This window comes from Vicia villosa, unplaced genomic scaffold, assembly GCF_029867415.1.
Source record: "Vicia villosa cultivar HV-30 ecotype Madison, WI unplaced genomic scaffold, Vvil1.0 ctg.001121F_1_1, whole genome shotgun sequence".
Taxonomy (NCBI): domain Eukaryota; kingdom Viridiplantae; phylum Streptophyta; class Magnoliopsida; order Fabales; family Fabaceae; genus Vicia; species Vicia villosa.
In genome coordinates this window covers 398,038-470,126 of record NW_026705488.1, presented here as the reverse complement: position 1 = coordinate 470,126, position 72,089 = coordinate 398,038, and the positions used below count along the sequence as shown (strand labels likewise).

The 72,089-nt window shown below is 34.9% G+C and overlaps 3 protein-coding genes and 1 non-coding gene across 4 annotated transcripts; 2 read left to right on the top strand and 2 right to left on the bottom strand.

The window, feature by feature from the left end:
* Positions 1 to 2,868: 2,868 nt before the first annotated feature.
* On the top strand, positions 2,869 to 3,870 carry LOC131633361 (uncharacterized). The gene is made up of 2 exons (XM_058904071.1): positions 2,869 to 3,463; positions 3,551 to 3,870. The coding sequence occupies exons 1-2, from the start codon at positions 2,869 to 2,871 to the stop codon at positions 3,868 to 3,870; spliced, it is 915 nt and encodes a 304-aa protein (XP_058760054.1).
* A 12,944-nt stretch (positions 3,871 to 16,814) lies between these two features.
* Positions 16,815 to 20,125, bottom strand: LOC131633360 (uncharacterized). The gene is made up of 3 exons (XM_058904070.1): positions 19,502 to 20,125; positions 18,365 to 19,439; positions 16,815 to 18,262 (listed from the first exon to the last, which is right to left on the bottom strand). Exons 1-3 carry the CDS (start codon positions 20,123 to 20,125, stop codon positions 16,815 to 16,817), a joined length of 3,147 nt encoding a protein of 1,048 aa, XP_058760053.1.
* A 17,003-nt stretch (positions 20,126 to 37,128) lies between these two features.
* On the top strand, positions 37,129 to 39,673 carry LOC131633359 (zinc finger BED domain-containing protein RICESLEEPER 2-like). Its single transcript, XM_058904069.1, has 4 exons — positions 37,129 to 37,486; positions 37,592 to 38,407; positions 38,489 to 39,231; positions 39,611 to 39,673. The coding sequence occupies exons 1-4, from the start codon at positions 37,129 to 37,131 to the stop codon at positions 39,671 to 39,673; spliced, it is 1,980 nt and encodes a 659-aa protein (XP_058760052.1).
* A 15,193-nt stretch (positions 39,674 to 54,866) lies between these two features.
* Positions 54,867 to 54,946, bottom strand: TRNAL-UAG (transfer RNA leucine (anticodon UAG)). The gene has a single exon. It is a non-coding gene; the product is annotated as a tRNA-Leu (tRNA).
* Between the last annotated feature and the right edge of the window lie 17,143 nt (positions 54,947 to 72,089).

Below are 72,089 nucleotides of genomic sequence, written 5' to 3'. Positions count from 1 at the left end.
CTAATTCGATCCAAAGTATAAAAACAGTTCATATGCTAAGATTAAGGTAAATTCTCTGATCCCATTTTTCACTATACTCATCTTGAATTTTGAAATGACTTGGGAGTTGGAGTGCTAAACATGCAAGTCCTCCATGCACAGCTGTAAAGGAGATTGGAGCTACCATTCAAGATCACAAATTATTTAATTGTCTCCATTTCTAGTTCCCGAGCGAAATATTGGCACCATTTACGGGAATCGACTTCTGATTTCCATGAAAATCACGCTAACTTTGCAAACACCATCAAACAAACTCAGAAATTCTAGATCAGGATTCTTGTGCTTCATATCCAAATCTCTGATTTACTAGTTCGTAACCTCCTTAGGTTTTCACTAAATCAAGAACAAATTGACTCTTGATTTCTATGTTCTCTCTGAATCCTGAATCACTTTTCTACTTCACCGTTCGCAACCTCTTTAGATCTCATAATCGAGAAGTGCTCAAAAACTAACACCTAGATCCATCACAGTCGCGATTCTCCGAAGTCCAAATCCCTGATTCTCGCATAAGCTCGACTGAGTAACAAAAGGAAGAATCTTAGATCCAGAACTAGGGTCATGTCAGGATCTGAAGATGATTTTAATGAAGACTAGATTGGGGATTCGTAATTCACCTTCCAACATAACGTCGACTTGACGTTTCCCTCTTATTGACGCACCTGCCAAGGTTACGTCTTCAAGATATCATAAGTTCATAGCTAATGGTATCCATATACCACAATTTTATAGTTAACGTCGGTCTTCGATCTAGTGTCGGGGTGCCTCCCATAAGCACCACAAGATTTCTAATTGATGCATTCGGGTTTCGGAAGGCCGGATCAAAAGAGTCGAGATTCACCAAGCACGCTCGAATAAAGGTTCCCCAGACTTTAGTGGCAAGGAGATTCGTTAGTAACAACCTCCGACCGCCACTCAATATTCCCAATCTAAAGGAAATACTATACAGGAAAAGCAACTCTCACTCCTCCTATGGAAGACGAAGAGGCGAACTTATCAAGGAACGCCACCATTTCCCAACTTCCATACCCTGTCTGAGATAAGTCTCTCAGCAGGCCAGATCGACCATGGACAAAACTCAAGCCTCGTGTGGGGGTACTTGAGGTAGATTCCCAATCCTAGATGGAAAAAAAGTTGGGGATCTCAACGCCTATGATTAAAAGGCGCTTTGTTAACGCATTAGATGGAGCAACTCGATGAGCCCCAAGTTCTAACGACTGATCTCAAGCTACATCCCTAGAGAAGACGACCATTTAAACATGCATCGACAAGCAAATACAAGGCAGGGCGTCGCCCAAACAAAGAAGGCACTTTAAATCGTGAAGTAAACTGAACCCAGAATCCTGGAAAAGGACAACGACTAAAGATCCTGGATGACGTTCATCCAAGTGTTAGCTAGAGATTTCAAATACTATGTATATTCTTTGAAGATATAAGTTTCGGAGGAAGAATGGCTTCGAATGGCTATTTTTGAGATTGTTATATATCATGAAAGTTCCTAAATCGAAGCTGAATCGGGATAGGTGGCCTTCGAAACCTTAAGTAATCTTCGAAACACAAAGATTGTTGAGACTTAAGGCATTTTGATATATTCTCATGAAGGACACGTTGTTACGAGTCGAAGACGGTTCGAGTGGGAAGATTTGAAATTCAAAAAGTTCCGTTTGAATCAAGGAGGACATGTGGAGCCTCAGGAATTCGAAGCGCATGCAAGTGGACAACGTGGCATTTCGTTAGTATAGGACCGTTAAGTTCGAATTAGTATAAATAAGGGTCTTAATGGTAGGATCCAAGGGTGTTCATTTTGTACAAATCACTCACAAATCACTCAAGTATCAAGCGTTAGAGAAAGAGTTTTCGCTGAGAAATGTACGTGTAACACCATCATCTTATATATATATATTTATATTTCTATTACAAGAACGAAGCATTTTTACTTTCCTTTACTTTCTCGTCGAATCTTTTCATATTTGCAGTTTAAATTCCTTTACATTTCTATCGAAGTCATTTACAATTACTGTCTAACCAATTTCTACTTCATTGCACTTTTATTTAGTTTTTACTTTATAGTCATTCATAGATTAGTATCATCGTATCACAGAAAACCAAAACTAAGAAAGTATGAACCAAATCATCATAAAAGATAGCTTTTCGACACATGTCCTAGGATCAATCTAGTCGATCCTGCAAGTAATCAAAGTATATTCATAGTTTGGAAGACTATCGGTTGTTTACCGGAAATCACCGTAAACAAATTGGCACGCCCAGTGGGACGATGTCAAAAGTTGTCATTTAAGTATTTTTGTTTTGACTTATAGGTTTAACAATTCACAGCCAATTCCTAAACGTAAATAAAAAAAGAAAATGATCAATTCAACCAGCGAACGGGGAACTCAATATCCCCCATAAGGGTTAGGTACAGTTGCTGCAAGTACAACAAATGTTTCGACCTCCGTACCAGAATCACAGGCGATACCCACATCGACAGGGTCTGCGGCTGTGAGTAGCTCTCAGGCCATGCCCGAATCTACATCGATGTCCACAGGGACGATACCAGTACTTAGTTCGACTACGGTACCACCCTTCACAAGTACAACAGAAATCCCACATTTTTTGACAAATTTTGCAAGTTAGGGACCACCATTCACCCCCAGACCAACAGGATTCGAAGGTTATAGACCTTGGAACCCACAACCTTATGGAATGCCAGCATCCTATATGACAGGGATTCATGGTGGCGGACCTACATACACATAACCTGTTACGGAAACCTTTTCTCCGAACGTGGGTTCAGTTGGTCGAAGTGTACAAAATCCAGGCCCGTCGGGCCAAATGCCTACATTAACTACCAATAATCAAGCAGCATTTAGGCAAGAGATGGATGCAAGCAATCATGACATGGTGGGTGTACTTGCTCGAGAAATGGGTTCAATCTTTTCTCCCTTAATAACAAACCTTAATAGGACTAACCAAGATAATGTTGATACATACCAACGACTGTCCACACAAATAGGGCGTATAGCATATTTCTTAGGAGGGCCTCAAACTTCTACTCGACGGAGAAATAACCAGGTTGTAATTCAGGGGGACGAACCAGTCATAGGGCCTGTCCTAGAACCAGTTCGACCGCCTAGACAAAGGCATGATGAAACGAACCCCGGGGCAGAGTTGGAACAACAAGCCCGGAGAACTAATTCTATTCGACAGGAAATTCCTGAAGAACAGCCTAGGGTAGTTATGGTCAATAGGGAGAAAAATGCAGATGATGTAATTCACAAGGTTAGGAGAGATAACATGGCAATAGAAAATAACTTAACAATCCTGATTGAGAGGATTATGGCTAATAACGACCTTAACACTAGACTTCGATGTCCCAACTACACTTCCCCTGTAACAGATTATATTCTACAAACTGAATTGCCAAGAGGTACCAAAGTACCCAAATTTACAAAGTTTTCAGGGGACACTAGTGAATCGACTGTGGAACACATAGCCCGATATTTTACAAAAGCAGGTGATTTAGCGAATAGCGAGAACTTGAGAATAAAATATTTCCCTAGTTCATTGACAAAAAATGCTTTTACATGGTTCACCACCTTACCTCTAAATTCCATAGATACTTGGGCTCATCTGGAGAGAATGTTCCATGAACAATTTTATATGGGACAAACCAACATTAGCTTGAAAGAATTGGCTAGCATTAAGAGGAAATTCACAAAGCCTATCGATGATTACTTGAATAGGTTCCGTTTATTGAAATCAAGATATTTCATAGTTGTACCGGAACATGAATCGGTCGAAATGGCCGCAGGCTGCTTGGACTATTCCATTTGAAAGAAGTTAGATACTCAGTATTTGAGAGACATGGCCCAGTTGGCAGATAGAGTTTGACAAGTCGAACGAATGAAATCTGAAAAGGCCAGGGCAAATAAGAATTATAAGAAAGAGAGAGTGTCCTATGTTGAGGCTGAAGATGTCAAATTTGAAGCCTTCGATGACTCATATGGCGTTGACGAGGTCGAAATAGATTTGGATGAATTAAAAGAGGCACCCCCATATTCTTGTAAATTGCTCACTCCTTCCAATGGGAAAAACCCTGTCGAAGCAAACAAAAGTGACAAATTCCTGAAGAAAACATATACTTTCGACGTCACCAAGTGTGACAAATTTTTTGATTTGTTAGTAAAAGATGGCCAGATGATAGTACCTCCTAATTCTAAAATTCCTCCGTTAGAACAACGGAAGAAACGAGGTTTCTGTAAATATCATGGGTTTTTGGGCCATAAAACCTCACAATGTTTTCTTTTCAGGGATCTGATTCAAAATACTATCAAGGATGGTCGTTTGAAGTTTGCTGACAAAGGAAGAAACAACATGAAAGTCGATGTTGATCCCCTCAATGTTGTTGACACCAACTATGTTGAACCTGTTGATATTAACATGGTGGACGTGACTGAGGCTGATATCACAGAGTGGGAGATGGTCTCAACATGAAAGCATGCTACTGAAAGCCTAAGTAACAACATGATCTTCAATACTGAATTTGGAGGTTCGTTTGAGTCAAATACCACTAAAGGTCTTACAGAGAAAACAAGTGAGGCCACTAAGGACCTTAGGTTAAAGCTCCAAAAAATAAGGATTTCTGAGGCTCCTCCAGTAGGAGTCAACATGGTGAATGTTGGACAACCCTTGTCCGAGATTGAAGAAGTGGAAAGATGTCTGGTAAGGGAGAAGGAAAAAGGGAACTATGGAAATCCAAAGGCGAATGAGAGTCTGAAGGATTATCTCTGGAGATGCCATGAGAAGAATGCTGGACGAATGCTGATGTGTCTAAGATGCTCAATCATAGCTGAGTCGAAGGGTCCAAGCAAACTACGAAAGGGCCCAACGAATCAAGGTACAAGGATACTGGAGGCAAGAGAAGCAATGTTGAAGGTTTACCCAAGGCGTGGTGAAAGTCTCTTAAGTTTTCTAGTTCGATGTCACAAGGAGAAATCTGAAATCATCATGTGTCCCAGGTGTGGGGCAATTTATGATAGCCAGATGGCGAAAATGTTCGAAAGGGAGTCATTCTCCACTAGTTGGGACGTGCAAGGAATCAATCCCAGTATGTACGTTTTCGATAATCGAGGAGTATCGAAAAGACATGATAGCCCTCATCCAAAGGCTCGAAGGGTGACATTTAAAATCCCAGCAGAGGTACCCATGGAGAGATGGATACAAGCTGGCACAGGGAATAATAAATGGCGAAACTTTGACCAAGGTGTAAGAACAGCCATGGCGTACAGGAGGCAATTTCATACGTCCAATCGAGAGATGTATAGGCTCGAGAACTACAAGGGAAAGAATCCAATGTCCAGGTCTCAATGGAGGAGACATCAAAGGATGAAAAAGGCTGAAAAAGAGTCAAAGGTAAAAAAAAGTTGGAGAATCTAGCAGCAGCAAAGTCCCATTGCAGGGGGCAAGACTAAACAAACCTCCTGTGGGGCGCAAGTTGTTCGGTTCAGAGAATGAAAAGATAGATGAGAAGGCGCAATCCAGCCCATTGGAGGAAGAAGATATGATGACAGATGACTTCGATTTTGACAGAGTTTCGTCTATAAACCTCAACTGCAACATAGTGTCAGTTCTCCCTCATGAGTATTATCAGGAGACAGAAGTCAAAGATTGCGAGGAGGCCGACAAAGAAGAAATGGCGAAGCATAGGCAAGTATGTTATTATGTGCTGAATAATGGTGCAGTCGAGGATCAAAATGCTTTCTTCAAAAGGCCTGATCAGGGAATGAGGAATCATCTGAAGCCTGTCTACATAAGAGCCAAAATTGAAAATGTTGCATCAACAAAGTCCTCATTGATGGTGGGGCGGCAGTGAACTTGATGCCCCAATGTATGTTGAAGAAGATTGGGATGTTTGACACGGATATAAATCCACATAACATGGTTTTGTCCAACTATGAAGGGAAAATGGGGAACACTTTAGGAGTTATCCAAGTGAACCTTATTGTGGGTTCAGTCACAAGTCCCACCGTGTTTATCGTAATACCAACAAAGACGAATTATAACCTTTTGTTAGGTAGAGAATGGATCCATGGAGTGGTTGTTGTGCCTTCAACAATGCACCAAAGGTTGACTATCTGGAGAGAAGATGGGATAGTCGAGAATATAGAAGGAAACCAGAGTTACTACATGTCTGAAGTGAATCAAGTCAACAAAATAAGCTTAGACAAAAACCTGACTAACATAGGCCCATGTTAGGCGGCAGAGGAGATATATTCTCCAAATAAGAATGCTTTTTACTACTCATCTCTTCACCCTAATGGGTTTCAATGGAATAGAGAGATAATGGGAGATCCCGAAGAAACGGAGCACATCGAAGGATTACCTGGAACACGGCCAACTGGCTGGGACGAAGATGTTGAATATGTTTGAGTTATCCTTATTCAAAAAGATTTCGGCTTACATAGCCGAGAATAAAAGAAAAGCGGCTTTAGAAGCCGAAATATCAAACATGGTTGTCAAAGCCATACGAAAAGAATCAGAAGTACTAGGTCCAGGGGTTCACTTTATTCCAAAACCCCCTGACGCAAGGACCTCTGACGAACAGGTTTCAAGAGAACAAACAAGTCAAAGACTAGACGCCATTTATGATGAGGAACCTTGGGATTCAAAAAAGATCCGATGGCAGCAAATGTAAAGATGTTGGCTCAAGACTCACTGGAAGAGGTAGATCTTGGAGACGGGAGTTTGAAGAGGGTCACATATATGAGCGCAAAGTTAGAACCAGCGTTAAAAAAAGTCATTGCGTTACTAAAAGAAAATAAAGATTGCTTCGCTTGGAACTATGATGAGATGTCTGGTTTGGAGAGAGAGTTGGTCGAATTGAGATTGCTAATAAAAGAAGGGAAGAAGCCCATCAAGCAAACTCCAAGAAGATTCGCACCAGAAATTCTCTCGAAGATTAAAACAGAAGTCGAAAGGCTTCTTCGTTGCAAATTCATTAGGACTACAAGGTATGTCGAATGGATTGCCAATATAGTGCCTGTTATAAAAAAGAATGGTTCTTTGAGGGTATGTATAGATTTTCGTGATTTGAATGCAGCAACCCCTAAAGATGAATATCCTATGCCTGTGGCAGAGATGTTAGTAGACTCAGCCGCAGGCTTCGAATATCTAAGTATGTTAGATGGATATTCCAGATATAACCAAATCTTCATTGCGGAAGAGGATGTGTCCAAAACAGCTTTTCAATGTCCTGGGGCGATAGGCACCTATGAATGGGTTGTTATGCCTTTTGGTTTGAAAAATGCCGGGGAAACTTATCAAAGAGCAATGAATTCTATATTTCATGATTTTATAGAAAATTTTATGCAGGTATACCTGTCGGCGAAAGTCATAATTCGAGCCCAGATAATATCCCGGCAAAGGTAAAGAATCTTGTCCTTTATCACCTTACTGTAGATCCCATCCTAACCTTTAACCTGAGTTAAACCCTTCTAAATTTTTAGGATGATGTGGGTACCGCTACCTCTGATCTAAAGACATAAGATCCTTTTACTGATACTGAAAATTTTCAAGGTATATTCTTATGTCCTTTTTATTTACCAATATTTTCTTTCAATGAATTTCGTTTTTGATGCACCGTAATTTTCATGGCAGCTATTCCTCAACGAAATTTACCAGCTCTCTCTGGTTATCGAAGATGATGAACCTTCCACTGATGTATCTTCCATTGAACATACTGAAGGTACTCGCTCACATGATTCGTCTCCATTTATTGATCAAAACATTGAGATGGAAGACAATCCCCAACTGTCTAACACTGATGAAAAAGTCGAACAGTCTATGGGGAGTGAGGAAACTAACCCTGAGAATGAAACTAGGGATGAAGCTTCCAGCCAACTTCAACCAGAAAAAATAGAGAATCAACCCTTTGGGAAGATCATTATTCACGTGACTGCTTCGACCAATACTCCTCCTGCACTTTCTTCAGCTGAATTAGAGCGTCTCAAAACTACTAATCATGCGAGCTTCCTCAAAGCCATGATGAATGCAAAAAGCGGTTCGCCTATCACAGATGGAGCCTCTTCGACCATTTATGTGGATAACAACGCAGAACCTAATAGCCAAAGTCTCCTTCACAAAATAAAGGAAAGAATTTTTGACGCTGACCTGGTCGAAGTATTGAGGAAAGATGCTACCACCTGTTTTGGACTAAGGAATCTTCTAAATAAAGTGGACCTGCTCAATGTTTCTGAAGAGGTTTCCCAGGTGATTGTTTCACTAGGTTTCTTACTCGACCAACTTCAATCGGATAATCTTTGAAAACAAGAGGTCATTCAAAAGTTAAGCACGAAAGTAGCTACTCAAACCTCTTCATGGAAGGCCGCTGGTGAATCAACTATCAAAGTTGAAACTCTGGAGCTTGAACATTCGAAGTATCGACAAGAGTATGAAACCTGTGAGGCAAATATCAAGTCCTAGGAGGAAAAGATTGAATGTCTTCAAGGGAAAGTAAAGATTGCAAAGGACCGTTGAGATGAGATCCAGAAGCTAAATCGAAAAGAAATAGACGAAGTAGTCCAAATGGGCATTCGACATATCAAAATGGCCCAAAAAATTGGAGCCAGAGATCGAAGAGTTGAAGAAGCAACAAGCTACGATTGAACGAAGTTTGTCCATACTAGCTTCTCAATACTCTCATATGAAGAATAATCTTCCTTATGACTTTAGTCATTAATCAATTGTAATAATCTTTAGAGTATCTTCTAACTACTGACTCTTTTGTAATCGAATATGTTAATGGACGCCTCCCTTTCTCGACTATTTTTGGTATGCAATATTATAGATATTATTTTTCTGGCAAATCTTCTATTTAATATATTTTTACCTTTTTAGCCATCATAATTGCCTCGATACTATGCACACGCAATGTAGGCATCCCTTGCAGCCACTTCTTTTTGATTTGACATTCCATTACTCTATAGGTCATAATTGTCAATTAATTATTACTCACCTTTTCCCAAAACGTCTCATTAAGCCGAGCGCATGTCAATTATAGAATGATTGCGCTTCAACTTCCAAGGACAGTAAACGGCGGATTACACATTTTCCCACAGGGAACCAACACGTGGCCCACTGATAATACAAAACGTAACCAATCTCCATTGTAAGTTGCTCCTATATAAACTCTTCCAATCTTTGTTATTGTTTCACACCCTTTCAATAACTCTTCATTTGCTTTCATCTTCTTCATTTTTCTTTGTACCAACAATGTCTCTTTCTTACAACGACATCATTTCTTCTATCCACAAAGAATTTAACCCTTCATCTGTGACAAACATGGCGTCGATCTTCAATGCATGTTTGCCACTTAAAACTTGGAACACTACCTTACCATCTTAGATGGTCCAGTGTATCCTAACATGCTTGCAGACTTTTGGATGCATGCGTCCATCCAAATGGACCAAGAAGGGAGGACTATCATCTGCTCCAAAGTCTCTAGTTCTCCTATAACCATCTCTGCGAAACTCATTTCCAGAGTCATGAAGTGTGAGAACACATGGGCTCTTTGTGAAGATCCCTACAGCAAAACTATTTTTGACGTTTTAAGGAGCATATTCACCGGTCCCAATCATGCTTTTTCTGCCTTTTTGGGTAGGATCTGGCACCAACTTCTTGTAGGGATCTTTCTCCCATGACAGGAGAACCAGCAAAACATAATGATGTGTGATATCCAATTTATGTACTGCGTCTTGCTTAACATGAAAGTCAACATCCCTCTCATTATCTTCAAGCATCTCACAGAAGCTGTCTTGATCTCTCGTCGTGGCAAGCCCTTCTGTCTTCCTTATGGACGACTTTTGTCCCATCTCTTCGTTAGACTAGGAATAGCTAGAAGACTGCGTGTAAAAGGGTCTTTTGATGCCTTTGAGGCTGAGAGTTGCCCCTCGCTAAGCCCGGAGGACTTGCATCTTCGGGTTAACTGAAGAAAACTTGAAGACTTTGTAGACTTTTTACTTTATTATCTTTTTGTGATGTTCTACTGTCATTTGGGTTTTACTAACTTAGCCACTTTTGTAATCTAGGCTCAAATATGTCAACCACCTTTTATTAATGAACATCTTTTCTGATTTATATGTTAACTTGAACATCTTCACCCTTTCTTATTTTCCACTCTATGTTGTAAATTTGCTGAGGATAAAGCCATCTTGGCGAAATATTCACCATTTTAGCCGTAACATTAATTCTTATTTGCTACGTTTTCGCAATCTTGACTTCATTCATAAATGGATTATATCTTTTAAGATATTTTCCATTTAATTTTAGAATCCTGCGATTCTCTGCTAGTTCTTCTATTTCATAAGCATTATTTGAAAACATTTTTAAAATTCGAAAAGGGCCTTCCCAATGCGGAGACCATTTACCTAAGGCTTGATTCTTTCGATCCATAGGTAAAATGACTTTCCAAACTAAATCATTAATAAAAAAAACTTTACCTTTCACCTTTTTGTTATATGCTCTTGCTACTATTTCTTTTTGTCTCTTTATCATCTCCAATGCTCACAACCTTTCTTCGTCTAGATCCACCAACTCATTCATCATTATTTCCCAGTACATGTTTGGGGGAATCTCTTCTTGCTTCTGAATTCTGACTGATTGCAGGTATATTTCGACTGGTAATACTGCATCATGTCCAAATGTGAGTTGAAACGGCATAGTGTTGATTGCTTCCTTGGGTGATGTTCGACAAGCCCAGAGTGCTTGTTCCAAAGTTTTATGCCAATTCTTAGGTTTCTTTCCTACATGTTTCTTTATCAAACCTATTATGACTTTATTGGCTGCTTCGACTTGTCCATTTGCTTAAGCATAATAAGGTGTGGAAGTGAGTAACTTGAATCCCATTTCTTTCGCAAATTCTTGCATCTTTCGACCAGTAAACACCGATCCTTGGTCTTTGGTTATACTTTCTGGGATTCCAAATCTATATAATATGTGTTTTTGAATGAATTCAATCACAACCTCTTGGTCCACGCTGGTTAGTGGTATTACTTTGACCCATTTGATAAAATAATCTATTCCTACTAAGATGTATCTTTGACCTTTAGATGAAGAAGGTCGAATATCTCCAATTAGATCTAATGCCCAACCTCTGAAAGGCCATGGCTTAACGATTGGACTTAATTCATTAGCAGGAGCATGTTGGATACTTGCGTGTACCTGACATTCCTGGTAACCCTTGACGAAATCTATGCAATCTTTTAACATAGTAGGCCAATACATTCCATAACAAAACAACAACCATTTCATCTTGTGCCCAGCTTGATGAGCTCCACACGCTCCACTATGTACATTTGATAGTGCTAGATAAGCTTCTGTTTCGCCAAGGACTTGTAACAAAACCCCTTCAGGAGTTTTCTTGGACAATTCGTTCCCCATCAGAAAATATGACAAGGCTCTATACTTCACTTTCCTCTCCGTAATTGTCGAAGGATCTTTCAAATAGTTGACGATCTGGCTTCTCCAATCTATGTCTGCCAGAGAATCTATGTTTAATACTTCGAACTCTTCCTCGTTGGCAGAACCCAATTGTGTGTTTTCTAGGTTGGTTGGAGATAACCTGGTTGCCATTGATTTTCCTCTTACTTCAATTAATTCTTCCAGATTTTCCTTCTACACTTTATACCCTGAAGCTAATTGTGTCAAGTCAATTGCTTCTTGATTCTTTATCCTTGGGACATGTTTCAAATCCACATATTCGAATTTTCTGAGCAGCCTATTCGTCATAACAAAGTACATGATCAGGTTCTCTTTTATACATTTGTATTCTTTCGTCAGCTGCTTTATTACCAACTCGGAATCTCCTTTAATTTCGACTCTGGTTGCTCCCAATTCCAATAAGGCTTCAAGTCCTGTAAGTAACGCTTCACACTCTACTTCATTGTTGGAGCATAGAGGACCTTCGATTTTGTACTTGAGTTTTGTTGGAATTCCTTCAGGAGAAATTATGAGTATTCCAACTCCACTCCCCTCTTTGTGCGTTGAACCATCGAAAAATAACTTCCAAGGTTTCAATTCAACATATTGCTGAGGGTTTTCGACCACTGCATAATCTACAATAAAGTCTGATATGACTTGTCCTTTCATTGCCTTGAGAGGGCAAAAGGTTAAAAATATTCAGTAAGGGCTAAAGCCCATTTACCAATTCGACTGTGCAATATTGGTTTAGATAGCACATGTTTAATAACATCAAAATGAGACGAAACATAAATTGGTTGTATAATTGTTGTTATAATCGAAAAGGGAATAGAATCCGCTTGCGAGTTGGAAATTATTTGGATCGATGATAAGTTAGGAAGCCAAAACAGTAGATTAATTGTTTCAGCTCATTTTGATAATCACTTATTTTCACTATTTTGTTTAATCGAAATCTAAAACAACCCCCCCTAAATCGATTTACCTTTGGTTAATAATCAACGAGAATCCTTGTGATACGATACGCGAGTCACTTGTCGCTTTCTACGGTTTTGTTCAAAACAACTCGTTCTTGATCCGCGCGCGACAGCGAATCAAATTGGCGCCGTTGCCGGGGATTCTTGTTATTATTAACTGATTTTAGAGTCTTAGATTTAGTGTTCACGCGTTTAGGCAGTAGTTTCCTCACGGTTTTGGCCAATCCGCGTTTAGAGTCGAAAAATTCAGTTTTTGAAAAACTTGTGTTCGATTGTAAAAAGATTTTTCCTACTGGAAGTAGAAAAATCGTGTGATCAATACTCCCTTACTCTAAAAGAGTAAGGGAATTCGACCCAAAATTGCCAAATTCATCGTTTTTCTATTTTTAATGAATTTTTTACTGCTTTCATAGAGTTGAAAAAATCTAAAAAAATTCTCAAAATTCTTATTTCATCTAATTAGATTAAATTTTGTGTTTTTATATTTTTCTGAACTTATTTTAATCGTGTTCCTTCATTCTATTTGTTTATGGCTGTTATAGGACATTGTTGGCATTTTCGCATTTGTTGCTGCATTGCTTAATTGATTTTGATTCTGAACTTGATTTTGATAATATGGTTGATCAAAGAACACTAAGGCAACTAGTTGCGCTTGATGTTAATTATAATGGTTTATGTATTGAATATGCTGATGTGGTTGTTCCCTTTGAATCGAAATCTGGTTTAATACACTTGTTGCCAAGGTTTTATGGTCTTGCAGGTGAGGATCCACATAAGCATATGAAAGAATTCCAGATTTTTTGTTCTACACTATTGAGACCTAAAGGAATAACAGAAGACCATATCAAGCTGAGAGTCTTCCCGTTTTCACTTCAAGGTGCTGCAAAAGATTGGTTATACTACCTTGAGCCGAATTCTGTTACAAGCTGGAATGATCTAAAAAAAGTGTTCTTAGAAAGATTCTTCCCTCCCCAAGTTACAACTTTTGCATCTTCCAGACCTTCACTAGAGGATATTGTCAAACAAATGGCTGCAAATAATCTCCAGTATCAACAACAAATAGATTCTACTCTTCAAACTTTGCAAACACAAATTGGACAGCTTGCCACTTTGATGAATGTCATGCAACAAGCTCAAGGATCAAACCAACTACTTTCCCAAAAAGTAGTGAATCCAAAAGGTCCTAATGTAAGTGCGATTTCCTTGAGTTTCGAAAAGAGTGTTGAATCAGTTGAACCAGCACCAGAAAAAAATAAAGAGGTGGTTAAGTCCATTCCTAAAATTGATTCTGAAATTGTTGATGACACTTATAATGATTTGTTTGCAGCTGTCAATTTTCCATCTTTTTCTGGTTTTGATGATGTTTACTCGTGTTCTGATTGCACTGACACTAATGTGTGTGTTGTTTGTGCTGAGATTAATGATGCCTTGCAGGGTGACATTTTTCCTACAGGTGAAGTTGTCGATGAAGTTGTTTATGCCGTTGAACTTGAAATCTCGGCTGCCCAAAACACACCATCCGTTGAACAACCACCTTCTTTAGAGTCTGCACTACTTCCTGAAGATTTAAATCATTCATCAAAGACTGAATTTGAGAATGAAGAGAAATCATTGAAGAAACATAGAAATGGAATTGGATGGACTTTGATTGACATTCCTGATATTATTCCATCATGTAATGAGCATAAGATCTCACTTTCAGATGAAGAAAAATTAGTGAGGCAGCCTTTTCAACCATTGATCTTTGATGTTGTGATAAATGACATCACTTTCACGTGCACATTCGACACTTTTACTTTTCGGAGATTGTTCTTTGATCCTGGAATAAAAGGCGAAGGCACTAAAATAAATTTCAAGATCAATGTACACCGTATTAGGCTATTCCATGAGAGCCCTACTTTGGAAGGAGAGATTGTAAAAGAGGCTTCACTAGCAAAGGCTGTTTATGCGATCACATATCCTCCTTGAATACTCGGGTGTGTTCTTTCCTTTCTCTCACTCTTACTTTATATTTGAGTTCTTTTCATTGAGGACAATGCTTGTTTTAAGTGTGGGGGAGGGAATCATTTATTTTCTTTGCTTTTGTTCTTTGTTTTATTTTCTTTTGTTTTCTTGTTTTGTTTTCAATTTAAAAAAATAAATAAATATGCATCGTTTTGAAAGTTTTAGGCTATAGAATGATTTGAGTCGAGTTTGCGGAGACTTGGAAAAATTCACACGATCGGTATCGTTTTAACACCGTAAGTCTCCTGCATATGGAAATTGATTTTAATTTTTTATTATGTTTTAGCCTTAAATTCTCATTCTCTGACAGCTCTTGAGTAGTTTATTTCATCAATCGGCACCATCTCTCACACACTTTACGCAGGGAAGCCAATGAATATAAGTGAATGTTCCGGAAAAAAAAAGAAAAGAAAAAGGTAATGCACCTTCTAAGTTTGGTGACCCTCACCTGGTCACTTAACCCAACGGTTGTGGAACCTTCAAGAAAAATATTTCAAAACTCTTTGTTAGTTGGTTCAGCGGTTTCTGGTGTTGAACTTGGTAGGGAGGATTACGGTCCGATTCCCCGCAACTACAACTGAGTAAACAAAGGGTTATGCCACGTAAGTACCAGAACCCCGTGCAGAAAAGGATCAGAGTCACTAACCGGTCGTCTTGCTATAAGTGTGTGGAGATAACGGGCTTAATGTGATTGCGCCTGAATGAAAAAGAGCAAAAAGGATGAGTAAGTTAGGCTATGGTATAATAATATGATTTGAATTGGTTTGTGTATTTAGGAGGCTTATGTCTGCATAACTGTGGTTAGTGTTCTTACAATATCCTTAGTGTGCAAGATTAGTACCTGTCGATGCAAACTTACCCGGAGAAAATTTGTAGCCTAGGATGAGTAATTGTTGATGTATTTGTGCTTTCTTTGTTTTGTTTTTTATTTTTATTTTTTTGCTCGGAGTGCAAAAGTTCAAGTTTGGGGGAATTTGATCAGTGCATTTTGATGCACGTTGTTCCATGTTTGTGCTCAAGCATTTCTTCCATTTATTTTAATTATTTTTATGTTTTAAAATGTTTTTATAATTTTTTTATTTTTAGCTTTATTTAATTTTTGCACTTTATTTTTCAGCTTTAGTAGTCTGCACGGAAACGATCATAACTGGAGTTCTAAGAGTCCGATTGAGGCGTTCTAATAATCACCGGAAAACTAAGAGAGAGAGCTACGACTTTCATGTTGGAGTCAAAGTCAGATTCGGAGCTGATAATTCCCAGTTTTGCGTTTAAAGCTGCATCACTTTTTATTTTAGTGTTTCGGGTCGCTAGAAGTGGGTCGGGTTTTGTAATTCGACCCAGTTGGGTCATAAACATATTTTGGCTGATTCCTAATAGGTCTAGCAGCCACGAAACACTATTCACCATTGACCATTCACGATTTTACTATTCACATTTTTGGGAGAGCTTGTACGTTTGATCATGAAGAACTAATTCTTAGAGGTTAATCTGCTGTAAACGGTTTCCGCCGATACTTTGAGGTTCTTATATTTTCCAATTAATCTATTTCCTTTCAATTCTAATCTTTGATATATTGTTTGCTTAATTCGATATTATCCAAGGTTGAATTGATTTATTTCGATGGTTGCATGTTCCTATACTTTAATCGCATTTGCTTAATCTGCGTATGTTTGTCGTGTTTGCTTAATTCACGATTGCTATATATAATCCGTTTGCTTAATTCGGGAATTAGGAACATACATCACATAATATCAATTGCGCTTGTATAATTGTTGTTATAATCGAAAAGGGAATAGAATCCGCTTGCGAGTTGGAAATTATTTGGATCGATGATAAGTTAGGAAGCCAAAACAGTAGATTAATTGTTTCAACTCATTTTGATAATCACTTATTTTCACTATTTTGTTTAATCGAAATCTAAAACAACCCCCCCTAAATCGATTAACCTTTGGTTAATAATCAACGAGAATCCTTGTGATATGATACGCGAGTCACTTGTCGCTTTCTACGGTTTTGTTCAAAACAACTCGTTTTTGATCCGCGCGCGACAGCGGATCAATGAACTTTGTCAATTTATGTCATCAAAGTTGGACCTCTAACTCTTTTTTTATTAGGATTACCAGATGAAGAGGACTTCTCGGTTGAATCAGCCATGTATCTGTTTAAACAAAAATAAAATAATTAGAAATCAAATTAAACACAAGATAAAAACAAATAGACATAAAATTAAGCACGAGATAAAAACGATTAGACATAAAATTAGGCACAAAATAAAAACAATTAGAAATCAAAGAAATGTCTAATTAACTTATAAAAAACACCTTACTAGTTCTCCCATATCCCTTCTTCATGATGTATGCGAATAGCATGCACATCATCCTCTACATCTTCTTCAATGAAGGTAGACACATTTGTTGAGAAAGGAGGAGTTTCGAAAATATCAAGATTCGCATCTTGATTTTCATCACTATCATGCACCTTTCCTTGTAGAACAACTGACCACCTTTTATTACAAGGATCTGTGACATAAAAAACTTGTTTTGCTTGAGATGCCATTATGAAAGGTTCGTCCGCATAAGCTAACTTGCTAAGATCAACCAATGTAACTCCAAATTCATCAATTCTTACACCACTATTGATATCAACCCATTTGCATTTAAATACAGGAACTTTTAACCCAACATAATCAACTTCCCAAATCTCTTCAATCACCCCAAAGTAGGGTGTAGATGCCATAACCGGGTTTTTATCTTTAGCACTAGAGAAGTGCATGGACTCGGCCACAATCATAACCCCACTATTTTGCGTGGTACTACGGTCATCCTTTGCCTTTGTATAAAAGGAAGTTTTATTAATATCATATCCACGCCAAGTTATTATGTTACATTTAGGCTCATAGGACAAACACTTAATTGTTTTTGAAGCACTATCATTACCAGCAATTTTTTCTTTAAACCACTCAGAGAAACTCTTATTATGCTCTTTTAACAACCCTCTTTCACTCATCTTGGGGTACTTTTTCTTTATGATGCTTTTGTGAGCAGATAAGTAAGGTTGAACTTCATCCGTGTTATTCAATATATACAAATGCGCTTGAACAACCACATCAATACTTAAGCTCTTGATCTTTAAGCCTTGTGTACCCACACCCTCACATCTTCCATCATGACGAGACTTGGGAACCCCTACAGCATTCACTTCCGACAAATAGTTAGAACAAAACTCAATTGCTTCTTCTGCAATGTACCTCTCAATAATCGATGCTTCCGGACGGTGTGGGTTCTTGGTATACCCTTTTAGGATCTTCATGTATCGCTCTATTGGATACATCCACCGTAAAAAAATTGGACCACATAATCTAATCTCCCTTACTAGATGAACAATTAAGTGAACCATAATGTCAAAAAATGAAGGAGGAAAAAACATCTCTAATTGGCACAAGATAACTGCAGCCTCATTTTCTAAATCTTCTAACTTTAATGGATCAATGGATTTGCAACAAATTGCATTGAAAAACACGCACAACCTAGTTATAGTCTTCCTAACATTGTTAGGCAATATCCCACGAATAGCCACTGGTAGTAGTTGTTGCATTAAGACATGACAGTCATGAGATTTTAAGCCAACTAATTTGAGATCTTTAACCGATACAAGCCTCTTGACATTTGATGAGTAACCATGCGGCACTTTGATACTTTCTAAACACTCACAAAAACTTGTTTTCTCTTTTTTCGACAAAGTGTAGCAGGCAGGAGGCAAATACGTCTTGTTACCTACATAATGTTATCATCAAGAATTTCAACAATTAAAGTTATGAACATGCTAGTTTAACATCAAAAGGTAATGATAGCTTAATTTGAACAAATAGTTGGTACCTATATATTGTGGAGTTAGCTCTTCTCGTATACCCATCACGCCCAAATCTAGACGAGCATTAATACCATCCTTTGTCTTGCCTTGAATGTTGAGAAGTGTTCCGATTACACTATCACATACATTTTTCTCCATGTGCATCACATCAATACAGTGTCTTACCTCAAGACTAGACCAATATGGAAGATCGAAGAAAACTGACCTCTTTTTCCATATATTATTCATAATAGGCCGCTTTTGGTACTTTCCAAAAATAGCAGTAATGCCCTGTTGTCGTTGATAAACTTCCTCTCCAGTTAAGGGCTTTGGAGCAACACCATACTCTTGTTCCCCATTGAAAGATTTCCCCAATCTACGATATGGATGATAACGATTTAGAAATTTTCGATGCCCGAGATAAACAGTCTTCTTTTCTTTTTCAAGCTGATGGTAACATGTGTCTTTTTCACATATAGGACACGCTTTATGCCCTTTAACTTTATACCCAGACAAATTGCCATATGCCGGAAAATCGTTGATGGTGCAAAACAACATGGCACGCATATTGAACTGTTCACCAGAATGCGCATCGAAAACATCCACCCCTTCCTCCCACAACACTTTTAAATCACCGATCAGTGGACTTAGATAAACATCTATGTCGTTTCCTGATTGTTTTGGGCCCGAAATCATCATGGATAACATCACATATTTACGCTTCATGCACAACCTAGGAGATAGATTGTAAATCATCAGAAGAACACGCCAAGAAATATGGTTAGTATTTAGATTACCAAACGGATTCATTCCATCAGTAGAAAGTCCAAGTCTAAGGTTTCTCGACTCTTTGCCAAAATTTGGAAACAAAGAATCTATTTTCTTCCATTGCAAAGAATCAGCTACATGGCGGATTTGTCCATCACATTTTCTTTCTTCTGCATGCCGTCTAAGATTCTTTGCGTCGTTTGCATTAGCGAATAATCTCTTGAACCTTGAAATTATTGGTAGGTACCATACCACTTTCGCAGGAGGACCCTTTTTGACCTCATCATCATCACTAGATTCACCATGTCTCTTTTTGTAGCGTGACGCCTTGCACTTCGACAATGGTTATAGTTTACATACTCTTTTCTGTATAATATGCAATCATTAGGACATGCATGTATCTTTTCATACTCCAAACCCATCGGAAACAGTATTTTCTTCGCCTCGTAATAACGACTTGGAAGTAAGTTACCTTCTGGAAGCATTTGTGTCAACAATTCAAGCAATTCGGTAAAAAAATTGTCAGTCGACCCGTTAATTGCCTTCAGATTAAACAATTTTAACACGGCTGACAAACGTGTAAAATTTGTGCATCCCGGGTACAAAGGTGTATCCTTGTCATTGCATAAACTATCATACGCATGTGCCCTCTTAAACGAATCTTGTCCAATATCACACATCATGTCTTCCAGACGATCATCCATTTCTACACTAACATTATCTCTTTGGGACACATTTGAATTTTCTACCACTTCAGCGTGCCATATCCATTGTGTATAGTTTTGACAAATTCCTTCACAAATTAGATGATCCATGATTTTTTTCTTACTAAGCTTTGGTTCTTTATTTGCAAAACGAACACATGGACAGAAAAAAAGCGTAGGGTGACTATCTTCAGCATTACTTTTAGGAGGAGGAAGATCTTTTTTAGCATTACTTTCAGCAAACTCAAGAAATTCCATCACCCCATGTTCGTACTCATCACTTAATCGATTAGCTCTCATCCAACTACAATCCATACCTACAACGTAAACTTAAGAACAACTCAAACATTGGTGAAATTTGTATGAACTCATTTTGTAATATATATATATATATATATATATATATATATATATATATATATATATATATATATATATATATAATTGTTACATATAAATGTTATAGCATATGTTATGAGGGACAACACTTTAGGCTCACTAAAGTATTCTTTTAATTAATACTTAGAATCAATTCTAAGTATAGTTTTTATATAATATCAAATAATTGTTATAGCAAATGTTACGAGGGACAACACTTTAGGCTCACTAAAGTATTCTTTTAATTAATACTTAGAATCAATTCTAAGTATAGTTTTTATATAATATCAAATAATTGTTATAGCATATGTTATGAGGGACAACACTTTAGGCTCGCTAAAGTATTCTTTTAATTAATACTTAGAATCAATTCTAAGTATAATTTTTATATAAAAAATAACAAAGAAAGAAAAGTAATTTTACACAGGATTTCAAATACTAGTATATGGGAGGGAGTACTAGTAACATATACTAGTATATATTTCAAATAATGTAAGATAAGGTTCAAATTAATATAAGGCAAATCTCATAAGTAGGGCAAGTTCTGGGTATTTCTATTTTTAGGATTGACTTTTTATACAAGTAATGTAATATTATAACATGATGACTTCATGAAAGAACAATATATAAGTTATACTTTATGTAATTACTCATTTGTAGCTTCTTGTATTTTTTGCAAGCTTAATTAAAATATACATTGAGTGATATCATTAATCACACTGTTCTTTGCATCTTAGTGAGAAAAAACAAGTGAAAATAAACTATTGATTGGTACTGAAGAAGCTTTTTTCCGGTTAGGTATGCAGTTACTAATTGCAAATTTTAATATATTATCTCTCTATTTTTGTATTCCAGTTCTTTGATAATGTAATTGGTGTCTCAACATCTGAATCTCATTTTCTTCCCTTGGATGCAACTTCGGATTTGCTGCTTCTACAGGTAGCAGACCTAATTTCTATCTTAATTCTGTTACTGTAAAATGTACTTTGTTGTACATGACTTACCCCTCCATCAATTATGCATCATTGCAGTCAGGTGTATACACTAATAGAGAAGGTGTTTTAACTCGTAATCCCGCTAGAACCAACCCTTTAAATCCTGTGATTGACTTGGGACCGGAATTCTCAATGGTAAAAAATTTCTTATTCCTCATCTTACCTATTATTAGGTTTTTATATTGGGCATCCCCTTTCTTATGCGTTGTATATGCTATGTTCCATTCTTAAATTGTTGATTTCCAAAGTCGGTTCAAATCCATTCCAATTAAAACTAGTAATAGAAAAATCAATCTAACAGAATAAAAGTTGTTAATTGACTCATACCTTGAAGGGAGAAGATATGGCAGTGAACCGTCGCGGCTGGGAGGCAGTGAACGAAGGTCGCGCTTCAGGATGCGGCTGGGGTGAACCGTCGCGGAGGCTGAGAAGCATAGAACGAAGGTCGCAGCTGGCGGCTGGGATGAACCGTCGCGGCGGCTGGGAAGCACGGAACGACGGTCGCGGCAGGATGGGGTTTTGGGGTTTTGTGGGTTTTGTGCGTCTGGGGCTGAAATTGTGAAAGAAACGAAAATGAAATGTTTGAAATTGGTTTAGGGTTTTAATTGATAATTGCTTTTTCCCATCAGTGGAAAATTTGGGCCGATGTAAAAGGCCCCGATTTTGAAACTTTTCTCATCGGTTGAAAACGGGTCGATGTAAAGGGCAAAATTCAAGAAACATTTCCCATCGATGCACATCTGGGCCGATGTAAAAGCCCTAGCACAAGAAACATTTCCCATCGATTTAGCCTAGAACTGATGTAAAAGGCTTTATAAGCTATTTTCGTTTTAATTACAAGTTTGCCACCGTGTTTTTTTCCATCATTGGAGTTAAATATCTGATGTAAAATCACTAAATCAAAATTTTTTACATCAATTTATTATAAAATCTGATGTAAAATCCTTTGACAAATATTTTTCACATCAATTTATTATAAAATCTGATGTAAAATCCTTTGACAAATATTTTTCACATCACTTATCTTGATACCTGATGTAAAATCTTAAAACCAAATGTCTTATTTTTAGTAGTGCCACCTCACCACGCCGCCGCCATGACAACCACAACCAACATCCTTTCCTTTGAGTTTCTTTGAGTCTAACACAATAACCTTCTCCTCTTTCTCTAAAACAAAAGGAAAAAATAAAAATAAAAATAAAAATTTAAGGTTACTTGCTCAATTTTTATTATTTGTCTTGAACCTTTAAAAAATAAAGACCGACTATATATATATATATATATATATATATATATATATATATATATATATATATATATATATATATCGAAAAGCTAACATGTTCCCCAAGGGCACGTGTTAATGAGAATTTATATAAAAGAATTATATTTTATCAAAAAAAAAAATTTACACCCTAGACCATCTTGGTTCCGCAAGATTAAGAAGTCACTCGAATTATAAAAGTAAAAAAGTTATTAGTTTACTTTAGGAGAAAAAAGAAATAAAAAAAATGAAGAAATGATTCATAAGTTATATCTAATTAGTAAAAGATCCGTGCGTTCGTACGAGTCGCATTAAGTCGATATAAATATTAAATAAATATTATATAATTATGGTTAAAAAATATATCTAATACACGAATTTTACCTTTCAAATTATAAAGAAAGTAGACAAAACAAATTGGTATAATTGCCAATCTATCTTGTCACCCTTAAAAAGTTATGAATGGACACTAATGATACTACTTTTTAAATCAAAATTTAAATTACTCAATTATTAACTAAAATAATGCTTTTCAATGCAAGTTTTTAGTCTTAAAGTTTTTACATTATTTTTCTTATAAAAATTATCAAATTGAGTGAGTGAACTTATTTGCAGTTATTTTTCTTATAGATTAGGTATTTCATTAGACAAAGTATGATGTGTGGGGTTAACTGCATAATTGTCTGTTGTATTGTTTAATTCAATGAAATTCTTAGTCATGTTTACCGAAAGAGCTTTATATATATATATATATATATATATATATATATATATATATATATATATATATATATATATATATATATATATATATATATATATATATATATATATATATATATATATATATATATTGGTTGAAAGGAGAAGTACTTGCACGAACAATATATAATTTGAGTGTATTTGATCAATCACATTTACTACCTATTTAATTGTCTAGAGGAGTTTGGTGGACATGAGTAGATTCATGGGGTCGTATGACTCAATTTTTGCACACCAAAAAAATTAAAAAAAAATAATATAATTAATTTCTCCTTTCTTTTATTTATAAAATCTTTTCTTTGGTTAAAAAAAAAAAACCTTGCATTCTTTAATTTATGTCAAACAAAGTTAAGATTAATTAGAATTACATGCATTCTTTAATTTATGTCAAACAAAGTTAGAGGAATTTTTAAAAGAGGAAATATATATATAAAAAATAAAATATTTTACTAGTTATAGATTAAATTTAAGGTTTAAATATGTTTTTATTTTCTATAAAATTCTAACTTTTATATTATAGTTCTTGCATGAATTTTATTTTATTCTAATCCATAATTTCAGACAATAATTGTCTGTTATGCAAGGAAATTTTAGGTCCTGTTTGTTTCAGTTTTAAAAAAATAATTTATTTTTTTGTATTTTTGAAAATATATTTTACAAAACTGTTTTTTAAAATATTACAATTTTTTATATTTTTTTTCTAAATTGAAATATTACTTTTAATATTCTATATCATAAACAAACATTATTGAAGATCAAAACATAGTTAAAATCGCAATTTTTTCAAAAAGTGATATTTTAAAAATGATTTTTACGAAAATCTATTTGAAATAGCTTCAAAATTAAGTGATTTTTTAAAATTTTGATATCCAAAAAAATTTCGATAAAAAGTTGAAATACCTAAAATAATATTTTAAGAATAACTATTCAAACAAAAATTTTATTTGAAGTTTTATGAAAAAAAAGTTTTATAAAATTTTTTTACACAAAATTATATACCACTATAAAAATAATTTAAAATAAAAAACAAAACAAACACGCCCTTAGAGTCCTTAGACCACTTGCGGTCTAACTGTGTGTTATTGTGATAAAGGTGTGGAGAGATATAGCGAGTTGGATCATTTCCGTGGTTCTGTACCTCGTGAGGTCAATATAAGGTGGCATAAGGTTTTTTAGACGGAAGAAATGAAGGCATGGTTTGTTGGAACATCTAGAGAACGAGGAACGGTTGTTTGTTTGATAATAATAACTTTAATGTTTCGGATATCGTTTGAAATATCAAAGTCTCTCGGCTTGGAGGTCCTTTATAGAAGAATTTATTAGATTTAATTAGAAGAATTTATTAGATTTAATTATAACTTATATGTGTTTGCAAATCTCCGTTGGAACATTTAATCTAAGTTTCAATTGACTTGTAATCCCTCCTGCTTTTGTTCGAGTTTTATACCATCTTTTATAATCAAGGTTGAGTATTCCTAATACTTTAGTTAATCAATTTCTTGCTTAAAAAAATGTCTTTAATCTCTTAGTCTTTTTAGTGTATATATATATATATATATATATATATATATATATATATATATATATATATATATATATATATATATATATATATATATATATATATATATATATATATATATATATATATATATATATATATATATGAGGAGGGTTATATTGACTCCAAGAGTAAGTGTTCAACACTTACTCCAAATCATAACCATTGATTATCATTAATTCAATGGTTTTAATTAAAGTTTTATATAAAAAAAGATTTCCAAAAATAGTTAGATTAAATGATCAATTAAAACCGTTAGATTAATGAAAATCAATGGTTATGATTTGGAGTAAGTGTTGAACACTTACTCTTGGAGTCAATATAACCCTCCAAGCCGAGAGACTTTGATATTTCAACTATATAATACTAAATATTTTTTTAAGACAAAAATATTTATCATAGAATCATGGATTAAAAAAAATATTTCCTTGTTCGGCTATTTTTACAGGCAATGTGTGATGATTATTTTCTACTTTTACTGGTGGCATCTCCATTGAATTTATCTTTGTATGACTACTATAAAAAAAAATTCACCTAGGCATCACTATTATAAAATAAAAAATAAAAACATTTCACCTATGTTTAGATAGAGTTTTACCTCGATTTTAAAAGTGAAATAACGAAAAGTGTCATAAAAAGTATTTCACTTTTTTTTTTGGTGGACTTTTACCTCAACACTTTTCGCCTTGATTTTTAATAATACTCAATAGAAAATATACTATTTTTTTATTTTAACCCATTTTTTTTCTTTTCAATCGGCAAAATATCAAATTTGTTGACATATTATGAATCTTCCTCCTCATCATCAACGATAACAAGAACAACAATAAATTCAATAGAATCTTTAAACACTAAATCTCAACAACAACAACAAAAAAACAAAATAAATCGAATCGTTTAATATTAAATTTCAACAACAACAACAACAACAACAACAACAAATCAATAGAATATTTAAACATTAAATTTCAAGAACAACAACATTAAACATTTTACTTGACACAATAATAACAACTAACATTTTTAACAAGCAATTTCAAGAGAAGAGATTGCAATAAAGAACCAACCTTGAAACAGTTTCCTTCTCTTGAAGTTCATACTAGAGAATGGTGTTATACTTCATGCAACTACCTTCATTATATTGTTTTTATTATGTTAAGTTTATATATCAGGACTTTGCATCTAAGATGGATCGTTGTGACATTCACGTTCTAATTGGATGGCGAAGGTTTCAAGTGGATTACTAATTTTTCATGTCGATTGATGAGTTGACAATATTTAACTATTGTTACTTTTTAAATGGACGGCAACGATTTGTTATTTAATTAAAAAGTGCTAAAAAATAAAAGACGCTACTTTCCCCCTCAGTTTTCAAAATAACCAAGGTAATAGGTCTTTAAAAAATTTAAAAATTAAAATTAGCTAAAATGCAATTGCTGGGATTCAAAGAGGGGGTTTATCAAAACCTACTTTTTCTCTCGGTTTCCAAAATAAATGAGCTAATAGGTCTTAAAAAAATTTGCTAAAATACAATTGATGGGATTCGAATAGAGGGTTTAACAAAACTTATTTTCCCCCTCAGTTGCCAAAAATAACTGAGGTAATAGGTCATAAAAAAATAAAAAAAATTAAAATGTGTTAAAATGCAGTTGTAGGGATTCGAATAGTGGGTTGATCAAAACTTTTTACTTTGGTGTTCAGCTCAACCAAGGAAATATGTAGTCTTTTTCTAATGTCTTTGAGACCACGATAGATTCTAGTGTACTTGAAAAATATTTGTTTGACCTATGTTGTACTCTGTTTATACTCTCCTGGGTTGTTATCGGTAGAGGGACAATTAGTTAAACCTAAACATGCATGTTTGTAATTTTCTATTGTCACATTAACTATTTTTATGTGTGAGCTCGACATGTTGCATTATAAAACTAACTTTGAGACTAGAAATAGTGCAACATATCCAATAATTATGACGCATGAATAACGGTCATCATTACCCCGCAAAGTAAAAAACTAGTTATTGTAAAATCTATCTTAACCTACAGATCGTCAAACATCGTTTTGGATCTTAGATATTCACTTTACTCAATGGTAATCTTGGCTCCCCAACTACTTATAAAAAATGCCTTTCCTAGTTATTGGGGGATATTTCCTACTGTCATACCCCAATTTTTGACCCTAAGATCATACATCAGTTGCATCTTAATCATCAATCAAGAGCACCATTTCGAAGCTCTATTTTTTGATACTGTAATCATCTCTGAGAGGAACCATCAAGTACCTCTAGCTTTTAATTTGTTTATACTAACCAAAATCGAAAAATATGTATTTTGTTTCTCTTGTTTATATTTTACAAGTAAAAGATCAGGCAAAAATCAAAATAGTGCAAGAAAAGGAATTTTTGAAAATTTGGTTGTGGAAATCGATTTACCCATATAGGAAATCGATTTCCATGGACGAAATTTGAAAAAAAAGAGGGAAACATGACATCATTTTGGCACCAAACACATTTTCCTTGATTATTCTTTGTCATTTACCAATATTCCACCTCACCACAAATTAATCTCTTTCATTAACCTCACTTTAACCCCCACTTTATCAAATTAAACACAAGTTAATTACCAAATGAACAATTACCAAATTGCCCACACCTCCACCTCCAATTCTATAAATAGAGGCCTTCACCTCCTCATTTTACAAGCTTGAATAGCCAAATAAACTCTTGCAATTTCTCTCCTCATCCCTACCAAATTCACTCAAAGCTCTTTCTTCTTTCATAAAGTTAGTGAGTTACATCTTGAACCTCACTAACTTTGAGCTAAACCATCATCCATCTCTTTTTTTTAATTTGTTGAGAGATCAAGACTTGTGTTGGTGTGTTCTTGAAGTAGATCCAAGTTTTGTTCAAGATTTGGTAAATTTCTATATCCTTTTTTATATTCCACAATGTGATTCTTTTGTGCTTATGTGTGATGCATCTTTGATGCTATATTGGTGACATTTGGTGAAGATTTGATGGAAAACTCGTGCACATTGATACATGAGATCATAAGGTGTTTGTGTTTTTGCTTAAACAAGGTTTTATGCTTCCTAATGCTGTTTTTTTGAAAACTGTGCTCAGGAAATCGATTTCCCTCTGTAGGAAATCGATTTCCACTCTGTTTTTTGCGCCAGATCTGGAAACTGCAAGCAAGAAATCGATTTCCTATAGAGGGAAATCGATTTCCAGTGAGGCAGAATGTTTTTTTTGGTTTTTTAAGCTTGTTTTGCCATTCTTCTTCCTCTACTTCATTAATATCATTGGATCTAGGATGTTGATAGGCTTGAAAAGGCTAAATCCATAATATTAGATGAATGATATTAATGATAGTGTGAGTGATTTTATTTTATGCATTTTTTATTCTTCTTCTCCTTCTTTTCTCTTTTGATCGATGAAAGTCTTAATACCTTGAGAGTTCTTATGGATCCTTGGTAAAGACGAGATCGCTACCTATTTTCTTTTCGTGCGATATTGCTATATATATATATATCGCTTCTCTCGCATGCATTAGCACATAAATTCTTGACCAGCCTCGTTGTAGGGTGATTTCTACATAAATCACTTGGCGATCTGCTTAACATAACGCAATATTTCGTGTCCCAAATAAAAAAGGATCAAACATGGAAGAGAATTGTATGCGGTTGATTTAAGACTTATGGAAGTTTATCGTGTAGTCGCTATGATTTTATCAAGCTTCTGATAAATTTCCATTGAATTTAAATCCGAGAACATCCTTCACTCACCATCGTTCTTTATTACTAACATACTTGACAAGTTTCAAGATGGTTATCTTTAACATATAACAATTGACTTTAATTTCTGCACTTTTATTATACTGCTCTTTATATTTCTCGCTTTATGCTTTATTTTATCATCTCATCATGTTTATGTTTCCGACATTTTCTCTTTGTCCATTTGGACGTTTATATTCCGATATTTTCTCTTTGTCCATTTGGACGTTTTGTTTATGTTTCCGCTATTTTCTTTTTGTCCACTTGGACCATACTCTATTTTTGTGCTAAAACATTAATAAACAACTTGAAATCTAAAAAACACATAAGGCTCCCTATGGACTCTTGGTTACTATCCCGAGCATTTTGGAGATTTGGACTTGTTGGACTTAGTACCTCTGGACCCTATTATTTTGTTGTTACTCTGTCTGATATTCTGTCTTCCCGGCATTGGATTGTTGTCTGTTTGTGTGTGCAGGTATTTTCTCGAAAGCCCTTGATGGTTAATTCCAAGGTGTCGTGATAAGGATTTTACCCGAAAACAGCCGTTACTCTGCCCGATTTTCGTCAGAATTTTAATGTGCTTAATGCAAAGTTGTGCTAAAGTCAATAAGTTCATCTGGATCCCCAAGTGGTAATGTGTTGGCTTAGTGTTGATAGTCCAAAGTATGGGAAATCTACCTTGACTCTTAATGTCAAGTGTTGGCTTCTTTTTGGTTAGATCGTTCTTTCCTTAGCTTTTATTTTACGCTCTAGGATAGCCTCTTCATCTCCTCCCACTTCTTAAATTTTCAAAATCTTCTCCCTTTTCAAAATATTCTTATGTTTGTAAAACCTCTTTTAAAACCTTTTCTTTAAAAATATCTTTTGCCCTTAGTGGCTTTTCTTTCAAAGTTTAGACACGATTAATTGTTGTAGTGAGTTACGATACCCCACGATTTTGAGATTGATTGATATAATGGAATCTTTTCCACATGAGAGAGCTAGTGGCATACTCGTTGATTTTCATTCGAGTTGGAGCCCTTCTTTCATTTGTCATGCAAAGAATGCATTTATTCTCATGATCAAGATCAATGGCTGAGTATTTCTCTATGACGATGATAAAGTGTTTATCCCTTTTAAAAACCTTTTCCCTTTTTAAGCGGAACTACATTAGCTCTGACTTCTCCATTGCACCGAGGAGGTATGTAGGCACAAGGCTCAATGTCTTGCCGAGCTTATTTTAAAAATTCAAACAGACCTTTTTTTCGCACACGATATCTTTTAATAAACACAAATTTTCAAAAAGGTTCCTGTGGAGTACCACAGATATGAGGGGTGCTTAAAACCTTCCCCTTGTATAATCAACACCCATACCTAAGATCTCTTTTTGTTTTAAAAACAAACTTTGGGTTTTCTTCGTTCTTTTCCCTTTTCCTTTGGAAACAATAAAGTGCGGTGGCGACTTTCACTGAAATATTGAGTCGAGTCAATCTAATGGCTTCGATCTCAGATTTTCCCCACTACACCTACAATATTCGTGAATCAATTGAACAAACTATCATATATTCTCTTTATCCATTCATTTCTATCTTGATCCTTATGGAACATCTTTTTTCCTTTGAATCATACGTTTAGAACCAATATGAAATTCTGGCACTTAAAATAGATGTCAAGACAGATGTTAGGACATCATCTGCTAACATAATACTTTAATCAAACCAATAAATTATGCAGAAGTGAATAGCAAAAGGTAAAAGACACAATCAATTGTTAACCCAGTTTGGTGCAACTCACATACTCTGGGGCCACCAAGCCAGGAAGGAAATCCACTATGATAGTAGTAGTTCAAAGCTAAACAACCCTAGTTTACAACTTATCACCTAATCATTATCTCATTCAATTATTGGTTAGCTCAGTATAAAACCAAGGTTTAGGTTCGAGAGCTCATCGTGGAGTTATAAACTCCCAAAGTTTGTTTAGAAGCTTGCAGACTAACCGCTCCAAGATTCTTGTAGAAAGAAGACTAACCGCTTCAATCCATCGTTTAGAAGGAAGAATCATCGCTTCAGTCCTCAATTTATTATTTAGTTAGAAGCTAGCCTTAAACTTCATTTTCCTTATATAAGGGGGTTCGTGAGTTATACCAACTAAGAGCTCTCATGCTTCTTGGATACTTAAGAAAAATTCTTGAGGAAAGGATTAGGCCTTTTTCTCTTTTGAATGAACCTTTATAATTTCCCGTGTCTTCTTTCTACCCTTAACTTTTTATATTCCTACATTTAATTTTCCGTATTCTTTATTTTCGATTGCATAAAGTCAAAACTTTTCAAAAATATTTTTAAATTCTGATTTTAATTCCAAAAATATTCAAATCCATGGTTTTCTGAAACACACAATTCACCCCCCCCCCCCCTCTTGTGTGTGAAGTCACACGTCTAACAATTGGTATCAAAATATAACTCATGTTTAAGGACTAATCATCTCGGGAGAAAGATGAATTCCAACAAGAGATCTTTTCTAAACAAAACACCGTTTTTAATAATAGTATATGTGAACTCAAGACTCTCAATCCAATGTGTTTTGATGAAGAAAAAATGAATGTCAAATAATCATATCAAAAAGTATGGAAAAAGCTTCAAGAACAATGTATCAATTCAAGTGTCCAAGTCTTATCATGAGCAAAAGCTAGCACCAAATTATTCAAGCTTAAAGTTGAAGACGAAGCATGGATCTTGATTGATAGAGGTACAAGCATGCAATTATATTGATAATTTTAGTGCTCAAATTATTCTCCACAAAATCACTTGCATGCATTGGTCATTTGTGTTCAAAATCACTTTCAAATATATTTTTTTTAATCATATTTGAACCATGTTAAATCTCTTTTAAATAAATTTTTTTTATCATGTTTGGACCATATTAAATTACTTCCAAATATAATATATTGACTTGAATAAATCAATAGATGTTGCATTAGGTTGGTTCAAATATTTAGACAATTCTTTAAATATTTTAATTTTTTCAATCATGCAGTTTTTGGTAAATTATGGCGTTCACTTAATAAATCATTTAAGTGCTCTTGGAAAGAAAGTCTCTACCGAGGAACAAAATCTAAAGGTGCTTAGATCCTTAACAAGAGAATGGCAATCAAAAGTAACGGCGATATCCGAGAAGAATAATCTATCTAGAATGACTTTCACAACATTGTTCGGAAAACTTCAAGAATATGAAACGGAACTCGGAAGACTTGAAACACATGAAATTCAAGTAAAAGATTCAAAAGACATTGCCTTAAAGACGAGAGTCAAACATCATGATAGCAATCAAGAAGAATCCACTAGTGAAGAAGATGATGATTTTGTCAAGAAATTTGAAAAGTTTCAAAGAAAAGAAAGGAAAAAGGAGATCATTAAAGGGGAAGCACAAACAAGGAAGGTTAAATGTTTTGAATGTGGAGAAAAAAGACATGTCAAAAGTGAATGCCCTACACTTGAAAAGAAGAATAAATACTTCAAGAGAAATAAGGATAAAATGTCAAAGAAATCATATATAGCATGGGAAGAAAATGAAGTAAGTTCATCTTCCGATTCCAAAAGCAAAGAATATGCAAATCTAGCATTCATGGCTTCACACCATTCAGATGATGAAGACGATGAGGTTAGTAATGAATTTTCCATTTATGATCATGATGCACAAGGTGCCATAAACGAACTATTAAATGAATGCAAAATGCGATATAGAACTATATCAACACAAGAGAAACAAATCAAATCTCTTGAAGAGAAAATTGATACTATGCAAAAAGATTTCAAGATTGAAAAGAAACAATATGTTGATAAAGAAAAACAAAAATCTACATGTAATAATTGTGAATCTCTTTCTTTTCAAATTGTCCAATTAAAGAGAGTCCTAAAAGATATGAAAAAGGATAAAATTGTTTAGAGGGTGTCCTTAGTCAACAAAGATATTTTAATGATAAAAGTGAGCTTGGTTATTCAATGTTCTCAATACCAATTTCTAACAAAACTGTTTGTGTTAAATCTAGTGACCCAACATCCCAAGAGAAAGTTAACAAGCCTAAAGTATTTCATCACCATCCTAAGAAAATATTTCCTTAAAAGAAACCTTATGTTCCTAGATATAGAAGTAATTTTGTTCCTACGTGTTTTTATTGTGGTATAAGTGACCATACACCTAATGCTTGCTATGTTAGAAATTTTAGTGTGGCAAGAGGTCATTATGTGTGGGTTAAGAAAGGAACTAACTATGATGGACCCAAAGCACATTGGGTACCAAATCAAACTTAATTTGTTTTGTAGGTTTACTTGAGGACCACTTAAAATCTATGGTGCTTTTTGGTAAGTGGTGGTTCTAAGCATTTGATGGGAGACATAAACTAACTTTCAAATCTAGTTCTAAAAGTCCAAGGGTTATTTCATACGAGGAGTACCATAAAGGAAGAATTCTTGGCATTGGCAAAGTTGGAGTACTAACTTTCACATCCATTTGAAGATGTACTTGATGTTGAAAGACTAAAGAAAAATCGTCTAAGCAAAAGACAACTTTATGACAAAGGCTTCAAAATTATATTCACCAAAGATGAATGTTTTGATGAAGTCATTCATGAGGTAAAACTCATAGGTAAAAATTGTTTTTATTTTCGTAAATTTCTCTACATTTAAAAAAAAATCTTTTCCCATCCTTTTTGCTAATGACAAAGGGGGAGAAGATATATATGTGTATGTGTATGCTTGTCTCTAACTATTGCAGCCCAAAAGAAAGATACAAAATCTATATGATTCAAGGGAGAGCTTTGATCAAGGGGGAGTTATCAAAGATAGGGGGAGCATTCACATAAGAGATTCAAGTTTTTCAAGAGATCCAAGCATTCCAACTTTCAATTGTTTGTCATCATCAAAAAGGGGGAGAATGTGAAGTCAAAACTCTCAATCCAATGTGTTTTGATGAAGACAAAATGAATGTCAAATAATCATATCAAAAAGTATGGAAAAAGCTTCAAGAACAATGTATCAATTCAAGTGTCCAAGTCTTATCATGAGCAAAAGGTAGCACCAAATTATTCAAGATTAAAGTTGAAGATGAAGCATGGATCTTGATTGATAGAGGTACAAGCATGCAATTATATTGATAATTTTAGTGCTCAAATTATTCTCCAAAAAATCACTTGCATGCATTGGTCATTTGTGTTCAAAATCACTTTCAAATATATTTTTTTAATCATATTTGAACCATGTTAAATCTCTTTTAAATATAATTTTTTATCATTTTGGACCATATTAAATCACTTTCAAATATAATATATTTACTTGAATAAATCAATAGATGTTGCATTAGGTTGGTTCTAATATTTAGACAATTCTTTAAATATTTTAATTTTTTCAAACATGCAGTTTTTGGTAAATTATGGCGTTCACTTAATAAATCATTTAAGTGCTCTTGGAAAGAAAGTCTCTACCGAGGAACAAAATCTAAAGGTGCTTAGATCCTTAACAAGAGAATGGCAACCAAAAGTAACGACGATATCCGAGAAGAAGAATCTATCTAGAATGACTTCCACAACATTGTTCGGAAAACTTCAAGAATATGAAACGGAACTCAGAAGACTTGAAACACATGAAATTCAAGTATAAGATTCAAAAGACATTGCCTTAAAGACGAGAGTCAAACATCATGATAGCAATCAAGAAGAATCCACTAGTGAAGAAGATGATGATTTTATCAAGAAATTTGAAAAGTTTCTAAGAAAAGAAAGGAAAAAGGAGATCATTAATGGGGAAGCACCAACAAGGAAAGTTAAATGTTTTGAATATGGAGAAAAAGGACATGTCAAAAGTTAATGCCTTACACTTGAAAAGAAGAATAAATACTTCAAGAGAAATAAGGATAAAAAGTCAAAGAAATCATATATAGCATGGGGAGATAATGAAGTAAGTTTATCTTCCGATTCCAAAAGCAAAGAATATGCAAATCTAGCATTCATGGCTTCACACCATTCAGATGATGAAGACGATGAGGTTAGTAATGAATTTTCCATTTATGATCATGACGCACAAGGTGCCATAAACGAACTATTAAATGAATGCAAAATGCTATATAGAACCATATCAACACAAGAGAAACAAATCAAATCTCTTGAAGAGAAAATTGATACTATGCAAAAAGATTTCAAGATTGAAAAGAAACAATATGTTGATAAAGAAAAACAAAAATCTACTTGTAATAACTGTGAATCTCTTTCTTTTCAAATTGTCCAATTAAAGAGAGTCCTAGAAAGATATGAAAAAGGAAAAATTGGTTTAGAGGGTGTCCTTATTCAACAAAGATATTCTAATGATAAAAGTGAGCTTGGTTATTCAATGTTATCAATACCGATTTCTAACAAAACTGTTTATGTTAAAGCTAGTGACCAAACATCCCAAGAGAAAGTTAACAAGCCTAAAGTGTTTCATCACCATCCTAAGAAAATATTTCCTAAAAAGAAACCTTATGTTCCTAGATATAGAAGAAATTTTTTCCTACATGTTTTTATTGTGGTATAAGTGGCCATACACCTAATGCTTGCTATGTTAGAAATTTTAGTGTGGCAAGTGGTCATTATGTGTGGGTTAAGAAATGAACTAACTATGATGGACCCAAAGTACATTGGCAAAGGAGATTGACACGCCTATGGCCACAAATGGTAACCTAGACAAGGATGAAAACGGTAAAGAGGTTGATGTAAAATTATACTGAGGCATGATAGGCTCTCTATTGTATCTCACGGCCTCAAGACCGGACATTATGTTTAGAGTATTCATGTGTGCAAGATACCAATCGTGCCTAAAGGAATCACATCTAAATGTTGTAAAAAGAATTCTATGATACCTCCGCGGAACTACCACATATGGTCTATGGTTTCCTAAGGGAAATGAATGCTACTTGGTGGGATTCTCCGACTCCGACTTTGCTGGATGCAAATATGACAGAAAAAGCACTACTAGCGCATTTTATCTATTCTCAAATTCATTAATAAGTTGGCACAGCAAGAAACAAGTATCAGTCGCGTTATCTACAACTGAAGCAGAATACGTAGCTGTTGGAAGTTGCTATGCACAGATATTATGACTCAAACAGCAGCTTATTGATTTTGGCGTCAAACCTGACCGGATACCTATCATGTGTGACAACACAAGCGCCATCAACTTAAGCAAAAATCCTGTTCTACATTCACGGACCAATAGGGGTGGGAATAGGCCAGGCCGGCCTACAGGGGCCTACAGCCTGGCCTATTAAAGCCTGGTCTGGCCTGACCTGTTTATTGAAAAGGCTGGGTTTAGGCTTTTTAAAAAGTCTATTTACTTAAATAGGCTAGGCTTAGGCTATTAAAAAAGCCTATAAAGCCTAATAGGCCGGCCTGTTTAGTAAATATATTATTTTTGTTAATTACAAATCCTTGAAAGTTGGAATAATCAATTAATATAATAAAAACTGTAATCACGTACAAAAAAAAATAGAAACTGAAGAGATACAATATATTTAGAATTTGAAGGGACTTCTTTCAAAACCGGAGTCTCACTGTGTGATAGAAACCCTAATACAAACTAAGAGAACGGTGTCGGCAAATCTCTTTCACAAAACTGAAGCTACAAGTGATTATCCACTTAAGCTACAATTGTTTATTAAAAGGTAAGTAAATAATACTTTTATTGATTGATTGTTTGTTTTTGTTTTTAATCCTCTATTTGCTTTTGCACTGTCGTAGAAAGGACAAACAACTGTACTGTACATACAACAAACCAATGCAAGAATACCATAAGGTTTCAACACACCCTTTAGAAATTTGTTTGATTATTAAAGAAACAAACCTTTCAATAATGAAAATATTATATGGTTTTTTCTTTCTGACACAAAAAAAATATATATTAGGCTATGAATCTAGTATGTGTTAGTTAGTTATCATTAAGAATAATTTTATTTTTTCTTGTAGATTTTTTCAATTGTTTGTCTAAGGTTCTATGTAATTTACTCTCTATAGAAACAACACACAGTGTAAACACTACTCTATATATTTTATTTATATAATTTAATATAATTTTTGTGATGATAATGTGTGGTTCTACATATTTGTGTCTGTTAGTGAAGATGCATGTTACAATGATTGTTAGAATAATATTATGTGTGTTGTTTATATATTTGATATTTTTTTATTTCTTTCTTGTCTTTAACTCAAAATGGATATACACTACCTTTTATTCATTTATCTATGGATATGCTTGAATAATTTGTTAATGGTTATAAATATATGTTGAATAAATTTTATACTCATTGCTAAAAGTTTAATGATTATGATGAAAATTGGAAAATAATTTGAACCTTATGGTATACTTACGTTAGTGACTCTGTTGATGGAAAAAGATGGGTGGGGTTGGTTGATTAAATTTAGTTAACTTAATTTTTTAATTTTGTAGGAATCTAATTAACTATTGTTAAATTTGAACACAATAGTGAGCATTATTAATTAATGGTTTTGGTTTTCATATTTGCATCATTGAGCATTATTCTATTTACTATTACACATTCTAATTCAAGTTTTTACTCTTTCCAGTAAATGACTTCTTCTTTGAATAATAATGAGGTGAGTGAACAAGTGGCTATAGATTCAATTCAAGTAGAAGCAAACACAACACAAGAAAGTCGGGAACCTGAACATGAACAAGAACCAGAATCAGTTGTTGGGAGAAAGAGGAGAAAAACATCAAGCATTTGGAAAGATTTTGATGAAGTTGAAATTAAAAAAGGTGTGATGAAAGGGGTTTGCAAATACTGTAAACTCCAATTTGCTACTGGTGGGCCGCAATCTAGCACTAGTCATATGAAAAGGCATATTGATAAATGTTTGAAAAAGAAGTTGCACGAGTCTACCGAAAAGAGACAAACAACCATTCCATTTCAGCCTTCAAATTCAGGTAATCCCTTTATTACTTCTGGTGCTAGATACTCTAATGAAAAGATGAGGGAAATAATTGCAACCGCTATCATGGTCCATTAATATCCTTTTAGCATTGTTGAAGATGACATTTGGATGTGGGGTTTCCAATATGCAAACTCAGATTTTCATAAGGTTACTCATAAAACAATAAGGAGTGATAGTGTGGCATTATTTGAGAGGGAGAAGAAAGTGTTGAAGAAAATTTTAGAAAGTGTGGGAAAGATAAGTTTAACTACTGATATGTGGAAATCAAGCCACCAGGTAGTTGAGTATATGGTTATCATAGGACATTTCATTGATTCAGAATGGAATCTTCAAAAAAGAGTTTTGAGTTTTGTGAAAGTCCCTGCACCAAGGCGTGGAATTGATGTGGCTGATTCTATTTATAAATCTTTGAAAACTTGGGGGATTGAAAATAAAGTTTTTTTAGTATCTTTTGATAATGCCTCTTATAATGATTCATGTTTAAGATGTCTCAAAGATGATTTATCTCTAACTAGTAAGTTAATCCTTGATGGCTCTTTGTTTCATGTTAGATGTTGTGCTCATATATTGAATTTGTTGGTGCAAGATGGCCTTAGTAAAATTAAGGACATCATTTTCAATATTCGTGAAAGTGTCAAATATATTAATCACAATGATGGAAGACTAAAGGCATTTTGTGATGTGGTTGAGCAGAAAAGTTTGAAAGAAAGGAAACTCATTATTGATTGTCCAACAAGATGGAATTCAACCTTTAATATGTTGTCAACTGCTTTGAATTTTAAGATTGCATTTGCAGCCTATAAAGAAAGAGAGCCTCATTATGATTATGCCCCTTTTCCTGAAGAATGGAACAAAGTTGAGAAAGTTTGTAAACTTCTAGAAGTGTTTAATCGTGCTACTCATGTTATTTCAGGTAGTTTATCAACAATTTTTTTCACTTTAAAATTATCAATAATATTATAATTTTTTACTATAACTACTATTTTAAATGTAGGTAGTGAGTATCCGACTGAAAATTTGTATTTGTCTGAAGTTTGGAAGGTGAAAGAAATACTTGATAAGGCGGGTGAAGATGAAGATCTCTTCATGAGAGAAATGGCAGGTCCAATGAAAATAAAGTTTGACAAATATTGGGGGGAGTGTAATATGTTGATGGCTATAGCTAGTGTTTTGGATCCTAGGTGCAAATTTCATATGGTGCGTATATGTTTTCCCAAGATTTATAAATCTAAAGAAGTTGCTTATGAGAATATAATGAAGGTTAGGTGTTCATTGGAAGAGTTATATGATGAGTATGTAGCTCTATCTTTGGCAGAGTCTTCGTCTTCTATTGTTAATTTGGATAGTAATAATTCATCATCTTCTCAAGTAAATGTCGTAACTGTCAAAACTGGATTTGATGAAATTATGAGCATTATTCAAGAAAGTGAAGCCATTTCTCCAATAAAATCCGAATTACAAGATTATCTTGATGAAGGTATTTACATTCCTAAAAGTGCCTCTTTTTGTGCTTTGGACTGGTGGAGGAACAATAGCATGAAATATAAGACATTATCTAAGATGGCTGCGGATATACTAGCTATTCCAATCTCAACTGTGGCTTCTGAGTCCATATTCAGTGCTGGAGGTAGAGTTATTGATGAACACCGCTCTATGCTAAATGAAGAATCTGTTGAAGCTCTCATTTACGGTGGGGATTGGTTTCGTCAGAAGTATAATGTGAAGAAAAAATCAAAGGTTATTATTTTTTTATTTTATTATATGTTATTATTAAGTAATATTTATTCATTATTATCAACTTTTGTTCATTTAATATATATATATATATATATATATATATATATATATATATATATATATATAATATTTTTAGTCTAATAACTAACGTATATCTTTCTTCTTTCTTTCGATTTTGAAGGTTGAAAGAGAGGAGATAAATATCACCTTGAAGATTTGATATCACTTTTGTTTGAATATGAAATATGTTTTATTTATTTGCGTTTAAGGAGTTATTCATATTTTGTTCTATAATTTAAGAGTTTGGATTTGAGAAGCCAATGAACTATTTATATTTGATATTTTTTAATGTTCTTTTAGTAATTTTGTAATGTTAAAGTATGACATAGATACTATTATGTTGCTACAATGGCATGATAGATATGCAACTGTTAAGTGTTAAGTTTTTTGCTATTATCTTGCTACAAATGCAACTTTTAAGCGTTAAGTTGTTTGCTTATCATGTCAATTATTTTGTTTCAATGTTAGGTATAATCTTGCTTCTAGTTATGTGGTGGTGGGCTTCTAAAAGTTTTCTTTAAAAAAAATTAGGCCAAATAATATATAAAATATTATATAATCTATTCAAAATTAAATTAAATGAATTATTTGAAAGTCTTCATGAAAAATAGGCTTTTTAAATAGGCTTTAAGGCCAGGCCAGACTTTTAAATAGGCCAGGCCAGACCAAAAAAAAGAGCCTATAATAGGCCATAGGCCAGGCTCAGGCATTATAAATGTACCGTAGGCCAGTCTCAGGCCTTCTAAAGCCTGGCCTGGTCTATTCCCACCCCTACGGACCAAACATATAGAAATAAGGCACCACTTCTTAAGATATCATGTAGAAAAAGGGGAAGTTATGTTTGAACATGTTGAGAGCAAGAAGCAATTAGCGGACATCTTCACTAAACCTCTTGCAACTGAGCCTTTCTTCAACATTCGCAGAGAATTAGGGATATTGGATATCTCTAATTTGAGCCAAACATGGTTATGGCTATATATTTATTTTCTCGTCTATCTATTTGTTATTTTAATGCTAACATTCTTCTCTAGTATGAAGGTAGTACGTACGCAGCCTGTCAAGGATCGTACTACATTGATCAAAGGAACATCCTATCACTCATATCATGATGACAAGATATCAGAAGATCGAGAAAGCGGTAACATGTTTGTTGTTCACTTCCAAAAATATTATTGATTATGTAATATGCAATCAATTAACATGATTATAGTGACATCCTATATGCTTCTCGTCATTTCTCAATCACATATATATTATTCATCATGAGCATAATGTATCAAGATTAAGAATCACAACACTTAACATTGCATTTGATAGATTAAGCATACATAGTCAATTCTTAAGTATTTGTTGCAATTCATGCATTTTGAGTCGACCCAAAATGCCTATACGTCGACCTATTGAAGCTGCTTTCAAAAAGGAGAAAATTATTGTCAGTTACGTCGACCTAATCTGTCTCTAGGTCGACCTACTCTGCTATCAACTAAAAGTTGCAGCTATTGCTTCATTTAGGTCGACGCAACCTTCTCTTTGGGTCGACCCACTGAGACTTAAATTCCCAAATTTGGGCTTTTAGGTCGACCCGACCCATGCATCTTTTCTATTCATTCATTCATATTACATTTTCCTCTTCCTCAAACCACTCCTACCCTACGGCAACCCTAATTCTCCAAGTATCAAATCTCTCAAACTCTAAGCCATCTTCAATTTGTCTCAACATCTTCACTCAATTATCTCAACATCATGCCTCCCAAGTCAAGAAAAGGAAAAGAAGTCGCGTCCGGATCCGCTTCTCGACCGGTAAGTGCTCTTGCCCTTGTTCATCCAGATTGTAAGGCTGAATTTGAGAAATATCATCTAAAAAGAAAGATTATTAAGCAGTATGTGTACAACCCTAAGGTAGCTGACCGTATGAACATTCCAGAAATTACTAGTTTAGTTCAACATCAACATATTGGTCCACTGTTGGAGTGTGATACCGCATATAATGAGGATGTAGTTCGTGCTTTCTATGCCAGTTTACAGACGGTTGATGGATGTACTTTTCGGTATAAGATGGGCTCGCGCTCACACTTTGTTGATAAACCAGTTTGGATGAGTATTTTTGGCCTTACAATGACAGGTGATGAGTTTTGTATTACGGATGGTGATTTTCCCGCAAATTATGATCATATGGCTTACATGCGATCAATTCTCAAGGACCCAACAGTTCTTGACAATCCAAATGAAACCATAATTGCCGGGCATCTCAAGAGAAATCCTAGACTTCTAAATTGGATTATCTCCCGTATCATTCGACCACGGTCGGGTGGATACTCTAGGATTGAAAAGAATGAGATAATATTGATGTATTTGCTGGAAAATAGGACTCGTGTTCACTAGCCACATTTTTTGGCCAACAAATTCTATGAAGTCAAGAACAAAACCACGACCTTATGCTATGGATCGATAATTCAGAAAATAGTGAATCACTTCGCATGATAGTTGATGGGCTGACACATATAAGAATCAAACCTCCACAGGAATTCTCCCAAACCACCTTAACTCTTATGGGGTACCACTGGGACCCAATGAAGAAAGCATACTATCTAATTCAAAAGGGCACCGGAAAGATCATCTACAACTATGATGATCCTGCTGAATTTGGTCCACAAGGAGGAAATGAAGACGAAGAACCTGAATTAGACATGAATATTGATGATGATCATGTCATGGAAGATGTTCCTCAAGATGTCAACTCAAATTGGCACTATGTACCACCTCAAGAAGAGGAAATTCCTTGGAGGGTATAAAGCTCCACCACAACCTGATCAATCTACTATCATCACCATGCTGGAAAATATGCAACTTCTTCAACAACAACGCTATGATGCGCAACAACTACAGTTTGAGGATATGCAACAACTCTAACAAGAGCGCTACAATGAGCAATAAATTTAGTTTGAAAATCTGAAGAGATTAGCTTAGGAGCATAAGAGTGACTTTGAAACGTTTACTTCCAATCTCACTGAAAGACAAAACAGATTTGAGGAAACGACAAACAATCGTCATACAAATCTGAGTCAAAGCTTCAACATTCTCAATAGGAGTGTTCTTGAACTACTTGAGCAGGTTGAAGAGGATCGTCCTCAAGGATTTCAAAGAGGAAGAGATGGTCGCTACCATGGGAGAGGAAGATGTTAGGAGAGCATTTCATTACATTAGTTCATAGCATTGCATATCATATCATATCACTTGCTTATGTTTGTTTTATATTGACTATTTCGGTATTTTGTAATTGTGACATACTTTAACTTTGGCCTTTATAATCTACTATGTTCCTTTTATCTTGTTTATTATTGTTCTGTGTGCCTTCTCCTATTACCCTCCTTGTTTCATTTTTGATGTTGTCAAAGGGGGAGTATGAGAGTATGAGAGTACGGGGGAGCATACGCTTTAAAGTACGGGGGAGCTTATATCAGATTACATCATTCAACAAATGCTTATATCAGATTACATCATTCAACCAATGTTTGCCATCATCAAAAAGGGGGAGTATGTAAGTGCAAGCATATACTCATCAATAGTTTTTGATTCATGGCAAACATCTTCATTGAACAAACATCAAGCTACAAGTGAATGATATAAGGAAAAGCAAGATTTCAGCACTTTTGGACATCTTAGGTCGACTCAACACAAGCCTAGGTCAACCTAGAATACTACAACCAGCTTGTGGAAGAAATTGGTCCACTTAGGTCAACCCATTCTGCCCCTAGGTCGACGCAAACTGAAGGGAGCAAAAAGGTTTCACTTCTGCTCCATTTAGGTCGACTCAACCATCTGCCTAGGTCAACCTAAAATGATGAAAAATCATAAGAACCAAAGTTAGCTGCTTTTAGGTCGACCCAGAGTCCCAACAGATCGACTCAACTGAAGACAAATATCAAACTGCTGAATCTATTCCATTTAGGTCGACCCAAGCAATGGAGTAGGTTGACCTATCACCCCAAAACTTACCAAATTTTGTATCTGCCTTCAGCCAACTCTGCTAGCACCTATATATATCATTTTCAGCTAATTATTAAAGTCAACACCAACAACTGAAAAATACATAAAGTCTTCTCATCTTCTATCTTCTTCTCAACTCCAATACAACTACACATAACAATTCTTGTGGTGAGGGTTTGTGATCAAGATTGATAACGTCCATGGAAAGGAATTTAAGGTTCCCAGTGGGTGAAGATTTGTGGGGTTATTGGTGAATAAAATATGCGGATTTTGTCCTCCAAGATTGGTGAATTTTGGGGGTTTTTTATCAAAAGGCTTAATCAATGATTCAGCTGAGTGTAGAAGTTGAAGAACAAGGGGTCAATCAATTCATAACACTGCAGAAAGGGAATCAACGAAAAGCTCTTGGAAGATACTTGATATGGCTCAAGATCAATGGGAGAAGATACAAAGAATCAACATATTCGGTTTATCGTTATTGCTTTGTTATCTTCTTGTATAAACTCTTTTCAATCATAATGAAAGACATCCCAATTCCCATTTGGAATTGGGGGCAGATGTAGTCGTAGTGAGGACGATCGACGAACTGCCTGAACAAATATCGTGTTCGTTATCGCTTTTATCTTTTCGATTACGTTGTGCTTATTTCTGGTTATAATCGCAAATTGATTAACGAATCAACATGTTAAACTTGTGTGATAAAATCCTGCAAACACATCATAAGTCATCACACATTGATTCACAATTCAATTTGATTATTATACACCACGTGTTTGATATATTGCTTCCTTCATTATTCAAAGTCATTGGAAACAAGCTTATCCAAGTTAAACACTTAAACGATTTATCGTAGCATAACATGTTGATTCTCTAATAGTATTTCCATTTTCACATCATAATCAGTTTGTGGTTTAAAAACATATCTGATCCTTCCCGTAGCGGTTCAGAATAGAAGCGAGTCGATTCCTAAACGCTTTCGCCATATTTTTTAAGAAAAATCCGAATAAATTCTGAAGTATCTATTCACCCCCCCCCCCCTCTAGATACGTAAGCCAAGCGTCTAACATGATGAAGTCATTCATGAGGTAAAACTCATAGGTAAAAATTGTTTTAATTTCGTAAACTTCTCTACATTTTTTAAAAAAAAAAAGTCTTTTCCCATTCTTTTTGCTAATGACAAAGGGGGAGAAGATATATATGTGTATGTGTATGCTTGTCTCTAACTACTGCAGCCCAAAAGAAAGATACAAAATCTATATGAATCAAGGGAGAACTTTGATCAAGGGGGGGTTATCAAAGATAGGGGGAGCATTCACATAAGAGATTCAAGTTTTTCAAGAGATCCAAGCATTCCAACTTTCAATTGTTTGTCATCATCAAAAAGGGGGAGAATGTGAAGTCAAGACTCTTAATCCAATGTGTTTAGATGAAGACAAAATGAATGTCAAATAATCATATTAAAAAGTATGGAAAAAGCTTCAAGAACAATGTATCAATTCAAGTGTCCAAGTCTTATCATGAGCAAAAGGTAGCACCAAATTATTCATGATTAAAGTTGAAGACGAAGCATGGATCTTGATTGATAGAGGTACAAGCATGCAATTATATTGATAATTTTAGTGCTCAAATTATTCTCCAAAAAATCACTTGCATGCATTGGTCATTTGTGTTCAAAATCACTTTCAAACATATTTTTTTAATCATATTTGAACCATGTTAAATCTCTTTTAAATATAATTTTTTTATCATGTTTGGACCATATTAAATCACTTTCAAATATAATATATTGACTTGAATAAATCAATAGATGTTGCATTAGGTTGGTTCAAATATTTAGACAATTCTTTAAATATTTTAATTTTTTCAAACATGCAGTTTTTGGTAAATTATGGTGTTCACTTAATAAATCATTTAAGTTCTCTTGGAAAGAAAGTCTCTACCGAGGAACAAAATCTAAAGGTGCTTAGATCCTTAACAAGAGAATAGCAACCAAAAGTAACGGTGATATCCGAGAAGAAGAATCTATCTAGAATGACTTCCGCAACATTGTTCGGAAAACTTCAAGAATATGAAACAGAACTCGGAAGACTTGAAACACATGAAGTTCAAGTAAAAGATTCAAAATACATTGGCTTAAATACGAGAGTCAAACATCATGATAGCAATCAAGAAGAATCCACTAGTGAAGAAGATGATGATTTTATAAAGAAATTTGAAAAGTTTCTAAGAAAAGAAAGGAAAAAGGAGATCAGTAAAGGGGAAGCACCAACAAGGAAAGTTAAATGTTTTGAATGTGGAGAAAAAGAACATGTCAAAAGTGAATTCCCTACACTTGAAAAGAAGAATAAATACTTCAAGAGAAATAAGGATAAAAAGTCAAAGAAATCATATATAGCATGGGAAGATAATGAAGTAAGTTCATCTTCCGATTCCAAAAGCAAAGAATATACAAATCTAGCATTCATGGCTTCACACCATTCAGATGATGAAGACGATGAGGTTAGTAATGAATTTTCCATTTATGATCATGATGCACAAGGTGCCATAAACGAACTATTAAATGAATGCAAAATGCTATATAGAACCATATCGACACAAGAGAAAAAATCAAATCTCTTGAAAAAAAATTGATACTATGCAAAAAGATTTCAAGATTGAAAAGAAACAATATGTTGATAAAGAAAAACAAAAATCTACATGTAATAATTATGAATCTCTTTCTTTTCAAATTGTCCAATTAAAGAGAGTCCTAGAAAGATATGAAAAAGGGCAAATTGGTTTAGAGGGTGTCCTTAGTCAACAAAGATATTCTAATGATAAAAGTGGGCTTGGTTATTCAAAGTTCTCAATACCAATTTCTTACAAAATTGTTTATGTTAAAGCTAATGACTAAACATCCCAAGAGAAAGTTAACAAGCCTAAAGTGTTTCATCACCATCCTAGTAAAAGATTTCCTAAAAAGAAACCTTATGTTCCTAGATATAGAAGTAATTTTGTTCCTACATGTTTTTACTGTGGTATAAGTGGCTATACACCTAATGCTTGCTATGTTAGAAATTTTAGTGTGGCAAGTGGTCATTATGTGCGGGTTAAGAAAGGAACTAACTATGATGGATCCAAAGCACATTGGGTACCAAATCAAACTTAGTTTGTTTTGTAGGTTTACTTAAGGACCACTTAAAATATATGGTGCTTTTTTGTAAGTGGCCGGTGGTTCTAAGAATTTGATGGGAGACATAAACTAACTTTCAAATCCAGTTCTAAAAGTCCAAGGGTTATTTCATACGGGGAGTACCTTAAAGGAAGAATTCTTCGCATTGGCAAAGTTGAAGTACTAACTTTCACATCCATTTGAAGATGTACTTGATGTTGAAAGACTAAAGAAAAATCTTCTAAACAAGAGACAACTTTATGACAAAGGCTTCAAAATTATATTCACCAAAGATGAATGTTTTGATGAAGTCATTCATGAGGTAAAACTCATAGGTAAAAATTGTTCTTATTTTCGTAAATTTCTCTACATTTTTATAAATAAAAAAAAAGAGTCTTTTCCCATCCTTTTTGCTAATGACAAAGGGGGAGAAGATATATATGTGTAGTATGTGTATGCTTGTCTCTAACTATTGCATCCCAAGAGAAAGATACAAAATATATATGAATCAAGGGAGAGCTTTGATCAAGGGGGGGTTATCAAAGATAGGGGGAGCATTCACATAAGAGATTCAAGTTTTTCATGAGATTCAAGTTATCAAATATATTTGGTTTTTTTGTGATTTTTTAAGAGTTTGTTTAGGGTTCTGGAGGCTCAGATTATGTGTCCTTTAGGTCTAAATATGTTGAGTATATATAGAGGATGGAATTAGGGTAACAAATTTGGGAAGGAATCAATTGCTTGATTGGAAGAAATTTGATTTGATTTCTTGCACCAAAACTTTCTTTTTTAAGTTCAAATCTATTTTATGCACTTTCTCACGTTTTTTCTTTTTGTTTTTTGCACTTGGATTATTTGAAACAGATCATGACTTGGCAAATCAAATATATAATCTCTTAATATTAAATCATGATTTTATTTGATTTAAATTGAATTTAAATGAATAAATTCAAAGATAATTGAAATAAAAGCATAAAATAAATAAAAATTGATTCATGGGCCTCTTATAAGCTTGTATCCACGTGGGCAACTCCAAATTATAGGCTCAATACTCAAAAGTTAAAAATTCACCAATTAGAGTTTCATATTTTTCTTGAACTTTTTCCAACTTCTGTCAATCATAACTCACTCAATTTTTATCATATGGAGATGATCTTGTACTTTTTGGAAAGCTCAAGATGTCTACTACAACCCCCTTTGGAACTTGTTTTGCATTTGAATAATTTATTTAGGTGATATTGGCTCTGACAAAATATTGCTTTTTTGTGGACTTCTAGAAGGATCTGTAATGTTTTGACTCCTATCTTTTAATTGAAGAATATCTTGGACTTTGACCCAACGTCAAAGTTGTAGAGAATTAAATTTCCTTGAGAATGATCTTTGGTTGAGAAAAAAAGATGAAGTATGTGAAAGTTATGACTGGTCAAAGTTGGGGTTGACTTTCCTTCAAAAATAACCAAAACCCTAATATAGTAACATTTGATATTTGATGAGTTTTGACATGAATCATGATCAACCCTTGATCAAATGATGAATATGACTTCAAATGGTTGATGTTGACCAAAAATCTTGAGTTTGACTATATATTGACCATAATTGACTTTTTGCCTGATATAGTTGACTGTTGGTCAACTGACTGACTGGGCAAACTTGTGATTCAAGGATTGAAACTTGGTATGAGGATACTTTGAAGCATATGAGACACCATGAAGTCCAATTGAGTCCTTGGAGGCTCAATTCCCTTTGATTAAATAAAAACCTAGTTATGGTCCTATTGCTTAGAAAGGGTTTTGCCTGGTGAAACTGTAACGCCCCGATTATTTAATTATTTATTTAATTAAATTTCCTTATTTTATTTTCAGAATTTATCGGTTGAGAATTATTTTGTGGAGAATAAGTATTGATGTCGGCAAATGAATTATTATATCGGCGGAATATTATTCAGTGATGTATTGGTTATTTCGGATTATTTTTCTTATTGGGCCTAAATTAGTTTGTGAAAAGGAAGTGAAAGACTAAGTCCAATTGGAATAATAAAATTAGGGTTTTAGAGATTGAGAAGTGGAGTGTATCATTTTGGAGAGAACAAAATTTGAAGAGAAAGAGGCAAGCCTTGGAGAAGGGAAATAAGCTTGAAGATTTCCATCCATGGTGCCTAATCGGAAGTGCAATCGGAGACCCAGCAAGTTGCTTCAAATTGATTAAGGTAAGGGTGGGGTTATCTTCCTATAATGGGGCTCATTAACAATTGTATGTGGGGGATTGGATGTGTAGATTTATTGCTTTTGTTTTAAATTGTTGCTAGAAATTGGAAATCCATGAAATACTGCTAGCTGTAAATCGCTGTTGTTGTTTGAAATTGTCGTGTTAACTCATTTCTGGAAATTGAAATTTTGCCGTTGTCGCTAGTAGCTGGTATGATTTTGTTTGTTGCTGTTTGTGTATTAATCGTGAGAATTGAATACGTGAACTCATGACGTTCGTCCAAGAAATCCATGGCGGACGACAGCTCCTTAGCCCATGATGGGCGGCACCACTTAGGCTGGTACAAGTGACGTCTTTCCTTTAGCAACAACACCATCATATGTTATAATTCAACACACCATAATTAAATTATAATAAACATTAGATCCATAAACCTAGAAAAATAGCAGATCGTGATGAGTATACCTTTATGCTTATTCTATGTTTTTGGTTATGATATTTAATCCAACATTCCAGCTGCACTAGTCTAGGAAATATTCAAATGCTTAGTGCATTGTTAATTACTAGCAAATGATTTATTCAAATATTTTAGTATTGAGCCATTGACAACCGTAAAGTTCAATTTGATGATAAGAAGTCAAAAGTAGCACATAGATCAAGTTAGTAGTGAAGAATGTTTTGTTGTTTTGTTCTTGTTTTGTTCTGTTTTGTTCATGTATTCCTGATGTGTGATGATACATTGTTCCATGTTTGCTTACTGTTCCTAAAGTAAATAGTATAATGACATATATAATGAAAATGAACCATGATTATGAGGGGTTATAAAATAGCAAGATTTAGTCCTTAATTAACATGAAAATGTTCAAATTATTCGATGAATGTATAACCGAAAATTAATGGAATTGTGTCCAATTAACCGTTATTGAATTGTGATTATATCCTTGGCTTTGTTGTGAATAACTTGTGACTGTTGTTGCTAATAGTATTGACCGTCGATTTGATGAATTGTCGGAATTGTTCTGTTGTTATGTGAAATTGTTGTATTATGGGTGAAGTGTTATTACCTTTTATGATAAATGATGGTTGTGATATGGGCATGTGTCTTGTGACAAATATTTGGTGAAGTAAATGATGATGATGATGATCATGTTGTGTTGATGTTGTTAATATGTGAGGTTACATGTTCGTCGTGATATACCGAAGCATGTTGATGTCGTGATGATTTTATTTCTATGTGAAGATGAAAGATTATTTGTGACGTTGAATTACCTCTAATAATCGGTAATTATCAGTGATGTAGGCGTATCCCTAGTGATAATGTATGATTGTGATGAGTATGTTGGGTATGTCTTGTTTGTCGAGTCACATTTCATGAGCATACTCTGTGATGGCCTGGATTGGCAAAATTAGTGACGAAGGTTTATTCCTTATGCCTCTAAATTGGGCAATTAGTGACGGGGGCTGAATTTCCGATTGGTACCACATGCATATACATGAGTCATGTCCCATGTGTCTTATGTGATTCATAGTTATGACGTTTTGTGACTACATCGTGATGGTACACTGTAACTTGTTAAATGATGGATGTATGTGAAAATGTGAATTGATGATTTTGTGAATAGTATGAAGATATAAATATCTATGAATGCGATTAACTGAACATGTCTTGTGTAATTTATATGCGATATTTGGTGACTAGATGTGTCACTTATATATGTTTTGTGACTAGATGTGTGACTTATATGTGATGTTTCGTGACTAAATGTATGACTTATATGCGGTGATGTTTTGGGACTATAATTGTGACTTTACTTGTGACGTATCGTGAATTAGCTTGCAAAGTAAATGAATCAGATTTATATGTAATTGATGTGATTATGAATTGTGGTGACTCGTTGTGAGATGTAAAGCATGTGAGATTTGTGAATTAGTGAAAGCATGAAGTGTATAGCAATATTAATACTTGCGATGTGATAACTATATATGCCTGGATCCTAATATACAATTGATCATGCGCTCACTTATATGATTTGATATCTCACCCTTTTCTCTTGTTCGCCGTTGCCTTTATATTGGTAACGTGCAGGTGTTCGAGTATGAAGATTTAGTTGCTGTTAATCGAGTCGGTTGTCGCTCTGATACGTAGCACTCGGGGGGGATGATTTATGATGTTTATGATTGTTGTTGTTTATTGTTTTATCTTAGCTGAATAAGATGTTATTGATTCAAAGATTGAGAACTATGATTCTGCCATGTTCTAACAAAAGAAGCTACTTTGTTTTGAAAAGTATTATATGCTGGGTATTTGTTTAATTGATCAAAGAATGTTCTATGTATCCGCTAAATGCGATTAAGTGATTTATTGTGAAATGAATATGTGACGCCTCATTTGTTTGTTGAGAAATTTTGAAACTCTGATTCTCAAATATTGCCGGGTAGAAATGGGGTGCTACAGAAACCTTGAGTTTTTTTTGAACAGTTGAGGATCCTATGAGCATGAGGAGACCATTTTAAAACAAATATCTTAAAATATGGAGGGCAAATTTTTGGGTATGACACCTACTTACCAAGCAGATGAATAAGTAGTAGATAAACCATATTCTCTTTATAACTATGTCTTTAGATTATAGTAAATTTCTTATGTTCATCATTTCAAAAATGTCAAGGAAATGTGGAATACTCTTGAAATGATATATGCAGTTTCTCCAAGTATCAAGCAAAAGGATATGAACACACGAGGCTGAGAAGATGAAGGTGTCACTCTTAAATGCTTTTTAAAACTTAGAAATATTGGAAGTTGTATTGGAACATTTGTAACTAACCAATGTCTAAGAGTTAAATATTGGAAGCTTAATCCAATCTTTAAATAAAAGGATAGGAACCTTCATGAATTTTAGGAAATATCCAAGAAGAATGACATTATAGAGAAATTAAAGGAACTAATTTAGTTACTCAAAGATGAGGATATGAGTGTTGAAAATGAATAATCATCAACTTCATCATACTCCTATCATACAACTCCGATGGAATTCTTCAATAGAACTTACCCAATAGTTGGGATCTTCAAAATATTCCAAATCAAAAGAAGGAACTCCATGTTTAAGAAACTATGAAGAAGAAGTATCTTCAAGTGAAATCTTCGAAAGAAGAAAAACAGAAGAAACATCTAACTCGGGGAGAATTATAAAAGAATCCTCTTCTATCAAAGAAGATGAAGTCTACTTAAAAGCAACCTACATGGTAGATACTATTCAGGTAACTAAACCATCTTATGAATAAATTTTTAGAATAAGCGGTTAATTAATTGACGAAAATATGAAACTGAGAGAACGAAACTTAGATCTTAAGGATTCATTAAGGTATCTGAAAGAAATCAATGAACCATTCAAAATAGAAATAATTAAGATCAGAAACTCAAGACAAGAATGTAAATGTTGTGTCTCTCTAAAAAAGGAAGTAATTGGCTTATGAGAAACTCTAAGTAAGTTTACCCAAGGAAAAGAAAAGCTTGACTTAATATTATCAGGTCAAAAACCTTTCTTAAACAAAAATGGACTAGGATTTAAAGAGGATAGAAAATCTAGTAAAAGCATAGATCATAAGAGAAAGAATGGTCTAGTTTATAAATGAACACAGTATAAAAGAATTGGTCATTTAGAACCTTTTTTTTCGATAAATTGAAAATATCTAAAGGCAACAACCTTAGATCTTTGGAACTAATGCACTTGGGCCTAAGAAGATTTGGGAACCAAAGGTGAAACTTTAGTGTTTTGCAGGTATGCTTTGTAGCTCGAAGCTTTAAAAGGATTATCAACGGAGCTGTGTAAAGCAAGAGTATACTCCCAAGTATATTGATTTTACAAAGTAGTTGATCCAAGGATGCACAATGATGGAAAATATCAATCAGAGCAAAAGGGTTGAGAAGATATGAATTTTTATGATCCTTAGTGGTCAGTTAAATGGATATGCATGTAATGAACATATTCATTTTGTTGCTTATACCAACTCTTTCATCCAAAAATGTATAGAGAAGGATACACCATAATGTGACTGATGTTTCCCTTTAAGGGGAGTATTTATCAAGATCTCTAGATAAAAGAGGCACACACTATTTTAAAAGTCGAAATGATCATAAAACTGTGATTAAACCCTTAAAATAATGGTTGCAATTTTTGCTCATCTTAATAAATTATTGTACTAATCATAAAGACAAGTTTTCAAGCATTTTATAGAAAGAGGTACAAATAAGGCCAAGCAGGGGTGCTGCACACATAGCCCAAATACAAACTATAAATAGGTCAGCCAATCAATTGGCACAATAGACCAGTTGATTAGAACATCTAGAAAATAAAAATTGGAACGTTAGAAATGTCCACAGCGGATAGTTGGATGTGTAATAAATGAAACGGTTATGTGAAACAGATAAATTACAAAAATTAAAGGCTCTAATCAATTGGCACAATCGATTTGATAAATTCTATAAATATAGGTAATTTTCTTCTCATCCCATCATATCCTCATTTGTGCATTACATTAGAAGCACTTTAGTTTTCTGAATCATTAATCATCACCTCAAATGTCCTAAAAAAGAACCCGTTCATCCCATCCATAATCCTCATACTTCTCTGAAGACTTCTCCATGCAAGCTCAAGAAATAAATTTCAATCGGTATTACATCAATATAGAATTGCATGTATCTCACCACTTAGATGGAGATTTCTTCAAAAACTGCTCTTTCATGGACAGTTTCAACTTTGTCGGCTTGAAGAACTTCGTGTTTGAAAAACCTCAAGAGATGTACCTTGAATTAGTGAGAATGTTTTATGCTAGTATTACGTACAAATATGGCATCATCAACTCCAAAGTCAAGAAAACCCTATCACTCTGTTCCTTGAAGATTTTTCTCAAGTGTATATCCTACCCTTTATGGAACAAAACTATGATCAAACCGGTTAGAAGGTAATAAATTTAACATTGATATTCATGCTCACACCATTCTCATTGATCCTTATTCTAGAATCCCAACTCTCTTCACTATCAGTTTCAATCGCCTCGATAGTAGACTGATTCACTACACAATGAATCATGTCCATTTCCCAAAGAAAAGTAACTACAACACCACCAAAAAGCCAGACATCCTCGCAGTTTGGTTGGAGAACTGAGTTGAGAAAAATTAGGCGAATGTTGTACTTCACCACATGTTGGACAGCAAAAGGAAAAATATCACTCTTCCCTATGCTGAACTTGTAACAAATTTTTTGACTTACACCGATTATGCGGTTAGAAGTAAAATTGTATTTTTTTTATTCAAAGAAGATAACTTGTTCCACTATTTCCAAAAAGAGGAAGGAAGAAAAGAAATAATGACCTTCCTCCATCCTCCTCAAACACCCTCAATAACATATGCGGTGAGCAAAGGGAAGTGAATGCAAAGATCAACAAACTCATTAAAAGATGGAAAGAAGAAACCTCATCTCACTTTTGGCTTCAAACGATGATGATGATGATGATGATGATGATGATGAGATAAACTAATTGGTTTTTAGTCACTTATGTTTTTCCATTATAATTTTCCCTTCTAATTCCCTTTTTCTACTTCGTAATTTGAAAATGTTTTCCTTTTGTAATTTAAATTCCTAGTTTATTTTTTCAGTTAATAATTTTCTTCCCTCCCTAAATATTTCTTTCTATTTTCAACTGCTTTATCTTTGCACTAACATAAATTAGTTTTCAAAGCAAGATAATTTTTAAATTAATCACGATTTATGAATATCACAGTTCACCTCCCTCATAGTAAGGAAATATTTTTTCAAATATTTTCTGTTGATGCTTCTACTAAACTTTTCTCCTTCCATGAACACTAGACAATATGCTCTTCCATTATAGCTTTACAAATCATGAAGGGAACTTCCTAGTTTAGCAACCATTTGTGAAACTTAGGATCTTTAATTCCAACTGAAAAAAGTTTCCCAAACCAATTCCCTTTCTCTTAATTGCTGGATCTTTACTCTCTTGTTGTAGGCTCTAGCCATATTTTAGTTTGACTCCTCATTCTAGCCAAGGATATTAATGATCTTTGTCTTGGAATTCTAACTCCATTAACATATCTTATACATTTTCATCAACATTAAATTGTTTTTTCTTGGTAAATTTGATCAAATTTGCATTAAATTCTAGGGGTAACATTGCATCTTGCCATATGTACGATAAAAAAATGTAAACAAAAATTAAATGACAGCTGTGGGATTTGAACCCACGCCCTTTCGGACCAGAGCCTAAATCTGGCGCCTTAGACCACTCGGCCAAACTGTCTTGTTGTTTTGTTTGATCAACTTTGGTTACTTATGTCAACGATTCTTACAACACCATGGGAGTGCTAGTTTTAGATAGAGAAGATGTGAAGATATGCATAGTACCTACACTTGACAATGTAATGATCTATTGACAAAGCCTCTTGTGTAGTAGAAACATGATGGTCATACTAGATCTATGGGTATTAGGTGTATGTCTTATTCGCTTAAGTGCTAATGGGATATTGTTGGTGCGAACCTTATACACCAATAATTTTATATTGAGTTTGGTACTTGCATCGAATTATTTATTAGTAATAATAAGGTATTTCTTAGTTATGTTTGTTTTTTCAAAATAATAAAGTCTCTAGAATAATTGGTTTGTTTAATGAAACATTAAATGAAACTAAATCATGAGATTACATTAAACAAAAGGACATTATTTTTATATGTAGTTGAGCTTTATTGTGAATGTAGATAATATTAAAACATTGAGACTATTATGCGTCTAGACTAATGATCACATCTCACGAATCATGGATAAAGAGTCATCAAGTTTTCACATATGTAGGAGTAATATTTATACTAGATTGACTCACCATGAGAATACTACATAGGATGTTATGCAAGTGTCATAAGATATTCTCAAGATGATAGTGGTGTATATCATCCTTTGACCTAAAATTACTATGGACCCTAGATGTGGAGTCGGGTACTTTATTATCAATTAAATGTTGTTGGTAATAGGATAACCATAAAGATGGTTGATGGATAGTCTGCAAATCATGCTGAGTGACATGAGCTGCCTAGATTGAATTTTTCTATCATATGTAAGATGATATATGTCAAAGGGTTCAATATTGAATTAGACAATTGTGACACAACCTATGCCTTGTGTTCAAAATAGGCATGAGGATAAAAGGGTAATCGTACACATAAACAGTATCACGTAAATGTTTTTTCATATCACATGACATTTTTGTGACTTAGGTAGCAGTGTTATGTTGCTAGATACTGCTCAATGTTTATTAAATTAAATGTGAGATTTAGTGTAATTGTCAACGTTACGAGAACCTATAGGGTCACACACATAAGGATAAACCAATGAGAGATAAAATAAAGAAGTGAAGCTTATTCGATTCTGAGATCTTGTAAAGCACTAACATTAATTAGAGAGTTATGGAACACCGTAAGATACGGCGCTCTTAAGTGGAATAGGTAACATCTTTAAGGTACAATGCGCTTAAGTGGAATACCGAAAGTTATAATGCACTTAAGTGGAATGCAACACACGGTAAGGTAAGGTGCACTTAAGTGAGCTTGTTTAGCTTACTACCCACACAAGTTGTTCTATAAATAGAACCCTTGCGCTGAAGTTTTCTTATTTGATGAAATTCGGTTTGTGAAACCCTAACCGTAATCTCTCTCTCTCTCTCTCTCTCTCTCTCTCTCTCTCTCTCTCTCTCTCTCTCTCTCTCTCTCTCTCTCTCTCTCTCTCTCTCTCTCTCTCTCTCTCTCTCCATTCGTAGCAGCTAGCACTGAGGTCAGACACTTTGTTTGTATGAATTGAATAAAGGCATTTTTTTCAGCGCTCGTGATAATTCTTTTGATTATGCATCAACATTTAATCGCCATAAGAGATAACCAATTTATCACTAATCATACACATTTATAAGAATCAGTTACGAGAAAATTTTATTTTCTACTATGTTTATATGGCATTTTGCTTTTGGATGATGGTAGACATTAACAAATGAAACCTAATGAAAAGGGTCAGAGACAAAAAGATATGTTATAATGTACTAGAAATCACAGGACACCAAAACGTAAGACTAATGACGGTAAACAAGCGTTTGTAAGAAGGTAACTCAATTTTATTTATAAAAAGCTTTTTAAAAAAATTATAAAATTTTGAATCATAAAATCAGATTTTATAGCAGTCTACCGAGTTTTTGGGAAGCGGAATTTTCCAAGAGCACACTCTCGCTTAGCGAACTAAGCACATTTGAAGAATCAAAGCATTCATTCTCACTAAACGAACTCTTGTGAAAATAAATAATTTTTTTTTGTAATCATTTTAATATGAGATAATAGAAAGTGATTGGTTTTGCTTATCTAATTTGACCCCTTTTTAAGACAGTTATCTAATTTGACTTTGAACACTCAAGTTAACAAAGAGTTGGCATTTGACATAGGACCAAACATTCTGGTAAAACTAAGTACTTGCATTTCATTTGTTTTTCTTTTCTGTTTTTCCTTTGAAAGTTTTATGCATCACTTTTTCTATCTTAACTTTAATCAAGAACTTAGCACTTAAGAGATGAAACAGGTTCACCAAAGTAAGATATAGTGGAAAACAAGTTTGGAAAAGTAAATTATGCAATGGGAATTTTCCATAGCCCACATATAATATATTAATGATTTTTTTAGGAAATGAATATTTGAAGTTTGTATTACGTAAAGAAGTTGAAGCAAGACATTAATGATACTTGATTAATTCGTTAATATATTTGTTCATAAATAATATTCTCCATGTCTTCTAATAATTTGCGAAAATACTATTCAAAATAAATATTAAAAACTTTTTTTATGTTTTCTTCATCATCTACTTTACATAGGGTGATTTAGGATTAACTTTAATCTAGATTCATCTTTTTGTTTGGTCAATGTACAAAGTTGTTTTCTTTTATGTTTTGTTGCAATTTCATTTGATTGGAATCAATAAAATCATTTTTAATTTAGATATATTGTATATTCAAATCTAATCAATATTCAATCAATGACTTAATCATTATTATTGTATGCCAAAAAAAAAAAGGAAAACTTTCAAGGTGTCATGAAAATGATAAATAAAGATATAAATAAAAAAGTAAAGAAAATAGAAAATGCATTATCGAAATTTACACTTAAATTTACACTTACATTTAGTGAACAACGCGAAAAATATTATGTCAAATCAATGAAATATATTAAAATTAGTTTGATGACATGAAAAATAAATGAATTATTATCCGATGACATTTAGAAAAACTAAAAATGAAGTATTTTATATGGTTAATGTATGTTCATTAAATTCTAAAAATAATAGAAAATAAATTTAAAATACTTACTTATCCTAAAAATAATAGAAAATAAATTTAAAATGACTTACTTATCCTATATCAATAGAAAACACAAACTCTCGATGTACATCAATCCATAGTGTCTTATTTCATGAACTTTTTTTTTTATCAACTGCGAAATTGAGAAAATGTTGAACTCTTTTAGGTGGGGGTATAAGTGGATCAGGCTAAAGGTATTTGAAATTCTGGTATATCAGGCTTTAGATGTCCTAAGACATGTCGAAACATTTGAATTCCAACAAACAACAATGACACGGTATAAACATAATCAAGCAGTACTGAAAAGCAAACAACACACCAGAATTGTTAACTCAGTTTGGTGAACAACAACACCTACTCAGGGGGCTACCAAGCGAGAAAGGAAATCTAGTATTAGTAGTATCAATTCAAAGTACTATGCAATCAACATCTAGTTCACACGTAAAAAACCTCCGATTTACTGATTTCTCACTTAATCCTTATCCAATGCAACTTCTACCTAGAAACCTCCTAGATATAAGAAACCTATTGCACCCCAAAATTTGCCCTCTTTATTTGAGCTATAAGTTATCAAAGACATTTATTTTGTCATTGGAAAAGAGAGAAAAATAATAAAGAGTTTTCACGATTCTAAAGAAATGCGACGTGAAAATTGGTTTATACGGTGAAAATGCGAAGAAATTCACAAGTCTTATCTGGAAGGTGCTATGAGCTTGGTTTCCACGTTATCGAGACTATTTCTATGTTCTCTACAACTTTTGTGTTTGGCTCAGAAACCAATTTCATGAGGAAGGTTGTCGAATTCACAAATTACTGGAGCTTTCGCAGTGAAAAATGGTGCTGAATGTAGGTTTTCGGGCCTTAGAAAATTCATATCTCATAATCCGCTTGTCAGATTCGCTCGAGATTTTAACTGTAGCTTCGTGCCATCATTCTTGAGATTTCATATGTTCGGGCCATCGACTAACTATGCAGTGAAAATGCCCAGCATTTTGAAGAACGTCGTGATTTTGCAGTGAAAAGTGTGTTTTCGGGTATGTCGCGACAAGTTTGAAAATTCATAACTTCTTCGATTTTTATCGTATCAGGTCCATTCTGGAGGCATTCTCTTGAAAATTTTGTTATCTTCGATTCTCCGTCACACGTGCACGTTCATATTTTAAGCCGAAGATAGAGTTTAATCGCGTTCTTTGAACGGTACTTGCGAAATTCTGCACAGTCGCACCAGATAAACCAGCATTTCTCGTCATTCAAACGCACGTAATTTCTTCACCGCTTATCGGATTGAGACGATTCTCACGACTACGATCCACAAATTTAGTCATCTTTGAGTTGACATTGGTCCCGTTTCCAAATTTTGCACTAAGTCACATTTCCCCGAAAATGAGTAAAAAAAGAAATAGTTAAGGGCATTTTTGACACTATATAAACCATTTTCCCTCTTTTTCTCTCATAACTTCAAATCTCCCAAAAATATCAAAAACACTTTCTCTCTATTCTCTCTCAATTCTCTTGAATCAAAACCACCAAATTACTCAAAATCTCCAACAATCTTCATCAAGTCTCAAGAACACATCAAGATCAAGACAAGGATGAAGATCTTATTCCCTCATTGATCATCAATTGAAGTTCGAAGACCTCTCTCTCCACACTATTGCGCGCCTCACTCCCTCCCTAGATCTCTCGGATTCGTGTTCCTGTTCGTGTCGTGTTCGCGTCGTGTTCGTGTTCATCCGATCTTGATCTCTTCATTTGATTCTTGGTAATTCACTTCAATTCTTGTTTGATGTTAGTATTTGTTGCTTGTTAATGTGAATTAATATGCTACTGGAATATGAAAATTGATTGTTGATGATATTGATGTTAATTGATGGATGATAATTGAATGGAGGATGATTTAATGCTTACTTGATTCAATTTACAAAAATAGTGATGGTGTATGTTGATGATATGTTGAGTTTGTTCATGAATTTAAAATTGGCACATAACATGTTTGTTAAAATGAGTGTGAGAGTTGATTTTTGACTATAATTGATGAAAGATTGAAAGGCATTGTTGTGGTTTTTAATTGTTGACATTTCCTTATGGTTTAGTGTTGATTTTATGAGTTTCTAATGTCATTTCAATAATGTGAATAGTGCTGGAAGTTTATGTGATTTTATTAATGTTTTTGGCATTCTAATGTGAATGAGAACTATGGTAATGCAAGTGTGTTGGTGTTTGAAAATCATGTTTCCATGTTACTTTTCTACTTGCCAAATTATATGCTACCTTTTGAAAATGCCATGAGTCTTCTGCTTGTGTCTAAGTGTGTTTCTTTGGCTTATTTGGGACTGTCATGACATTGATATTATGCAGAATTTTCGTTTGACATCAATGGTGTTGCATTTCACTAGTTTCAACTTATGAAAAATGGTATTTTGTTGCATATATTTGACATGAAACTTGTTGCATTTGATGGTTGCTTGATTCTAAGTGTTTACATGACATGTTTGGGTGCTAATAAATGATGTTTGAGCTGCTGCATTTTTCTATTTTGTGTTTTCATCGCGTTTTGCTCAGTTTATGTTTTGTGTGCGCGTCGTGTCGGCTTCGTTCTATTTTGCCATAACTTTTGATTTAGGAAGAGTTTTTGTGTGAATACAAGATTACACTCTAAGATGTTTTTGATTTATGGCAAACTCAAATGAGCATTCAAATAACAAGGAGAAATTTGATCACTCATGAAAGCAAGCACAAGGTGATCCACTTGGCATATAAGTCGACTCAACACAAGCTGGACATGAAAAATGCAGAAAATCAGCAGTTAGGTCGACCTACTATCAACCTAGGTCGACCTAAAATGAAGGAAAATCCATATACCTCTGCTAGGTCGACTCACAGACCATTTAGGTCGACTCAAAATGAAGAAATCTTCACATCAGTCTGCTAGGTCGACCTACATGGCAACTAGGTCGACCTGATCTGTGAAAAAGTCCCCAGAATGCATCAGAAAAGGATTCTGGTCGACCTACTCCTTCAACAGGTCGACCTAACTGGGAGAAAAATTCTGCAAGCTCTGTTAGGTCGACCTAAGCACTACAAGTGGTCGACCTAACTGATCAAGAAAGTTCAAAAATCAGTTTTTCTTGGTTCTAACTGTTATGCAATCATATATATTGTGCAAGGGTAATTATTCAATCAACACCAACGACTGAAAGATACACAAACGCTTCTCATCTTCGTTCTTCATCATCTCCAACACAATTACACATAATCATTCTTGCGTTGCGGGTTAGTGATGAGTTCGATAACGTCCATGGAACGGAATTGAAGATTCCTAGTGGGTGAAGGTCTGTGGGGTTTGTTGGTGAATAAAATCTGCGGGTTTTGTCCTCCACGACGGGTGGTTCTTGGGGGTTTTTATCAAGAGGCGTTCATTGAGGATTCGGCTGAGTGTAACGATTGAGGAACGGGGAGTTCAAGGAATCAAGACACTGCAGAAGGGAATCAAAGTGAAGCTCTTGGATAACCTTGATCTGGCTCAAGATTAAGGGGGAAGAAGATTCAAAGGATCGACATAATTGGTTTATCGTTTATCGCTTTGTTATCTTCTTTGTATATACTACTTTCAACATTAATGAAAGATTACCCAATTTCAATTTGGAATTGGGGGCAGACGTAGTCGTAGCGAGGACGATCGACGAACTGCCTAAACAAATATCGTGTTCTTGTCGCTTTTACTTTCTCTTTTACTTTCTGTTCATAATTGGTTATAAGCACCAAGTGTTTGTGTTTTTGCTTGATCCAATCTTACTGCATTGCAAATCAAAGTTGTCAATCTAGAAGTTAATTGGATTTCAGTTGTTAAACGTATTGGTTAGCTATCATATTACTTCACCATCAATTCCACTTATTCCTTGGTTTTGAAACACGTACGATCTTTGCAATAGCGGTCCAGAATAGACGCAAGTCGATTCAGAACCGCTTTCGCTCGAGTCAGTAGAAAAATCCTTAAAAACTTAGAGTGATCTATTCACCCCCCCTCTAGATCCTTAGGCCAGCGTCTAACAAGTGGCATCAAGAGCTCTGGTTTATTCCGTGCTTTGTGAAACACTTATTGGAAAGATGGCTTCTGGACCTAAAGGGGCTCATAATAGAGCTCCAGTTTTCAACGGAGAAAACTACGGCTATTGGAAGGATTGTATGTGTGTCCATATCAATGCAATTGATAGGAACATCTGGACAGCTATTGTCAATGGTCCATTTCAGATCACTATGACAAATGCAGCTGGTGCAGTTGTTCCAAAACCAGAAGATACTTGGAATGCTGAAGATGAAAAGAAATATGCATACGATTGGAAAGCGAGAAATATTCTAATCTCAGCTCTAGGAGTTGATGAATACTATCGTGTTTCCCATTGTAGATCAGCTAAAGCTATGTGGGACACATTGCAAGTTGCCCATGAGGGAACGGATGATGTCAAACTAGCTAGGATCAATACGTTAACTCAAGAGTTCGAACTTTTCCACATGGAAGATGGTGAAACCATCGAAAGCATGCAGAAAAGATTCGTTCACCTGAAAAATCGATTAAATTCTCTTGATAGACCTGTTTCCAATGCAGTTGCTACTAACAAAATCTTAAGGTGTTTGAACAGGGAATGGCAGCCCAAAGTTACAGCAATTAAGGAAGCAAATGATCTCAACACTTTAGACATTACCACTCTCTTTGGTAAACTAGAGGAACATGAACAGCATCTTAAATGCCTTGACATGCATGAGAAGAGGACAAAGAAAGAAAAGAACATGGAGAAAGAGGTAGAGAAGAAGTCAATAGCTCTAAAAGCTTCGAGCTCCAAGACCTCAAAACGAGAGCCAAAGGATAGTGACACAAGTGATGACGAAGACTCCGATGATGAGGAAATGGGACTGTTTGTGCGAAGATACAACAAATATCTAAAGAAAAATGGAGCAAAACATTCCGACAAAGGATTGATCAACTATAGAAAGCAATCAAACATGTTCAAACAAGATGACGACAACAAAGGAAAGATCAAAGGTCTTTGCTTCAATTGTGGGAAAGCCGGTCACTACAAACCGGACTGTCCATACCTTAAGAAAGAAAAGGAGAAGAACCAAAGCAAAGGTCATAATAAATCTAAAAGAGCTTACATAGCATGGGAAAGTGATTCATCTAGTGAAAGCTCGTCAAGTGATGAAGAAGAATCAGCAAACCTATGTCTCATGGCTCATCAAAACAAGAAAAAGAAAGCTGTAAGTCATCTTAAACCTGAACTCGTAGATAAGGTATCTCATTCTCAACTAAAACTTGCTTTTGAAGAATTACATAGAGATGCAATTAAAGCTTTCAAACTTTTGGCCTCAAATAAGAAAATATTTTCATACCTTGAATCAAAAGTTGAGAAAACCGAAAGGGATATGGAAGCTTTAAAACAATCTATGCTAGACATTCAAAAGGACAAAGTTGAATTAGATCCTACATCATGGTTTGGTTGTGAGACATGTCACATTTGGCAAAAAGAAGTAAGAGATCTAAAAGCCAAGTTAGACAAGGCTCTACAACCAAAAGTGACTTTTGCGGTTGATCCAAACAAGTTCAAAAGATCGTATACTCCTTTATATAGTAAATACACTTTTGTACCAAAAGTATCAACTAGCAAAACTCCATATTCTCATCATATTACCTGTCATTATTGTTGCAAAAAGGGACATACCATTGAAAAATGCAAATTTAGGAGAATTTTAGTTCCTAAAGGAGTATTTCAATGGTTGCCTAAGTGCAACAAATTGTGTACTCACTATCAAGGACCCAATGAAAATTGGGGACCTCCCTCTTTAAATTAATCTTGCAGGAAAAGTGTCTTGACATTGCCGAAAGGTTGTGGTTCCTTGATAGCGGATGTTCAAGACACATGACTGGAGACCTATCTCTTTTCGTTGAGTTTCAAGCAAAGAAAAAGGGGTATGTCACCTATGGAGATAACAATCGTGGAGCCATACTTGGTAAAGGAAGTGTTGGTAACCCTTCTACCACTACTATAACTGATGTGCTGCTAGTAGAAGGTCTTAAACATAATCTTTTAAGTATAAGTCAATTGTGCGACAAAGATTTTAAAGTAATATTTACAAATTCTGGATGCACAATAGAACATACTAAGAAAAGAGACATTATGTTTAAGGGCTTAAGAGTAAACAACATCTACATGCTAAACTTGGATGAGGTATCTAAGTCTAGTACCAAATGTCTAGTTGCTCTAGGCGATGACTCATGGCTTTGGCATAGACGTCTCGCCCACATAAATTTTGACTTACTAAATAAAGTTGTCTCAAAAGATTTAGTAATCGGCTTACCCAAAATGAATTTTTCAAAAGATCATCTATGTGATGCTTGTCAAAAGGGAAAGCAAACAAAAATCTCTTTTAAATCAAAGAACGTGGTTTCTACATCACGCCCTCTTGAACTACTTCACATGGATCTCTTTGGCCCTTCAAGGACTAAAAGCATAGGTGGAAACACCTATGGTTTTGTCATTGTCGATGATTACTCGAGATTTTGTTGGACAATCTTTTTACCTAGTAAGGATCAAACTTTTCCAGCCTTTACACAATTTGCAAGATTATGTCAAAACAAAATGAACAACAAAATAGTTGCAATTCGAAGTGATCACGGTGGAGAATTTGAAAACATTTCTTTTGAAAAATACTGTGATAAACATGGAATTGAGCATAACTTTTCAGCTCCTAGAACACCTCAACAAAACGGAGTAGTTGAACGTAAAAATCGTGTTCTAGAGGAGCTGGCAAGAACAATGCTGAATGAGGGTAATCTACCAAAGTATTTCTGGGCTGACGCAATTAGTACAGCATGTTATGTTTTGAATAGGATAACAATACGTCCTATACTGAACAAAACTCCCTATGAATTACTAAAGGGTAGAAAACCAAATGTATCTCATCTCCATGTATTCGGTTGCAAGTGTTTTGTTTTGAACAATGGTAAGGATAATCTTGGCAAATTCGATGCTAAAGCTGATGAGGGCATATTCCTTGGTTACTCACAATCTAGCAAAGCATATCGAATATATAATAAGAGATTACTTATAGTAGAAGAGTCAGTACACGTTTCCTTTGATGAATCTTATGCAAAATATGTCGAGAAAGGTCTTTCATTTAATGGTGCAGGCCCATCCACTGAAGACATTGTCAAGGATAAGGAAGATGAGGATGAGAGTATTGTAAAGAAAGATGCTGAGAGAGAGAAAGATGAGTCTCACAATGAAAATGAAAAAGAAAGCATCTCAAACAATGAAGAACTTCCCAAGGCCTGGACAAACGTGAAAGACCATCCAATTGACAATATAATAGGAGACATCTCAAGGGGCGTTACAACACGCTCAAAGATAAGTAACTTCTGCCATCATTTTGCTTTTGTTTCACAAGTTGAGCCGAAAAACGCTAAGGACGCATTACTTGATGAGCATTGGCTAATGGCCATGCAAGAAGAATTAAACCAATTTAAACGAAATGATGTTTGGGACTTAGTCCCTCATCCGGGAGATCATCAAGTAATAGGCACTAGATGGGTTTTTCGTAACAAACTTGATGAAAACGGTGTTATTACTAGAAACAAAGCTAGATTAGTTGCTCAAGGTTACAATCAAGAAGAAGGTATTGATTATGAAGAGACATACGCTCCTGTAGCACGTCTCGAAGCTATTCGCCTCTTACTTGCTTATGCGTGTTCTAAAGACTTCAAACTATTCCAAATGGATGTTAAGAGTGCCTTTCTAAATGGCTATATAAATGAAGAAGTCTATGTTGCTCAGCCACCCGGCTTTGAGAATTACATGTATCCAACTCATGTTTATAAGCTGAAACGTGCTCTATACGGTCTTAAACAAGCCCCTCGGGCTTGGTACGAACGTTTGAGCAAATTTCTCCTTAGTCAAGGGTACTCTAGGGGTAAAGTTGATACTACTCTCTTTATTAAAAGAAAAGATAAGGATATTCTCTTAGTCCAAATTTATGTAGATGATATTATATTTGGGTCCACTAATGCAAAACTTGTCAAAGACTTTTCTAAGCTTATGCAGAGTGAATTTGAGATGAGTCTCATGGGTGAACTAAATTTCTTCCTTGGCCTACAAATCAAGCAACTCAGTCATGGAACGTTTGTGAATCAAACTAAATATTGTACGGAGCTGCTCAAAAGATTTGGAATGAGTGAAGCAAAGGAAATTGACACACCTATGGCAACAAATACAAATCTAGACAAAGATGAGAAAGGTAAAGAGGTTGACGTGAAATTATACCGAGGTATGATAGGTTCACTATTGTATCTTACTGCTTCAAGACCAGACATTATGTTTAGTGTGTGTATGTGTGCAAGATATCAATCTTGTCCAAAAGAATCTCACTTGAAAGCTGTCAAAAGAATTCTGCGATACTTACGTGGAACTACTACATATGGCCTATGGTATCCAAAAGGAAATGAGTGTCATTTGGTAGGATTCTCCGATTCAGATTTTGCTGGCTGCAAATCCGATAGAAAAAGCACTAGTGGAACGTGTCATCTATTCTCAAACTCACTAATAAGTTGGCATAGTAAGAAACAAGTATCGGTTGCATTATCCACTGCTGAGGCAGAATATGTAGCTGCTGGAAGCTGCTGTGCACAAATATTATGGCTCAAGCAACAACTTCTTGACTTTGGTATTAAGCTTGATCACATACCTATCATGTGTGACAACACAAGCGCCATAAACTTGAGTAAAAATCCTGTCCTACACTCACGTACCAAACATATTGAAGTAAGGCATCACTTCCTACGAGATCATGTAGAGAAAGGAGACGTTACTTTTGAACATGTAGAAAGCAAGAAGCAACTAGCTGACATCTTCACAAAACCGCTAGCAACAGAGCAATATTTCAACATTCGTAGGGAATTAGGGATACTCGATATCTCTAATTTGAGCTAATTACGTTTGTCTTCTCTTAATATTATTTCTTTACTTTATGTATATATCTATGTGTCTTGCTAACAATTTTTAGCATAAAGGTAGCTCATCATCAAGCCAGGCGTCATATTGAACAAGCGGTAACATAATTGGTGTTCACTTCCAAAAATATTATTGATACTATAATATGCTATCAATTAACATGCTTACAGTGACCTCATGCATAAAAAAAACTGCTCCTGCTCACATATGTGTCTCATTCTACCATTAACTACCTTTTACCTACTATACTATACATGCTAGCATTATTATCTATGGTTCTCTTGTTACTCTTCTCCTGTTTTCTCTTTTTGATGTTGACAAAGGGGGAGATAGCTGCTGAGTGTACGGGGGAGCTTTGTTGAGAGAGATGCTGGATGTACGGGGGAGTCTTTTGAGTCCTTGTCACTTACTACCAAAGCTCTTGAGTATTGGTTTGCCATCATCAAAAAGGGGGAGTTTGTGAATACAAGATTACACTCTAAGATGTTTTTGATTTATGGCAAACTCAAATGAGCATTCAAATAACAAGGAGAAATTTGATCACTCATGAAAGCAAGCACAAGGTGATCCACTTGGCATATAAGTCGACTCAACACAAGCTGGACATGAAAAATGCAGAAAATCAGCAGTTAGGTCGACCTACTATCAACCTAGGTCGACCTAAAATGAAGGAAAATCCATATACCTCTGCTAGGTCGACTCACAGACCATTTAGGTCGACTCAAAATGAAGAAATCTTCACATCAGTCTGCTAGGTCGACCTACATGGCAACTAGGTCGACCTGATCTGTGAAAAAGTCCCCAGAATGCATCAGAAAAGGATTCTGGTCGACCTACTCCTTCAACAGGTCGACCTAACTGGGAGAAAAATTCTGCAAGCTCTGTTAGGTCGACCTAAGCACTACAAGTGGTCGACCTAACTGATCAAGAAAGTTCAAAAATCAGTTTTCTTGGTTCTAACTGTTATGCAATCATATATATTGTGCAAGGGTAATTATTCAATCAACACCAACGACTGAAAGATACACAAACGCTTCTCATCTTCGTTCTTCATCATCTCCAACACAATTACACATAATCATTCTTGCGTTGCGGGTTAGTGATGAGTTCGATAACGTCCATGGAACGGAATTGAAGATTCCTAGTGGGTGAAGGTCTGTGGGGTTTGTTGGTGAATAAAATCTGCGGGTTTTGTCCTCCACGACGGGTGGTTCTTGGGGGTTTTTATCAAGAGGCGTTCATTGAGGATTCGGCTGAGTGTAACGATTGAGGAACGGGGAGTTCAAGGAATCAAGACACTGCAGAAGGGAATCAAAGTGAAGCTCTTGGATAACCTTGATCTGGCTCAAGATTAAGGGGGAAGAAGATTCAAAGGATCGACATAATTGGTTTATCGTTTATCGCTTTGTTATCTTCTTTGTATATACTACTTTCAACATTAATGAAAGATTACCCAATTTCAATTTGGAATTGGGGGCAGACGTAGTCGTAGCGAGGACGATCGACGAACTGCCTAAACAAATATCGTGTTCTTGTCGCTTTTACTTTCTCTTTTACTTTCTGTTCATAATTGGTTATAAGCACCAAGTGTTTGTGTTTTTGCTTGATCCAATCTTACTGCATTGCAAATCAAAGTTGTCAATCTAGAAGTTAATTGGATTTCAGTTGTTAAACGTATTGGTTAGCTATCATATTACTTCACCATCAATTCCACTTATTCCTTGGTTTTGAAACACGTACGATCTTTGCAATAGCGGTCCAGAATAGACGCAAGTCGATTCAGAACCGCTTTCGCTCGAGTCAGTAGAAAAATCCTTAAAAACTTAGAGTGATCTATTCACCCCCCCTCTAGATCCTTAGGCCAGCGTCTAACAAGAGCATGTGAATAATGTTTTACATCGGAGCTGTTTGTACAGTTTATTTTCGGTTTTGGCCGTCTTTTTTACCGCTTATGCTACTGCCCCTGTTCCAAAAGTCGCGCTTCCGGGCCGATTTTGTAAATTTTGACTCCATGTTTGAGTTCTTTGGCACGTTTCTAGCTTACCATGAAAATCTCGCTTAATTCCGATAAGTTTAGTTTTTTTATCGTTTTTACCCGGTTTCGGTGTACCGTTTGACTTGTAAATATTTTCTTTGGTTTCCATAATACTTGTGTACATAGGTGGTTAATATTGGAATGATATTATTGGTTGCTATCTTACTTTCGTTCGATTTATGTTCAAAAAGTGTGTTAATGTCAAATTGCTCATTTCGTTATCCATTTTCGATGTAAAGCACCAACGCAATTCTGATTGCGGTTTTTGTTATCTCTAACTTGTGTGCTAGTATGCAAGGCATTCCAAAGGCAACTCTCGATTGACGCTTATTCTCTCGTGTTCCGCTTTACTTGCGAGACACGACATTATCTCTTCCCGATTCGCATTCTCAATCATTAGAGACGCGCACGTCACTTTTATATTTGTATTGTCTGGATTTCATGTTCCCTTGCAGGTGTATAGTACGTTTGTGCTCGACGCACATATCGGCGCATAATTTATTTTCATAGCGCCGATTCTTGTTGACTACGAGTCTAATCGGTGTGCTGATTGTTTGCCTGTTGCTTTTGCTAGCTCGCTCGCGGGATCTCTGGTTTTCTTTATTACTGTTTGCAGCAATTCACTGATCATAATCCGTTTGGTATTGATCTCGTTTCATTATATCTTCTTCCCGCATTTTATTGCTTTCATTCATCCTTTAACATGAGAAATAGGACTTAGACATTCATCTGGCCAAGCCCTCAAAAGAGGCTCTGTTTTTGTTGGTGTGTTTATATTTGTGATTTGCGGAAGGGAGTCACGGTGTAATAAGACCTTTAAAGGCACTCCGTTAAGTCCTCATGGAAGGCATGCGGAAAGCGTTAGCAATCAACCCCTGCCCAGTCTCATCGAGTCTGTTCAGTATGCGCATGCTATGCGTTGTTTGCTTCTGAACTAGCACAAGATCCTGTTATCGAGTATGTCAGGTAAAGGGTTCATGCAGTCGAACCCCTGCATTTCCTATAGCTCACGTTGTCCGACGTTGATGCTCGGTGTACGCACGCACCATTTTCCTTTTAGATCTGTGACGGCTTGGTTGCTAAGAGGGATTCGCTCCTCTTGTCTATGGCCCGATCGCTTTGCGCGAGGTCTAATGCTTGGTTGACTCGGGTGATCCGCTCCCCTTGGCTATGGCGGAACCGCTTTTCTACTACTTGGCCTGCGCCAGTAGGTGTTTTCTTTACGAGCGAGACTCGCTTGTGTGATACTTTTGTTTGCATTCATTTTTCCCCATAGGTTGCTAGTTTAGTTTAGTCTTGTACCCTTTGTATGATAACATAGGTAGCAAGCTTTCCCCCTTAGCTTAGGTTTTCCTCATGAATTCTTTAAAACACAAACCAAACTCTTTGATTTTCTTTTCTTAAGAGCTTGTTATTTCCGCTCCATTCCCAGCATAAGTCTCCAAAGGTCGAGCAGTGAAGTGCGAATGTAACTCGTTCACCTAAAAACACAAAACAAACAAAAATTAGTTGGGTAGGGCCCGTGCGAGTATAACTCTTTCTTTTCCCTACATTTTGCATGCATTTTAGTCCAGGTTAGCACAATTTGCTTACACACCCATAGTTTTGGACACAAGCGTGGATACCATCGAGTATGATGGGGGCGAGGGGTGCTAGCACCTTCCCCTTGCGTAACCAACTCCCTTACTCTTTTTCTCTGGTCGTGAGACCGTTGTTTTGTTTTGCGGTTTGCTGGCATTCCCTTCTTTTGCAGGATAAATATGTTAGTGGCGACTCTGTTAATTTTCGCGGTAGCGATAAAACCCCTCTCACTTTCAATCACCACATTGATGTCTCACAATAACAATCACATTTACTGATATTGACAGCTCTTTACCTTAATCTTCAATTACGAGAAACACTAGAATAAGAACCTCTTAATCAAGAATACTTGATCTTGCTTAAAAGTTTCGATCAAGAACCATACTCGCTCTTGCTTCACAGTTTCGAGTAGAAAAATAATATAGACTTACAACATTATAACACAGCCCAACTTACAACCGGAGTGAATCACACAAACCAACTCTCCTAGAGAGTGGCACAATGACTAAGCCCTAATGCTTCTACATATTGGACCCGCTCTCTTTTAGGTTACAAATACTTCTATTTATAACATTTTTTCCAATAGGATTTGGGCTTCAAATCACACCATATCAGCTGCTACAAATCTGCAGAAACATCTGCATAAAAATAGGTCTTCAATTATAACCTTCCCAATTTATCTCCATAATTAGAAAGTGCATATTCTTCTTGATTCTGAATTGAATATTTCAGACCTTTAAAATCAGCGCCAAATTAGTGTCACATAGGACTGCATAATATTCCCAGAATATTCTACATTAGTTAAATCTTGAACCGGTCCAACAGCCCAACCCAAACAGTCACGATTTTGAATAACTCTATATAGTAAATCTTGTCCGACTTGTTGCTCTAGATGATGAAACATTTCATCTCAACATGTTTCTACATAAGATAGGACTTCTTGCTCAACATGTTCTTCTTAGCAAGTTAACACATCCTATTTAGCAAATTGCTGCTATATTTATTTTACTAAAATTAATGTCAATCAACAAAATAGAGAACTAAAAACTCACTAGTACTCTTGAGACTGCTTTTCTATGCATAAGAATTATAGAGGTATGGGGTTCACAAATCTAAGCTCCAACAACTATGATATGCTTGTTAAACAGAATTTGAAGCATAACAAGTCCACGTAATCTAATCATATATCTCTTCTACCTAGAAACCTCCTAGATATGAGAAACCCCTCTCACTTCCAATCACCGCAATGATGTCTCATAATAACAATTACTATTACTGATATTGACAGCTATTTACCTTAATCTTCGATTACGAGAAACACTAGATTATGAACCTCTTAATCAAGAATACTTGATCTTGCTTAAAAGTTTCGATCAAGAACATTACTCGCTCTTGCTTCACAGCTTCGAGGAGAACAATAATAGAGACTTACAACTCTATAACACA

Excerpts from the sequence above, each read along its gene's own strand:
- LOC131633359 (XM_058904069.1), top strand. The coding sequence starts at position 37,129 with ATGACTTCTTCTTTGAATAATAATGAGGTGAGTGAACAAGTGGCTATA. Across the intron at positions 38,408-38,488 it reads TGCTACTCATGTTATTTCAG|GTAGTGAGTATCCGACTGAA; the intron begins GTAGTTTATCAA and ends TTTTAAATGTAG. Across the intron at positions 39,232-39,610 it reads ATGTGAAGAAAAAATCAAAG|TATGACATAGATACTATTAT; the intron begins GTTATTATTTTT and ends GTAATGTTAAAG.
- LOC131633361 (XM_058904071.1), top strand. The coding sequence starts at position 2,869 with ATGCCTACATTAACTACCAATAATCAAGCAGCATTTAGGCAAGAGATG. Across the intron at positions 3,464-3,550 it reads ACAAACTGAATTGCCAAGAG|GTGATTTAGCGAATAGCGAG; the intron begins GTACCAAAGTAC and ends TTACAAAAGCAG.
- LOC131633360 (XM_058904070.1), bottom strand. The coding sequence starts at position 20,125 with ATGGATTGTAGTTGGATGAGAGCTAATCGATTAAGTGATGAGTACGAA. Across the intron at positions 19,440-19,501 it reads TGGAGTATGAAAAGATACAT|TGCAAGGCGTCACGCTACAA; the intron begins GCATGTCCTAAT and ends CCATTGTCGAAG. Across the intron at positions 18,263-18,364 it reads GCTAACTCCACAATATATAG|GTAACAAGACGTATTTGCCT; the intron begins GTACCAACTATT and ends AACATTATGTAG.